Here is a 64,374-nt window from a genome sequence, read left to right as displayed (position 1 = left end):
TCAGAGATTGGTTTGTTTGGGTCTGGAGTAGTGAAGTTTAGTATCAACAGTCTCACACTCAACTGTCATCTTTAAGCTGAGGCTACTTTTATACATTGTTTACTCTTTTCCATCTCTAAATAGAAAAAAAAATTTGACCACTGCATTTGCTCTGTCAGTTATTATTGCACAACAAATTAATAAACTCAGATGTTTGCTCATATACACAAACATTACGCCCACTGACAGGTGAAGTCAAGGATTTGAGTTGTCAAGGGCCAAATTGTGATGGCTGGATGACTGGGTCTCTCCAGAACTGGAGATCTTGTTACGTGTTCCTGGTCTGCAGTGATCAGTATTTAGCAGAAGTGATCCAAGGAAAGAACACTGGCAAACCAGTGACAGGGTCATGGACAACCAAGATTCACTGACGCACATGGAGAGCGAAGCTGGCCTGTATGGTCCGATCGAACAGACGATGCAGCAGTTAGTATCAAGATAATGAACCCTGGCACGAAGCAAAAAATGATTTAGAAATGGTTTGAGGAGCACAACAACAAGTTCCAGGTGTTGACTTGGCCTCCAAGTTTCCCAAATCTCAATCCAATCAGGCATCTGTTGGTTGATCTTGTTACAGATACCACAGCACACCTTCGGGGGTCTAGTGGAGTCCGTGACTCAATGGGTCAGGAAAAATAGGAACCAGCACAATGCTAGGCAGGTGGCCATGATGTTATGTTATGTAAATGTTGTGCAGCATGTAAAGGCTTTGCAGTCATGAAATGAAATCCAAGGAAATGAATGCTTCAGAGTTCTTCACAGACAGATCATCATGAATCCGTGTAAATGCTCAAATACACTCTGCATGTAACATTAGTTTTAAACTTGTGTAAATGAAGAAAACACAAAAATCTTTAAAAATGATTACTTCAAATTCAAACTGGAGACATAACACACACAACAAAAAAATCACACCAGCTGTTATATTTCTTTTCCCACTTTGCTTACTTATAGATCGCTACCATTGAAGGTCTGCCTGGCTTTGTGTAGCCCCGCGATAGATACAACCGAAAAAATTAAAGAAAAGATTTCCACAGCCTCCTTCATATTCATCGTAATGTGTGTTTTATGCAATTTCTATAAATCGTTTTTCTTTTTCTTGTTTTGATCACTGTAGCGCGGTGTCCTTTTCACACCGCCCTGTACCACATGCTGTTTTGAGACTACAAAATGCATTTTACAGTTTTGGGATTTTTTTGCAAAGGATAAATCCTGAATAAATTTGTCTTGACATTTGCCTAAAATAATGATCAATCAGAGCTTTTGTTCTTAGACATGAGACTTGATTGACAGTTACTTTAAAGAAGAAGAAGAAGAAGAAGAAGAAGAAGAAGAACCTCTCTTGAAGTGAGATCGGTATCAGAAACTGTGCATCTGTGTGTGGAAGCTCCTCTCTCTGAAAATCATTTCATCTTCCTGGCGATAATAGCCCCCAAGGGAAATCTGCCTAGGTGGTCTTAACCTCTCAGTCTGCAGAGCCACGGCAGTGTATGGGTCTCTAGCAGTGGGAGGCATGAACCTTCGTGGCAGGCCTTTGTTCCTATCTGTGTGCTGCTGGCGTTGCTTCCCATGCATCTGCTCCTCCCCCTGTTTCCTTGAGCTTTCCACTGAACTCAGAGGAGTAATTAATAACCATGACCCCCTGATTTAAATGTAGCCTGCATTTGGTCGATGGGAACAGAATCACGGAGGAGTGAAGTTGTAAGACATGGGTGTTTGAGGATTGATGGTGTGTATCCATTGATTCATCCGTTTCAATGTGATCCGAGCTCCGTGCTCACATCTGTGAGGGGGGGAAAAAGGCAGTGATCATACAGAAACCCCGCTCATATTCATCCTCCTTTTCTTGCCTCGCGAGATTAGGAAAAAATGATGCAAACAAAACATATTTCACAAGAAAGGAAAAATATTAAGCTTTGGTGGACATGGAATGATCCACATAATGATAGGAAGCGAGTAACTGCGTCATACCCGAGCTTGTTAATTCAAACACGCTCTATACTTCTGTTTTGCTTTAGATGGCTCAAAACGCTTTCAGGGTGTAATGATGTTTGTGTGCAAGTGAGGAAAAACCACAGCAGAGCCACAACTGTTTCTCCGATGAAATAAAATGTCTGACCAGAAAGAGGGAGGAGCTTGACTGTAACTTCTGGAGGTGTTTCTGATGGGCTCCCACAGACTGTTAAGGTAAACAGCATTCCTTTGAGGCCTTCAAAGCATGAAGATGCAGACACAGATGGAAAGAGAGTGAAGAGAGACTAAGAGAAAAAGAGGGCTAGAGCAACTTGGGAAAATAAACAGTGGGAGATTATGGGTTTGGCAGTGATGCACCAGAGTGTAGCAGCAACCTTGGCAGCATTTATTCAGAAAGCAGCCTCACTTCCTCCTGCAGTCTTTAATATATGATGCCCTCACCTTTTGCACATTAGCCTTCTGCTGTGATTTAACTGTTTTACGCTGCTTCCTTGGGTTGCATTTGAGCGATTCCACCTCCCATTGCAATTACCTGCTAATTGAGAGCGCACCTCATTGTGCTGAAAAGAAACTCCCAGCACACGGTCTACTACAGGTGATGGCATCTACACACAATCACTCCCACACAAAACGCAGCTTAGACCTGAGGAAAGGAATATCTTCATGTAGCCTACATGAATGAAAATTTGGGGTCAACGCTGTAGATCTTTAGAGCTAGAGCTTAGAACTTTCTTAAAAATGGCAGGAACCACAGGAACACAACTTGCAGAATACTTTACCAATAGTTATGAGCGTAAAGTGCTACAACACGTAGTTCATCACATGCAGCTGCATATGAGACTGCATAGCTACAGACCAGTGCCAGTGTTAACCCACTCCAACCAGCCCGTTCTCATTCCCAGGGTATCAATTACTGCAGCTTTGTCAAAGCTTCTGGCATCTCCAAATTAAGCACAAGCTGTCCTTTGGCATCGGTGCCATGATGCACTGGGGGGGTTTTGGTGACAGTGAGATGGGTCTCTCATTCCCAAGTTGTCAAATATGGAAGTTCATAGAGGATCCCTTGGAACCACATTTTAAACCCAAGGGTAAGTGCCATTTTTCAAATTGCAGGCTTAATGCTGTGAATTAGCTTTTTTTTTTTTGTTTTTTTACCCAAAACATATTTTCCTAAAACTAACAAAAGTAGCTTTTAGTGTTTGAACCAGGCCAACAACTAGAATAAAGAGTAAAAAACAAATAAGCAAACAAATAAGCAAGTAAAAACCAAGTTCAAAACACAACTTCGAAATAGGGTGTGAAATACTGCTGCTATTTGTGACAGCGCCGCCTCACTTTATGCGGCAAGTAGCATCATGCTGTCCCAGATACCACAGGAAACTTTCATAGATTTTCAGAGGTGGAGATAGGAAAACAACTGGTTTTGAGGCAGTCTAATGTACTGCTTTGGCTCTTTGATGTTGCTTTGAGGAAACAGCGAAATAGTTTTGAAAAAAATATATATATATTTTCTCTTTTTTTTAACTTTGCTTAGCATTTGCTTATTTGGTCTTTCCTGGGGTGGCGCTGTCACTTGGTGTTCGCTCTCTCTGTGGTAGAATATCACTTCCTGTTCCAACACACTGGTGTTTTTGAGTAGCTTATCTTATCTGCGTAACAATTTAATTAAAAACTTAGACATAACTTCTTATTTCATTGTGTAATCTTCACGTGCTTCATCCAAAGCACACGCTCTGTGTATTCACTCGCTAATGTATAGTCAAAGTATTCACTTACTGTTTCTTTAGGGTTTTGCTATCTTAGCTTAGCTTGTAGCCGACTTGCTAGCAGCATGGCCTCTTCACCTTTCCCCCCTGCACTTTCATGGATCACCTAATTGGAGACTTGGCTTTGCACCCTCGAAAACCCGTAGCTAGCCAGGTCCCTGTAGCTGGTGCCCCGCTAGCTGTCTCCCAGCAGACTGTCCCTAGCAGCTGGGGAAACAGGATGGTTAGGTGACGGTGAGGACGAAGTGTAGTTCTGAACAGAAGCCTCTGGTACACCACCAACCTGTTCATGTGTCTAACCTGTTCATGGATCAAACTCTGGTAATTGGCGATTCTGTTCTGAGACGTGAAGTTAGAGAGATAGGATACAGTTTCACTGCTATACAAATGACGCCCAACTTTATCTATCCATGAAGTCAGATAACACACACCAATTAGTTAAACTACAAGAATGTCTTCAAGACATGAAGAACTGGATGACCTCTAATTTTCTGCTTCTAAATTCAGATAAAACTGAGGTTATTGTACTTGGCCCTGAAAATCTTAGAAATATGGTATGTAACACAATTTTTACTCTCAATGGCATTACCTTGGGCTTTACTGTGAGGAACCTTGGAGTCATTTTGGACCAGGATATGTCCTTCAACACACATATTAAACTAATATGGAGGACTGCTTTCTTCCTTTCTAAAATTAGAAATATCCTGTTTCAGAGTGATGCTGAAAAACTAGTTTATGCATTAATTACTTCTAGGCCCAGGCTCATAGAAAACAGGTCTTCCCCAGATCCAGTATCAAGCTGGCACTTCTGACTGACTGGTGTCAATGCAGAGACCATGTCAACCAAATGTGGGCCAGGTCTGGCAATGACGGCACTATGTATGTTCCTATTTTCCTATTTTAGTTAGAAGACCCAAATGCCATGTTGCAATACTATACTGCTATGGTAGCCAATGTTTCAAATGCAGGTTTGACAGGTTTGTGAGTGTACACTTTATCCAAAACCTAGTGAGGGTTTACTGGAGGTAAAGCAGAGTTAGAGCAGGTCACCTACTGATTGGAAGGTTAGTGGTTCGATCCCGGGCTCCTTCAGTCTGCATGTCAAGAATGTGAATGTAGTTAGGAAGCACTCAGTTTAGAGAAAGTGTGCGATTGGGTGAATGTAGAATGTTGTATAGAGCACTTTAAGTAATCCGGGAGAGTAGAAAAGCGCTATATAAGAATCAGTCCATTCACTGTCTGAACAGATTTTCGTCATTTTATTTTTGCACTACTATGTTCCGGCACATGTTGTTATTACATGGCTTGATTAAAGTACACATTAGGCTGACATCTGGGGCCAGAGCTGAAACTGTCCTGGGCCAGCACAGGGCCAGTGGTGTGTCTGCAACTGGCCCGTGGCTGCAGACAACTTACACATGGCCCACATACCACAAAGAATGATGGCCCTTTGGTGGCCCAGATCAGGTTTGCCAAAGGTAATCCACATATGGGCTAGCACAGGACCACCAGTGTGTCTGCAACTGGCCTTGTGCTGGCCCATGTGTGGGCCACCTCTGGCAAACCAGATCTGGGCCACCAAAGGGCCATCATTCTTTGCGGTATGTGGGCCATGTGTAAGCACATTGTGTGGGCCAGATCCAGGCCATACCAGTTTTGCTTTGTGGGGTATAGTACCATATCACCCCAATAGAGTACTTCGCTCTCACACTGCAGGCTTGCATGTTGTTCCTAGAGTATTTAAAAGTAGAATCGGAGGGAGAGCCTTCAGTTTTCATGCCCCTCTTCTATGGAACTAACTTCCAGTTTGGATTCAGGAGACAGACACTATCGCTACTTTTAAGATTAGGCTTAAAACTTTCCTGTTTGCTAAAGCATATAGTTAGGGCTGGATCAGGTGACCCTGTATACTCCCTTAGTTATGCTGCAATAGGTGTAAGCTGCTGGGGGATTCCCATGATGCATTGAGTATTTCTTCTTCAGTCACCTTTCTCAGTCAACATGTGTTAATAGACCTCTCTTCTGGTTCTGCCGGAGTTCTCTTCCTATTAAAAGGAACTGTTGCCTTGCTCGTGCTTGGTCATTTGATCGTTGGGTTTTTCTCTGTATGTGTTATTGTAGGGTCTACCTTACAATATAAAGTGAGGCGACTTATGTTGTGATTTGGCGCTGTATAAATAAAAGTGAATTGAACTGAACTGAATTGAATTATTGTCCAAAAGTCTTGAGTTATCAGAAGCCCATCAGAAATGGTGTCAATGGAAGGGTGGCTGTCAAGAAGCCATTCTTAAAAAAAAGAAACAGGAAGAAAAGACTGAGGCATGCCAAATTACACAAGAAATGATCTGAAAATTAAGATGATGACACTGAATTTTAAATCTTTGGTTGAAATGATCATCAGTATGTATCGAGGAGGTCAGGAGAGAGGCACAACAGTGTTTGTAAACACGGTGGAGGCTCTGTCACGGTTTGAGGTTGTCAGTGTTGTTGTTCTTGTTAAAACAGATGCAATTATGAATGCAGAAATGCAAGAAAGCCTGAAAGAGACAAGAAAGAGAGACTACACAGCATTTAACAGTAAAGATGGCTATACCAAATATTGCCCTTCAGGTCCTTAGAACTGTACAACGTATGTTTTTGCTTTATATGCCATATTTCCATGTAGGTTGGCATGTTTCAATAAACTGCTGAAGCAATTTCCAAATTTCCCTAGGAAAATTTAATGAAATGAAGGGCTAGTCAAGAGCTTTGCACATTACCGTGGACTCACTGACCCTCTCATACCCTGAACATGTATACATTTCTTGTCTACCTAACAAACCAACTTCATATCTGCCTATGCTTACATACATTTAACAAATACATTCACTGACAAGTGATTCAAATTCAGAGTTTCACCTTTCATAAAAAGGAATTGTCAGGATGCCTTTACTTTTGAGTTAATGTGTGTAAACATTGTTGCCTTGCTCATCTGTCAGCGTGGGTGAACAAACAACTTTAGCAAACAGAAATATCTTTTAGAAACACCTAGTTAAACCCATAGGTCACATTCTGGATGTGACTCAGTTTGTGTGCACTCACACTTGTCAGATTTTTTGCTTTTTTTAAGCGTCTACATCTGGTTGACACTGTCATATCACAGACGCCACTGCTGCAGTGATTTTACCATTAAATGACAATATTTCTAAAAATAATAATAATGCGTTGACATTGTATTTGTTCCTAAATAAGTATTAATAGATATGAAGGGATATGTGTGATATGTGTTGTTAGTAATATTGTTGGTTTATGTATGTTGTGAATTATATCCACGATTTGGAAGATTACAACTGGTACACCTGGCTAGTAACATTAGTGCACCTGAATTACCATACATCCAGATATGATATCTCCATACATATCATTTGTAAATACCCAATGTAACTAATTTGTTATTAGAACTTAAATTTGTTACAAAGAAAAGGCATAAGCATAGTTTGATATTTAAAAAAAAGATGTTGTCTTTGTAGTATAAACTTTTTAAAAATGATTTATTGCTTTTCAGCATCTCTAATGAAATGGAAACAACTTATTCGTCTTATTCGTCACAGGTAAGTGGAAACATCTGAATCCTTTTTTTGTTTTCATTTTCATTATTACAGCTTGCAGCTCATGAAAATCAGAGTATGAGTAAATTATTAGTCAAACTGTACAAACGCCATTTATCTCTTCATGTAGTTCAGTACACATAACCACAATCATGGAGAAGGCTGCTAATTGACAGGTGTTTAGATGATGATCACTGACATCCTCTGCAAGGAACGTAAGCTAGAGGACAAGGTCACTGGTGAAAAGGCTGCCTGATCACAGATTGCTGTATTAGAGCAAATAATGAAAAGTTGAATGAAAGGGAAAAAAGTTATAGGAGAAGGTACAGCAACAATAGGGATGACTGCAACCTTGGAAGGATTGTCAAGAAAAGTCTATTCAAGAACTCAAGAGAGTTTCACAAGGAACGGACTGAATCAGTGCCTCAAGCGTCATCACACATCTCGAGCTAAGTGGGTACAATTCCTGTCAAGAACTGGAAATTCAGGGTCCTATAGTCGAGAGGAAGAGTGCAGATGCCCAGAATTTAACATGTTTGAAGTCCAGTACAAGTTTCTGCAGTCTGTGATGATTTGGGGTGCCATGTCATTTGCTGGTGTTGGTTAGTTGGTCCACTGTGTTTATCAACCTCAGTGTCAACACAGCCATCTATCAACACAACTATCCGATGATAAGCTTTATGGTGATGCTGATTTTCTTTTCCAGCAGGACCTAGCACCTGGCCACAGAACCAAAACTAATACCAAATGGTTTTCTGGCCATATTATTACTGTACTTGATCAGCTTGGTCAGCCACCTTGCCTAACCTGAACCTTGAACGTCACAGATATATTGTGAAGAGGAAGATGAGAAACATCTGTCCCTAAAATACAAATGAGCTGAAGGTTTCTACCAAAGCAATCGGGACTTGGATAAGACCTCAGCAATGCCTCAAGCTGATCATCTCCATGCCAGTGATGCAGTAATTCGAGTCTCTAGCCAAGTACTGAGTGTGAATGAACATACTATTCAAAAGTTGACATTTATGTATAGTAAAAATGTTTTTATATATCTTACAAAATATTTTCTAATAATTTAAGACACTGGGTTACTGATTTCTGAGCTGAGCAGAGAAAAGAGATGTTTTAAATGTGAACTTGGGCAGACTGAAACTGAACTGCAATGCTGAGAAAAGCATTACACTGGTGATACTTTACAGTGGAACAAGCTGGCCAAAATGCTATGACAACATTTTAAACTAAAGTATGGCAGTAGATCTATAGAACAGAGTCTCCTAAATCCATCATTTTAAGCAATAAATTAATTAATTATTTGAAAAGCAAGTAAACACTGTAGTCATGGTTTTATGCATAAAGTCAGATGCAGCAAACTTGCTGAGAGGGAATATGAAAAAGAGAATATCAATGTTAATTTTGTTGACCAATGCTTTTGTCAACACCTTTTTTTTTTTGACAAAAACAAGACCATAAGTAAATAAAAACTAATTCACTAGGAGAAAAAGTGGGGGGAAAAAAGAGAAGAATATATTCTGGAAAGAGTGCAGTGATGTTAGATGCGCACATCTGATTTTTCCACAAGAAATGCTACAGCTTTACATTTCGCATTCGATGTCAAGGAAAATGGGACACTTTGGAAACTGTGTGGAGAAAATCTCACAGGTGAAAACCTGATAAACGTTGTACGCTTTAAATTTCAGTCAACTAAACCACCTTTAGTCTACTTTAATTTTCTTTTAATCTCATAATTAGAAAACTAAAAGAAAATGCTGTCAAAATTAACAAAATTACATAAATTTACTTTGTGTATGACAGTTTTGAGTTTCTAGATCTTTAATACTGGCTTGTTTTTCTAGATGTGTGAGTTCACATGGAGACATAAGAAGGGTGACACTGAGGTGTGCTCAGTCTTATAGATCACTAGTAAGATTTTCTACCATCTGCTAAGTTAATATTTAAATGTTCTCCAACATGCATCAACTATCTGGATGGATAATAAGATTTTCATACAGTTTCCCCCAGTGCTCAGTTCTGTAAGTACAACTGTTAATGTTTTTGCTTAAAATAAAAAATGAATAAACAAAAAAGAGACAGGAAAATTGCTCCGCTGGGAGACATGACACACTTACACATGCACACACATACACACAAACCCACTTATTACAGTGATCATTTCATCTATATGAGGTGAAATGAATACAACTTTCATTCTTTATACTTCATAGCACTGTCAACCAGAACTAGCCACTATTTATCTGCGTGTTGACTCAACCTCTGAGCCGCAGCCTTGGCTTTGACAAAGTCCACAATGGCAGATGCTGAATCTGTCTCCTGCACAATAGCAGTGAAAAAAATCAATGTAATACAGCAAAACAGTCTTGAACAACCGTGACAGTGAATAGGCTCCGTGTTGAAGGAACATGGAGCACAACTCACCAAACTATCCCTGACACAGTGTAGAGAAGTCGTCTTTGATTGTGCTACTTTAGAAGGGCGTGTGTACAAACAGTCGCCTATCCATTCTTAATATGAACTCTATTGTAACAGAAAGTCATTTTTAAATGGTTTCTACTAGTTAAAACGCCACCGAAGGTCTTGTTAGAAACAATGCACATGTAGAATAGCTCAGGATGGAGCTTATCAGTCTGAAGGACTGAGCACACCTGTTTTCTATCCTATATACTCCTCAGATTTGGGGAGATTCAGTGAGTTTTCATGCATAAATGTTTGGATTTTTTGTTTTGTGTTGTATATAGTATAAATCTAAACATTGAAACAGAGAGGAAACAGTTCTTTCATTGTTTTACATTGTGGCTTAGGGTTAGAGTTTTATAGCCTCCTTACTTATGAAGACGTTACCAATAACTTGCCATGCCACACCTCTTAAGATGGCTAAGCTAAGTAGTGCGCCAGTGCCTTTCTGTGATTGATGACAATATTTTCTAAAACTAAGACATGAAACAAATCTAAGATATTTTAAACTTTTCCTCGTCTGTTTTGTAAATGGATGGTTCATTAATTCTGAATTCTGAATTTACTCGTACTTCTGTAGATTAAAAAAGGGAAACATTTTGGCTGTGTTCTACATTGTCATTTTTCTTTTAAACTGGCAGAGACAAGTTGTCAGTGAAACCATTCATGCAGTTAAAGCAGTTAAAAGACATCCTTTTCATGAGATTAGTGCCATCAAAATGTGGCTTGCACATGAATAAAAACAAATCACGTACGTTATACATTGTGAACGTTTGGCACTTTTGCCAAAATGCAAGGTCTTGGGTTTGAATCCACAGACCAGTTTTTTTTTAGGAGTATGCCTGTGTGGCTGTAGATGTTTGTTCTGTCTGTGTTAGTCAGGGTGATAGTTTGATGACCTGTCCCTGGTGTACCTCACCTTTTGCCCCATGACAGTTGAGATAGGCTCTAACCACCCTGTGGCCCTGAACTGGATGAGTGGTTAAGAAACCACTCATCAACGAAGGTTGAATTTCTATACAGAATGAGGTGAAAACATCTTATTATGCCTTATGTGCTTGCCACACTTTCACAATTACCACCTGGAAAATATCCCGGTTAGCCAACCATGTGAAGCAGACTATAGTATGATGAAACTGTAAAACATCCTTGGTCATAGTCAAGAGTTGAAATTCCGGTCAGACTCTGTTCCACTCGGTTTAAAAGTTCAGTTTACAGACCATCGTGGCATCACCAATCGTTGTAAACGTCACCACTTGTTTCTGTGGGTCTTACAGTATGGCAGAGCATTAGGTATTACCATGACTGTGATGTAAAGAGGCTCTGGTGATAGATGGACCTGGAATAACCTGCTGAAAATATACCTTTGCACGTTCCTGCAGCACTGACGGATAAAAACACAGAGCAGGCACACTTTTACACTCTGTGTCAGTCATTCTGTGAGGCAGGAAAGCACAGAGGCAGGCATCCATAAAACAAACATGGTAGCAGCAGTGGAAGGGCAGAAGTGGCAGGATGGGAACTGCTGCCAGACACATTACAAGGAGCTCTAATGAGGGAGCCCACACTCTCACCCCCCACCGTCACAGAGGAACGCGAGGCGGGAATTAATTGTGAGGGCGATGATGGCGAGCGAGCTGAGGAGCAGGTCATTACTGCACGCCTCCTCCTGGAGCGCCGCGGGCAGAGCGTGGAACGCCACGCTACTTGCACAATTCCCATGATCCCACAGGAGGGGGAACAGATAGCAGGAGGGGGAATGGAGGGGACAGAGAGAGAGAGAGAGAGAGAGAGAGAGAGAGGAGAAAATATAGTGGGAGAGGAGGCAGGCAGCTTGCTTTTTACTGGAAACAAACAAAAAAATTTATGTTGAGCATAACACTATTATACATTTTTATATCAGTTATTACTCAATTAAAAAATATTGCTATTTTGTATTTTCTGTACTGTAGAATTCATTCTTTCTGTGGTAATTGCTAAAAACTGAGTGAAATCTAACAAGAAAGGGATTTAATTTTCTCTTATATTTTGATTATTTATAATATTTAACAGCAAGCTGCATCATTGCTGGATTTAATTTGGAAAACGACATTGCAGGGGTTAAACAGTAAGGATATAAAAAACAAAAAACACATAAATTGCACAAAAATGTGACGCAAAGAGAAATCGCAAAAGAATAATGTTTTTTTTTTTTCATAGCTCCAAGTCAAAGTACAGAGGTGAGGGGTGGAGGGAAAGATGGATTTATATCACGGTAATGATCAGATTTGCTGGTGCTTCACTCTTCCAATCAGCACGCGGTGTAATAACTGACTCTTTGTCATTTCTCTTTGTGTGGTTTGTCACCCTTATGAAACCTGTGACATCAGATTGAATGCATTGGACACATTGCCCTCTAGTGGATATTTAATGCATGACTGTATATAAAACTTAAGCCATAGGTAAAAGTGATGCAGTACAGAATTTATGCTGCTATTATCCCTCATGAATACTGAAATAATATTCATTAAATATTTATAGCTTGCCTTTGATTAGCATTTATTTATTGCGGCATTTATTTCAACAAAGAAATGCATTTATAGTAATAAATGAACACGTGTCTCATTAGTCCCATGTGGCTGTGACTAATGGTGACAAATACATGTATTCAATAATCAGAGTCATAAAGTGTTTCCAGGTAAATGCTTTTTTTCTTTTGGATTTCTCTCATTAAATCAATTTTTAAAAAGTGTAAATAAAGTGCAAAGATGCCCTAAAAAGCTTTTAAACTCTGAGATTAATGACTATTTTGTACAAACAGAACCAACGCAACTGGTGTTATTAGCTGCAAAAAATTAATTCCCTCCTTAGAAATGGAAAAGTCATTACGACTCGGTAATTAGATAGAAAAACAGAAATACACAAAAACACTAGCAGCGTTTTCCCTGCATATAACCCCTCCTTTCCACCACAATCGAGGATTTTTTTTATTATTTTTTTTGCATTATCTTAACTTATAACGAGAGCAGAGACACACCTCTTTGATGATGTATTTAACGACCCTATTCAGTGCTTTTCCTTTTTCACGACTTTCATGACAAGAAACGCTAATGAGCACAGCACTGTTGCCTTAGGGATGGCCAAGCCCATTGCATTAGCACAGGAAATCATTTAGGCCATGTCTCTGGAAATAAAAATATCATTATGGTGAAGCTTTCTGTGAAAAGTGAGCTGAAAGTCCACTATTTCCAAGTGTTCGAATTAAAGACGAAATGTCTCCAAGAGGCTGGAAAAGGTGATGGGAAACTAACTAAACTGATATCTTGCTTGGTCTGCTATGGGTATTAGAAAACTACACTTTATGGAGTATTGTGGAAGAAGAATATAACCAAAAGTTTGAAAAAAAAAAAACATCTCATGGTAGGTCATTAAAACACTGCACTCTCTCCTAGACATGTTTCTATCTCCACAGGTGCACTATATTGCCAAAAGTATTTGCTTGTCTTCCCTGACATGCATAAGAACTTCAGTAATATCCCCTTCTTAATCCATGGGGTTTAATATGATCTCAGCCCACCATTTGCGGCTATAACAGCTTCAACTCTTCAGGCTTTCCACAAGGTTTAGGAGTGTGTTTATGGTAATGTCAGACCATTCTTCCAAAAGTGCATTTGTGAGGTCAGACACTTACGTTGGATGAGAAGGCCTGGTCCTTGTCCTCTTTCCTCTGTCGGATGAGGATACACCTTCTTGGAAGTTTCCAGTCATCTGGTAAATCTTCACCACCACCCAGAGCCTGTTTCAACTTTCTGAACTCTAAGCAACATTCTTTCTTCTTCAACATTCACCCCTTAATCTTCATCCAAAGTCATCCTACAGACTCCCATCTGATGCTACTTAGCTACATTCTCCTCTGCCACAAACTTGCAATTTTATGCATTATCTGCATAAAAAAGTAGTCGACTTTTATGCACCTTCCTCCACTCCTATACGTCGTCCTATGTTCCTCCCTCTCCTTAAAGTGCATGTTCACCATAGGGTTTACCACCTTTTACAACATCCAGCATTATCTGTCCTCCAGGTTTCTTTCTTTAGCATCATACTTACCAACAACTCATCACCTCTGCTCCCTTCACCTACATGTCCAGCGAAGTATGCTTCAATCGTCAATCTCTCCCCCCAGGCACACTCTCTACAACTTCATCTAACTTTCTCCGAAATTCCTCTTTCTGTCCTCTTTCCAACCTGTGGGGTATACACATCGACAACTTTTAACATCACCTCTTTGATTCCCAGCTCCAAATTTGCGATCCTGTCAGACAGTCTTCATGTACACAACACTATTCACAAACTCTTCCTTGAAAATGACCCCTACTCCATTTTTTTTCCGTATCTACACCATAGTAGAAAAGATTGAATCGACCCTCGGTGCCAGAAGCCTTACTTTCCTTCCACCTGGTCTACTACACACGCAATACATCTACCTTCCCATCTCAGCCAGTTCTTGCTCATCACAGTCATAATCCCTACATTTAAAGTGCTCATTCTCACTTCCACACTTTTCCTTCTATCTCTCTGCCTCCAAACATGCCTCCTTTTCCTTAGTCTTTGGCTAGTAGCAGCAGAGTTTCCACAAGCACCCAGTTGACCAACAGCACCAGAGGCGGTTGTTGTTCCACATTAACCAATGTGGAAAATCTCATTCTTTATAATCTGCGAGTTCGATTTGGCCAAGATTTTACGCCAGCAGCCCTTCCTGATGCAACCATCCCCATTTATCTGGGCTTGGGACCAACACTAGGAGTACACTAGGCGTTTGGCTACCCCATTTGATTAAAAAATTCCTTTATAATGTGTGGAGGGCTACTGCACAATCAGGAAATGCTAAGAATTACGTGCAAAAACTCTATAACTTTGGAAACTATGCATTTGGTTTTGGCAGTTGAATATATAGTGTATGCTTGATTATATAGTTTTTGGTTGCTTCTCTTTTTTTTGTTTGTTTTGGGGTTTTTTTCATTTTGTTTTTATACAAGAAAGTTGGATTTTGGCCTCTAGCATTTACATTCAGAATAATTCTACATAATACATTTAAAATAATAATATAATTATATAATAATATTTAAAATAATATTTACTGATAAGAGAAAAATAATAAATAATAATCAATGGAACGATTACAAAAAATAGAAACTGTTTTATTGTAAACTACATGTATATTCCTTGAAGACACACTTGATTAAAAAATGTTAACCTATCTATTAATGCTAATGCTTTATTAACTGCAGCTTTCATGTGAACCAGAGCTGGATCCAACATTCTCCAGAAATATCTGCAGCAGCGCAGAACATGATAATTTATGTAAGTGCTTGTTTGTGAGTTGAAGGGGGGCAGATCAGGGAGAGCTTGTGTCTGTGTGTAAATCATGTCTTGCCATATGCTGCCTTCCTCTGCAGTGCACATGGCTAGAATTGATTGTCAACCATCTTCAGCTCACAACAGCGTGGGCAGGAAGAGAGACAGCAAGGTCACAACCAAGGACTTGCCACAATCAGTGATAAGCTGTGAAGGGGGGCTTATGTGTCACTGCACAGCTGCCGTTCTACATTCTGAGTCACAAGCACGTCTTTGCTGCTGCAAAACATCACCTTAATTACCTTAATGCCACACTGTATCCCCGTGTCTGGAAGAATTCTGCTGTGGATGCCTTAATCTCAGCTCAATCTTCAATCTCTTCTTATACTGTTAGACGGGTAAAATCAGAGGTTTGCCCTTCTTATCTGTTTTTTATTTCCTCTCAGGTTTAAGTGTTTTATGGTTGAACAGTTCAGAGGGAAGGAGGTTTGCCTTGTGATGGACAACATGGCTAGGGGCAATTGTTGCACAGGGTGCTCGTCATGCTGAACCAAGCCCGGAGCAGGTGAGGGGGATGATTTCATGTCTGCGCTATCTGGAAGGACCATCCCAGCTGCCAGTGCACAGATACGCAAGGAGAAAGCAGCTGCTTCTGGGCAGCTGTGGTGTGGTTCTGAACCACGAGCTGCAGGCAGCTCGACAGACTGGCTGTGAATCATTCCATCCTGACAAGTTGAGCAACAATCTTGAGCAAGTGCAGTGTTTACCATTATACATACAGAAGCCTTGTGGTCCCCAAGACATGTGCTAAATTTTAATGTTAGCTTGCTACAGAAACAAATGCATTTTTGTGTTTGAATAACAGTGAAACAGCAGCTTGTTTACTTATAGTTGAGGAAGGCATACAATATTAAAAAAACAGGGAAATCACACCAAATACACTGAAGTGAAGGGCTAAATTCAATTCAATTCAATTTTATTCATATAACACAAAATCACAACATCAGTTGACTCAAGGTGTTTTATACTGTATGGTAAAAACACTATAATAACATTGGAAAAAAAACATCGAATAAAATAAATAAAATTCCAAGAAGGAATTACTGGAAGTGCAGAAAGCACTCAAGGAGGAAAGAAGAAAAATGCAGGAGACAACAAAAAAAACAAACCTGAAAATGCAAGGACAGAAGCTAAAAATCTCAAGAAGGAATTACTGGATGTACAAAAAGCATGTAGAAAGGAGCAAAAGGAGAAATGGGCAGCAAGAAATGAGATGGTAAAAGAAGGAATTGTCAGAAGCTCAGAAAGTGTTGGAAGAAGTGAAAAGCAAAATGAAATGGAAAACACAATGGATTATGCTGAAAATATAAAGAACAAATTGCTGGAAGTCCAGGAAGCATTAGAAGAGGAAAACAATGGAAAATGGGAAGCAAAAAGGCAAAGTGAAAATATGAAGAAAGAAAGTCCAGAAAGAATGTGAAGAAGAGAAAATTGATGTGATGGGGTTTCAGACCGAGCTGGTAGACACTAACTGGCAAAGAAAGCGTGTAGAAATGCTGGAAGAGACGAAAAAGCAAGAAAAAGAAGTAAAGGAGATGTTTCAAAGACAAAGTAAACCTGGCACAAAAAAAAAAGCAACCCCACCCCTCCCAAAACTGACATCAGTTCTCAGGTCTACATGTTATCTGCTTTTTATCTGGTGCACCTGTGGATACAAAACAATAACACACTTTTCTCTATTTAACAGCATTTTAACACAACGGCTCCCAGCCAGGGTTGGAACCACACGTATTAAAGCTGCCCTGCTAAATTCTGTCATTTGAGAGCTGTTTTATTTTGGGTGCAACACAACAACAGTTAATGTATCACCTATAATCACCTATTGTTTTAGTGACATAGACAAAAATTATAGGTAATTACTAAATGGAGAAAGCTATATATACACAAAATGCAGTTTCCTAAAGTGATGATTTCATCTATTAACATAAAAAAGTTATCCAAAAAAGTTATTTGCAGAATTGTTTTATTTAGTCAGATTGGTGGATGGTTGGTTGGTTGGTTTTGGGGGGGGGGGGCATCTTAGACATCTTAAACTGTTCATGCTCAAAGCATCTTAACCTAAGTCCAGACTTTGACTGGTCCCCTCCAAAAGCTTCATTTTATTTATTCTTTTTTTCTTGGAATTCTGAAAGTACTTTCAGAAAGTAAAGTACTTTCCAGCTTTCCAGCTAAGAGATAGCAGAAACAAGAGTTGTCATCTTAATGTTACGTGTCCATGCATCTGTATTGGGATAGAACACACAGATACTCCAGGATCAAACTTTTTTTGATGTTCTGGTCCATTTAATGTGTCAGTGAAATTTTCTAAATGTGAGAAGGACTTAATGCACATCGTGCATAGATGTGTCTTTAATTTATTGCACCTGGCAACAAGCTTGAATCAGATTTACTGACTACAGTACTGGGATGGAAGTAAACCTTTTAGTCTAGCTTGGCATCCTGGTACCAGGACAAAGCTGATTAACAGACCTACTGGGCAATACAGTCACTAAGTAATTAGGTTTATCCACCAGGTTTTTCTACAGGGAGTGCAGAATTATTAGGCAAATGAGTATTTTGTCCACATCATCCTCTTCATGCATGTTGTCGTACTCCAAGCTGTATAGGCTCGAAAGCCTACTACCAATTAAGCATATTAGGTGATGTGCATCTCTGTAATGAGAAGGGGTGTGGTCTAATGACATCAACACCCTATATCAGGTGTGCATAATTATTAGGCAACGTCCTTTCCTTTGGCAAAATGGGTCAAAAGAAGGACTTGACAGGCTCAGAAAAGTCAAAAATAGTGAGATATCTTGCAGAGGGATGCAGCAGTCTCAAAATTGCAAAGCTTCTGAAGCGTGATCATCGAACAATCAAGCGTTTCATTCAAAATAGTCAACAGGGTCGCAAGAAGCGTGTGGAAAAACCAAGGCGCAAAATAACTGCCCATGAACTGAGAAAAGTCAAGCGTGCAGCTGCCAAGATGCCACTTGCCACCAGTTTGGCCATATTTCAGAGCTGCAACATCACTGGAGTGCCCAAAAGCACAAGGTGTGCAATACTCAGAGACATGGCCAAGGTAAGAAAGGCTGAAAGACGACCACCACTGAACAAGACACACAAGCTGAAACGTCAAGACTGGGCCAAGAAATATCTCAAGACTGGTTTTTCTAAGGTTTTATGGACTGATGAAATGAGAGTGAGTCTTGATGGGCCAGATGGATGGGCCCGTGGCTGGATTGGTAAAGGGCAGAGAGCTCCAGTCCGACTCAGACGCCAGCAAGGTGGAGGTGGAGTACTGGTTTGGGCTGGTATCATCAAAGATGAGCTTGTGGGGCCTTTTCGGGTTGAGGATGGAGTCAAGCTCAACTCCCAGTCCTACTGCCAGTTTCTGGAAGACACCTTCTTCAAGCAGTGGTACAGGAAGAAGTCTGCATCCTTCAAGAAAAACATGATTTTCATGCAGGACAATGCTCCATCACACGCGTCCAAGTACTCCACAGCGTGGCTGGCAAGAAAGGGTATAAAAGAAGAAAAACTAATGACATGGCCTCCTTGTTCACCTGATCTGAACCCCATTGAGAACCTGTGGTCCATCATCAAATGTGAGATTTACAAGGAGGGAAAACAGTACACCTCTCTGAACAGTGTCTGGGAGGCTGTGGTTGCTGCTGCACGCAATGTTGATGGTGAACAGATCAAAACACTGACAGAATCCATGGATGGCAGGCTTTTGAGTGTCCTTGCAAAGAAAGGTGGCTATATTGGTCGCTGATTTGTTTTTGTTTTGTTTTTGAATGTCAGAAATGTATATTTGTGAATGTGGAGATGTTATATTGGTTTCACTGGTAAAAATAAATAATTGAAATGGGTATATATTTGTTTTTTGTTAAGTTGCCTAATAATTATGCACAGTAATAGTCACCTGCACACACAGATATCCCCCTAAAATAGCTAAAACTAAAAACAAACTAAAAACTACTTCCAAAAACATTCAGCTTTGATATTAATGAGTTTTTTGGGTTCATTGAGAACATGGTTGTTGTTCAATAATAAAATTATTCCTCAAAAATACAACTTGCCTAATAATTCTGCACTCCCTGTATATCCCCAGTTTCTCTTTCCAGATACTCCGGTCAGTTAGTCAGTTAGAGAAGAGCAAAACTATGGCCTCAACCCTAAGTGAACACTTATAAAAAGAAGAAAACATAATATTAATAGAAATAATACTGTTTTCCTTTGACAACATGTCAGCTGAGTGGGATGTGCTCTGGCTTCTACAGTGTTGCTGCAGGGACAGTTGGCAGGCAGAACTAGGAGACACCTGTGGGTGGGTGGTGAATTGGTAGCCTGTTTAGAGAGTATGGGGACTATTCAAAACTGCTCCTGTGTGATGTGACATTAACAGCAACAACTGTTAAGTGCAAATTATTTGCACATGGAGTTCCTGCATTTAATGTATCTTCTTTTAAAGAAATAATATCTTTACTTGATTCTGTGCCTCTTTAAAAAAAACAAAAAACCCCAATTTTTTCTGATAGCAAATAAGCTCTTGTATTACGTTTTAGAACTAGACTGACACAAATGATTAAAAAAAGTAATATGTACTTTGGACAGGCAGACATTTGTCCTCTCTGAAACAATGTCTAATAATAACAGTAAGGTAGGTGTAGTAATTTAGTGAAATGTGTAAAAAATAAATGGACATACAGAATAGAATACAAACACATTTGTACATTTCTAATGAGCTTGAGAATCAATATTTGGCATGGTCACCTTTATTCTTCAACATTGCCTGAACTCTCTTTAGCTCTGTCCTCTGTCAAGATGATCTCACACTGCTTCAGTAATGTTGAGTTCTGGGCTCTGGTGAGGCCAGTCCATGACTGATAGTGCTGCATTGTGTGTTGTTCTATCCAGGTATGATTCTACTACATTGGCAGTGTGTTTGGGATCATTGTCATGCTAATAAACGAAGCACTTGCCAATCAGATGCTTTTTTAGATAGCATTCACATGGTGGATCACAATCTGATGGTACTGTTCTGTGTCCATCAAAGACCCCCAACACCACTGGATGAAATGCAGCCCCAAACCATGACAGAGCCTCCACTGTGTTTTATGTATAGCTGTAGCCATTCACTGTTGTACTTCTCTACTGACCTCCTCTGTCCATTACTGATGACAGTTTGAACCAATAAATCGAACATTTGGATTCATCACTGTGTTGTGCAGTGGTTAGCACTGTTTCCTCGCAGCAAGAAGGTCCTCAGTTCAACTCCACCAACTGGCCAACTTTCTGTGTGGAGTTCGCATGTTATGTGTTTGCATGGGTTCTCTCCAAGTACTCCAACTTCCTCCCACAGTTCAAAGACATGGAGTTAGTAGGGTTAGGTTAAGCCTTTGGAGTCCAGGGTATAATTGGCTGTTTTGTTTTGTACTTTTACTTTTACTTCTATATTTTACCTTTTAAAACTGTTTACCTTGCCTTGTTTGGTATCATTCCTTTAAGCACAAGCTCACATGTCTGAATTTACAGTTAAATGAAACTTTTCTTCTGTCATTTAATGGTCGGGCATTGTACAGCTACAAGCATTTCACCCCCATGTCATACTGTGTATGGTTGTGTGTGTGTGACAAATAAAATTTGAATTTGAATTTTGAATTTGAATTTGTTTTCCTATTGACATACTGTATTAACATAATTGATCTAAAATCTGACATAAAAACATAAAATCTAAGTAGAAAAAGTTATGTTTTACTGTAAAAATCAGTTTCATAACTTGAAATACAAATAGATAATGTAAGTTTTAAACCTATGCACAAGTTTTGCAAACTACAACGTTATCTGCAACTATTTACCTAAAAATGCAGCCAAATGTCTTAAGCACTTTTTATAACCATTTAAAACTATTTACAGAACAATCAGGTGTTCTGCATCACATAAGATGCCACTCAAATTATTTGTGCCACCTCAAAAATAGTTTGTCCACTATAAGACAGTTAATCACATCACAAGCCTCACGCCTCCGGGTGTACCACGTGTATCACATCTCCTGTTTTTCACCTGGAGGCAGCGTTTACATTGTAAACTGCCTTTGGTGGCTTTTTGGCAGCAACTGTGACACTCAGCAGTTGCCTCATTGTTTTGACAAACACAAAGAAACAATCGAATGCACTACACATGAGCTACACAAGACAACACAATAACTATACACTCCAAACTAAAAGTCATTTCTCACAACTCAAAACTTGCTCTCTCTTGCCGCTGACACTCTCTAAACTTCTCCCTCTTCCTAAACAACCAAATGTCACATACTGCCCTATAATTTTTTGATCGGTCAACATGGTACATTTTTCCACCAACAGGAAAGGGGTGTTTTCTCACAAGCAGACAGTGCTTGCTAAAGCTGTCCTTAAAAAAAACAACGCAGTTTTTACCATTTATTCCGGCAGTAAACATGACGATTTTATTCAGAAAAAAACACTGCGTATATTTTTTTTTATCATAACTCTGGTTTTATGTGGCCTATCAACACCCTGCTAACACATAAACTCTGTACTGGTGACCCATCCAGGGTGTACCCCGCCTCTCGCACTATGCCAGCTGGGATAGGCTCCAGCCCCTCCACGACCCTGATAAGGATAAGCGGAAGAGAATGTATGGATGGATTCATCACTCCATTAGACATGTTGCAACTGACTTTCAGTCCACTTCTTGTGTAATTTGGCATACCTCAGTCTTTTCTCCTTACTGTTTCCCTTCCTTAATAATGGCTTCCAGTTTTAACTTTCCAGTTTTATAAGAATTATGTGTTGCTCATGAAAACCTTTACAGTGAATGACAGGTGGAACTTTCTAAGGAATGACAAGAGTGTGGTGTCACCGTGCTAATATACAAAAACTCTCTGTAAGGCCTTCAAAAAGTGACACATGGCAACTTTTAGACATTGTTGACTTGGTTCAGCAACACTGGCAGCACGTGAATGTGTAGCTTTGTGTGTGTAGACATAAATAATGTAGGACTGACTTACTTTTATCATCTAATTTCTATTAAAGTAATACCAATTCTACTAGGAAAAACTTTGTTGTTGTTTTTTAGATGCAATATTTTACATTTTTCTTTGTTACCACTGTGATGATGACACCACCACCTTTTCAGGTCATAAAACTCACATGCAGAGACTGAACCAAAATGCCATTATTTTCAACACCATTCAAGCATCAAACATGACTGCAGTTTTTCTGGTGCAGTTACTAAGAAGAAAAAGTTCAGGCAGACATAGGCGTCCAAGGACCTACACAGGCTTTTTCCAACATGGACAATAATTCTGTGGAAACTACAGTCATGTCTGTGGGAATATCTGGATATGCATTTACAGGAAACTAAATGAATGAAGCTGAAACTTTGTTTGTTCTAACTCAATTACAAAATCTTAAGTGAAGGATCAGACGTACTGCAGGTCATCATGCTTCACCAGCAGGGGTCATCCTCTGCTCCATACCTAACAGTGCTGGATTTAAGCAGTCAGTGGTAATAAAAAGTATAAGTAAGAATGTTTCAGAAGCAACTATGTACTAGCAAGTCAACTTAACCTCTTCTGGGTGACCTGGAAACTCTAAGAGGGCTGCGAATCCCCTCTTTAATTAAGGGTTGAAAAGGTGTTTAAAATGCTTACATTTCAGGGCAGGTTTAAGAAAAAAAAAAAAGGTCTTAATAGCTGTCCATGCCTACTGAGGCTTCAGTTGGGGTGGTGTAAGGGGTGGATGGAAACACCTGCAGCATGAATGCAAGAACCACTTCTTGAACCTCTCAGAAGCAGTTGGTCTCCACGGGAACAGCAGTAGACCATGATTGGCCTGGTCCAACCCTGCTGTGCCCAGAGAGGTGCACTGTCAATCTTTGTATGGAGTGAATGTGCACGCACGCACACAAACACACACACACACACACACACGCACGCGCACACACACACACACACACACACACACGTCTAAAATGTGTGTTTGGAATGTGAAATAAGGTACAACAACACAAAGAATTCAAAATTTTATACTCCCCTCTTTTTCTATAAACCACTGTGCACCAGGCCCCTGCTGGGACTTAAACAATTAGGCTACGCGAGATCCACAGTAACAACTCCCCCTAGTCTTTTAAGATAACTACAGGAGGAGGGGCAGAAGGATGACATCTTGTTAGGGGGGGAATCCTGTGTCCTCATTTTGTGTATTGGCCTAATCTGTGTGTATCTTTTATCCTACATAAAGGCTTGTGTGTTTAGATTGCCTCAGGTAAGATGTGTAAAATTCCACTGGCGATTGTGGGAAGTGGTGCTTGTCCCAGCCTCACGATGATCCCCAGCAGTTCTCATTCATTCCTCAAACGGTCACCCTTTTCTCCTACTTTGAGACTAATGTAAGGAAAGCCATAAATCTGTGCTTACATCACAAGTCCTTTCAAATGACTCAAACTGATTAGCAACAAGTGACTAACACCAAAAAAAAAAGCTTTTGCAAATGAGGTCATGCCCTCATGTGGCTTCATTGATAAAAATGTGCGAGCCCATTAAGTCAGATGTCATAAAAACGCTGTTGCACAGTTTTACATCTCCAAAAGTGTAGAAGATGCTAACTAGTTAAATGTTTCACAGATGTGAAATGCTTTAAGAGTCACCCTTCAAATGATTTCGTTAGTTTTTAGTATCTGAAATCCTTTTTGATCAAGATCAATAGTACAAAATTAAAATTTTCTCTGAATTTTCACATTCAGCGCTGAAAATGTTTTTTGTTGTTATAAGATTTTATCATTGCGACTTGGATCAGGGCAAACATTTTACGTGGCATGTAAATGAGTAAAAGAAGATGACTCATTTAACTCTGCAAAGAGCTTCATGTTTGAATGTGCGCTCTTAAAGCCCCCTAAATGAACTTAGGTTTTCTAAGTTTACATGTAAATCATATAACTCAAGAAGACCTATATTCTTTATTTGCAGCACATAAATAAACAAGGCTACTGCGGCAGCAAGAAAAGCTATTTAAATCCCCCACTAATGGTCATCAGCACGTTTGCATGAGTGTGAAATCAGTCAAGTGACAAGTGTGCCTGAATTGTGATGACCCTGTGTCAGCATGGGGCCACAGCTCTGTGTTTACGGAAGAGGTGATGGCACACGCCACTATTCCTTTGAAATCCTGCAAGGTGAGAGGAATAATGAGATAATCTCTGCTTTACGAGTTACAGTAGCTGTAATGGGAAGCAGCCCAGCAAGGAGCTCCTCTGCTGGAATGCTGACAATACACACAGCAAAAAGCAATGACTGCACTGCTGGAGCGCTGCAAACAGCGTTTCATCATCGTTTGACTTCATATAGTGATGTTGTTAGGAAACACTTAGTTACTAACAAATCAGTGTTTAACATTATCATGCTTTTGCAGTCAGGTTTCTGGCCACTTGGCAAACACAAGCCCAATGTTCACTGTCCAATAGCTCGTGGGAGAACGATCTGGGCCTTTGGCTGTTAAATGATCCACTGTGTTCACCAGCTTGTTGCTAACTGTTCCGGTCTGTGCTCAGTTACTGGGAACATAGCAGACAGTGGTTTGTTTGTTATGGGAGCCAAAAATGGCAACCAATCCATTCAGAGTAAACAAAAATCATCCATTTTAGGACAGGACGATTAAACAATCATCCCCAACTTTATTATGTTGCTTCTATTTTTTTTAAAATAGTGATTGAAGCTGTACAAGCATTACAGAGTAAGTGTTACTCCATAATGCAGAAACTTGTAAAACATTGATATGAATCTTGAATATTATTTAACCACATATTGAGTGAGAGCATTTCCTTGTTTATAGGGCCAGCCTGAAGGAAAAGGGAGAAGTAAGGAAGCTGTCCAGTCCAAACAACCCCTGAAAGTCCCACAGCACTGACTGCTTGAAGATCTCATTCAGTGGTGGCAGTTTGAGTTTTACTACCAAGCTTGAAGGCATTTTGATGGCAGATCATGAAAAGGGAAGAGAAAGACAAGTAATCTACAGGTTTGTCCCAAATTGAAGGAAAAGGAAAAGCAACACATAATATCTTAATAAGATGAAGCCTGGCCACCATGTGCCAGCAGAACAAATTTAGAAAGCCTTAGAATTGTTTGGCAACTGAATAATGTGCTTTAAAGACAGCCTGGTGTCTATCTGAGTGACAGCTTTGTGCTTCAGTGCTAACGTTGAGAACAAGGTCCGTTTGGATCCGTGCTGCAGTCTACAGTGACTTCTCCTTCTCACGCTGCGTCTTCCCCTCCCCCCAGTGTGTGTAAAAACAAATCTCCTTTTCTCTGCTGAGCCTGAAAGTATTGAGTCAACAAATGTCATTGCAGCTAGGCAGGGACTGTGGGGAAAGAGGTGGGGTCTTAAGCCTGCAGTACAGATAATAGCAGATTATTTTAAGACAAGATCCACCTGGTAACTAGTTAGTTGGCCTTTCTTATGTGGCCAAATGGACAAATCAGCTTATGTTAAAAAAGTAAGGTTGAGGTGATAAGGCTTTCATTCATTTGGATTTGCTTTATTCCTCGAAGAAAAAGAGAAACACTAACACACTTTTCCCTGACAACCGATAATCCTTCCTAATGCTATCATCATTGGTGAGATTTATGAGATTACCTTTAGCAGTTTAACACCAAACAGACAAACATACACACATGCAAGTTGCGGCTACCTTTCAGAATCCTATGACAAAAACAGCAGTTGAAGTCGCCACGGGGCGATCGTGGCTCAAGAGTTGGGAGTTCGCCTTGTAATCGGAAGGTTGCCGGTTCGAGCCCCGGTCTCGGTCGTTGTGTCCTTGGGCAAGACACTTCACCCTTTGCCTACTGGTGGTGGTCAGAGGGCCCAGTGGCGCCAGTGTCCGGCAGTCTCGCCTCTGTCAGTGCGCCCCAGGGTGGCTGTGGCTACAATGTAGCTTGCCATCACCAGTGTGTGAATCTGTGTGTGAATGGGTGGATGACTGGATGTGTAAAGCGGTTTTGGGTCCTTAGGGACTAGTAAAGCGCTATATAAATACAGACCATTTATTAATATTTGCCACCTTTCTAACACTTCTAACTTGTGTTAACTCAGCAACATTCCAGGGCTGAATTTCTCTTTTAAATCACCCTGATCCCCTTTCCCTCTCACACTGCACTCTCTTTTTTCAGGCCCACGTGGTGTGTGTCAACAGGAGGTGGGTCTTGGCAGACACATGAAGCAAAGTATGCTGCCCGCAGACTTGTCTTACAAGTCACTCTAAAAATGAACCAGTCGGCAGACTAGAATGAATTTCCAACAGCAGTTGGAAATTCATTGCTCTACCGATTGGACTCCATAACTGGCCACATGTTGTTGTTTCTGCAGTGTTCTCAAAAAGGGAGTGCTCTTACACTTGAGGGAAATTTCTGCAAGCTATGACAGAAAAAGAAAGAGATAAACTGAAAAAGGGAGGGAAAAAACCCCTTAGTCACTTGGCTTCCTGTCTGAAAAAAAAAGGAAGTGGGTGGAGACATTTTCTACACTGCCACAGTCAGATAGCTGAAACCAGTGCAATATTCAACAGAAAAGTATACTCTGTCTCAAACCCAGAATCCAGATCCACTCCAGTTCTTCAGGGCAATCCTAGTGTTCACTATTGTGTACGGCTGAGGAAAGAAGAAAAAGGAGGGAGCATAGGGGGGAAGGAAATCTGCCTCTTTGTGTGGGAAGGTCTCAGCAAGAAGGCGATTTTGTAATTATTTGAGGTAGACACCAAAGCAAGGCTCTTCCTCCTGACCTCCAAACAGCATCGTTTCCAATTTCTGTACCTCTGCTGCCTTACGGGAGTCACATATGAGTGTGCTTCTGAGGCTGCCAAACAGCGACACCCGGGCTTCTCCTGATGATGAGAGCCGACGTCAGACTGGTTTCCATGAATATTGATGTGGAGGATAGTCTGTTTCATAGAAGAACAGAAGGAGGCAAGATGGCTGCCTTTAGGATTTGTTAAAGAGGAGATCCAGACGGTTTGTTGGAATTTCTACAAAGTGGAGGGACGTGAAAGGCAGGTGAGAACTGGCTCGGCACCTTAATAATCCGTTTAGCCCTTTCCCCCCTGTAATCTTGTGTGTGTTTTTGGTGGTATTTAGTCAGATGAAGTACAGCAGATGCCCCACATCGTAAAAAGCAAGAGCCAACATAATAAGGGGGGGATATGAGATAAAGCTACTCCAACATGGCTGACAAATTCTCTCTTTTTTTGTGCCAGCTAAAACTGAAAGACAGCAGTTGTGTTTTCCTGTGTGTGCTTCTTGCTGCATTTGAATACATTATAGAAAACAGTGGACTTGTTCAGGAGTTAGGTTTTTTTAAAAGCATAATTTAAATGCCTGTGTGACACTACCTTTACTATTCAACCCTGGCTTTTTCCTAAACACATTAAAAATGTATTCAATATGTAATATAACAAACATTTTTGTATAAGTGACTTCCTATTTGTCAAAAAACATTTGCAGCATTTATGTGTTATTGACAACTATTACAAAATCATAATTATGATTGTATTGTCTGTTTTTTTTTTAATTCAATCTGGATTCAGATTTAGGTAGTTATTCACTTTGGTTTCCCCAATCCTTTCTCACTGATGTATATGTGCATTTTTATTCTGTTCAGCCTTCAGTAGGAGAGTAAAAGTCCAACCTAAGCATGTCCAGTAGTAAGTGCACAGAGTCTGCACGGCAGCAGAGCTGAAATAGCTTCTGGCTTTGTGTATATGAATCAGCTTTCATTGCTTTCACCACTGAATGACGAGCAGACACAAAGGCAAATCCCAAGGAGAAGCAAAGGAGAATAGAATTGTGGTGGCAGAGCGTAGTGTAGGTGGACAAGGTCAGAAAGCTATGAAGGAAATGAAATTCAATCCAACTGCACCATTAAGTGGGTGAACAAGACTGGTAATTCTGGAGATTTCCCTTACTTCTTTTAGAAGTTGACACTAAACACAAGGTTGTTATCAGGGAGCAACAACAAACATCAATTCTAAAAAACTGACCAACTTGGTGACTTCACAAGACTATTTTGTCTATTTTAATGCATTACAAGGCGTAAGCTGTCACAGCTAACAGGGTGTTGTAGGTTTTGGATCTAGCTGCTGACATAAAGATTATTGACAACACAATGCAGATTGTGCCTGTGACTTTCAGGGTGTATGAAATGTCATTATTTTAAAGGAATTGAAATAAATAACAGCTATGTTGCCTTGTATGAATCGCAAATTAACAGAAGTACAATAACAGAATGACAGCAGTAACACGATCATGTATAAATCCTCATAGTTTTAAATACATATAAATTGAGCTTTATTATAGGACGCCAAGTCTCCTATTAATTATCAAATGCATAATTATTTGTTGTTTCTGCTTGTGTATGTGAATTCACCTAAGATTAACATCTGAATGGCTCATTAGTATAACAAAAATATTTCGGAGGCTTCCATGCTAGGTTGTGTATTGCGCTAACTGCAGTCGATAGCCATGTGGCCTCAGGGTACAAATTAAACAAAAGGAAGATGGAGACTAATGACTGACATTTAATTTGGCATCACACTTTAACAAGGCTATCTGAAGAACTTGTGCTTCGGTTTTTATCTTTAAATCAACACGAAAGTTTTCAGACACTGACTATTAGTGATCCATAAGGGCAAGATTAAAAGAGGTTAAATAGACAGTGAAGCTCCTTGTCAAATTACTAAAGACATTTACTAAGTTTTGGTTACAAAGTTGTATTTTTTTTCCTTTGATTGTCGATGCAGGCCATGCAGTTCCTGCACTGTGGTACAACTTTTAAAAACATATCTGGTGCTAGTAGAAGAAGATACTATTTAAGTCACAGAGTTTAAAACCAGCAGTAGTGGTATACACCTCTTGCGCAATACCATGCCTGTGTTTTGACACGATGAGCACGGTCACTGGCTGTGTAGCATCAACAAAAGTTCTTAAGCAAGAGTGCTCTCTGTAGCATTCATAAAGAATGTTGTGACTGCATGAGATCAGGTGAGCCAAGCCTTTGTGTGTGTAAGTGTGTACGGTGATCCCATTGCCCCACATAAACTAACAGACTGCAGATAATGCTTAGTGTGTCATTTGAAATACCAGACATTGTACTTTGATGAACAGAAATGAACCCACCTCATTTCTTGCTATGAGAGTGCACTATTAATCTCAGTTGTCTGATGTTATAACTTGTGGCTATATCTGCACTTAGTTCACTTTCCATTTTGTTTTTATTCTGTTTGCAATTCCGGTGCTCAGACCACCATACAAAAATATCATTTATGTCTGGTATGTATATCTTTTCTAGTCATCTGCTGTGTGTGACTGAATTTCAAGCTATTGCCATGTTCAATAACTTGCAATGGAGTGTTTATATACGCAAATGTAAAATGCATAAGCCGCTATTGAAATGTATAAAATAAAAATACCACCTTTGTGGATATACAGGGGTTGTGTCAGCTTTATGCAACTGACCCTTCAAGTTTTCAAACTAAAACTGGGTCAGCAAGCTTTCACAACATCCAAGAATGTGCACTAGTGTGGATGCTAAGTATAACAAAAACAATGTGGATCTATCCCATGTTTCTCTTTCTGTTCACCTTGACTGTGCAAAGGATTTATATGTGCTAATCCTGACCTGCACAACTAATGCTACATAATAACAGAAATAAAAAACAACCACCATCTAATAGTTTTGCAGTTTTATATTTCTCTGCATTGCTGCTGTTACATCAGCAGCTGAAAAGGCATGAAAGCATTAATAGGGCTACAGGGGGCTGAGTGGGGGAAGGGCCATATAGATCAATCACATGCACATAGCTTCTCTCATCTATCCACACCTACAGATAAAGCCTCACGGGTGGACTGCTAGTTCGTCATGGTCTTAAGTTCCCTTTATGTCACTCCTGGGGCAAACACAATATCACCTTTGGGAAGAATGTCCAGTTGCCATAGCGTTCCACAACAATGCTGTCTACTTAAAATACGCAAGCCTTTACCCAAGCCCTCACCTCTGACCCTGCCCTATCCAACCCATGTATTATTTTTCCAACCAGGAGCCATTTCAGAAATGACACAGAACAGGTCCAGTGGCAGGCTAGACATTTTAGATTGCACTACACCTGGCTGGCCATAGCTCAGCTGCTTTCCTAAGACAAAATGGCGAGATACTGAGTGTTGTATTGATTTCTGCAATATTGATTTCCCTTTTGTCTGCTGCTGGGGTTTTGTTTTCCTATAGAGAGCAAGGGAGTAGCAGCAAGCCACTATCAGATGCTTCAACAGTGGGATCACTCTGTGAGAACGCTGTCACTCATTTGAACATATCTTAATGTTCAAATGAGTGACAGTGCATTTACAGTTGGATGCAATTTATCATGAGGTGTGTTTTGACTTACTGCTGCAAAAATGTTCACATTGTTTTAGCATCAGTGAAACCTGTAGAGCTTTGCCATTTTTTTAGTATGGTGTTTGTTTTACTTTACTATTGATTGAACATAAACTGCATTATGTAAGACAATGTCTATTAACTGAAGCCAGATCAAAAAAATATGTCACTAATAAGACCACCAAACTAGATGGCCCTAACTTGTTAAAGTAATTATGATCCGGTCTGAGGTAAAAAAAAAAAAAGAAAGATATTCATAACCAACATATCCTATAAATATGACTCATAGCCTCCTACTACGAAGCGGTGCGCCGTTAGCCAAGTTGACGTTTAATTATCGATTGAGAGAGATAAGACTGCGTTTGAGTGGCACAGGGCCGGAGAGAGGGTTGCTGGCCCTGTGAGCGTATATCGATGTCAGGGTTTACCTCAGGGGTGAGACAGAGAGGGCAGGGACTCAAAAGCTTCCTCCACGTGAACACGCACATGGCCGTTCTGTTTACAAACACTATCCCGGCATTCCGCAGCGAGGAAGGCAAGTGAGATGTTATGTAACCACCCCTAAGCGAATAGCATCTCTTCCCGCTTCTCGCCAGGCCGCTCCTCCTACGCTTGGATGATCTTCTTAAATACTGTTGTCGCTGGTTGCGCTGACAGAAGTTAAGAATAGAGAAAGAAATTCAAAAGTCACTTCAGTCACTGTCGGTGTCTTTGCCTGAGACTGTGGCGAGACTGTGAGCAGGTCTTTTTCTTTGTGCCATTCTACATTGCTCTCGTGCAATTCTAATAGCATCAAGTCCGGAGACTAAAGAGGCCTTAAACGTGCCGTAAGCTTTTTTTGTGATTACAGCTTACAAAGCCATCACATGGGCGCAGATACCGTGGAGGACACAATGTAGTCCACAGTAATGTCTCCATTGCACAGTCCTGCATGCTTAATTGGATTATTCATTAAATATTTCCTGGATACATTCATTAATCAATTTAGAGCACCAAGTTGCAATGTAGTACTTAGCATTTTTGTTACTATTATTAGCAAGAGAAGCCTAGCAATTCCCTTAAAACATGCACATGGCATCTCTTAATGCTTAACATGAAAATCTTTGCAGATAAAAGCAAAACCAGGAAACAATAACTCTTGAAAATGATGGGGAAAACTTGATAAACCATATGCATACATACTTTAATCATCCACGCTAGTGGCCAATTTATAATCACCAATTAATGGAAAATCCAGGTCTTTGGCCTGTGTGAAATTGGGAAAACCAACACACCACTATACCACCACTCAGATTCCCCATCATTGCTCACTTCCAGTTAAATGAAATCAACCAAAAAGTGGAGGTTTAATTCAGAATTATTTATTGGAAAAGAATTTGCCTGTCAAATTGCATCTTTTGTTTTTTTTATAATTTTATTTTTTAAAGGTTAAAAGTGCTGAAACTATCAAAATCTGCAAAGCTTTGTCATTATAGCACAATCTAAAGGAGGTCCAAAATGGTTAAAACAGTTGCTTTTGATTACTACTTGCCCTCTTCTAAAATGGATGTTAGATATGAACCATTTTAGTGCTGCGAGCTGTCACTATAAAGGCCCCCTGTGGTCTACACAAGAAGCATAAAAGTAGACAGCTGGCCAAGACTGCTATTAAAAGTGTAACCCTACCAGAGGCTTTGAGTGACATCACTAACCAGTTCTGGGGAGTTAGAGTGGCTGTGGCTTAATATTAGGTTTCCTAAGTGGAATGTACAATTGCAGCAGTTGGAATCTTTCTGAGCCATAGTGCCCAGTGATAACTGAACTGGGCTTCATCCACTTGTTTATGATAGGAAAGGTTGCAAGTATGACTTCAACTCTTGTACTGAAAGAATACAAACTCTTGTCTGCAAAAAAGATTGCAGTATTTAAGTAATGGACTGCCATAATTTAAAGAAATATTTATGAAAACACTGAAACAATACACTGTTTACAGAGGCTATACTTAGCAATTCATTCTTGAGGTGTGGGATGACATATATGATTCATACAACCCATACTCCATACACAAAAATATTCCTCTCAGAAGGATTTGTGATTCCCATTCAATGAATCACGTGCCTCCTACTGAGTGAAGGTAAAGAAGGAGCTTAGAAAACAGCGGCTTAGGTCAGGCTGCTTAGAAACCAATGAGGGATCATCTCAAAAGCTTTCCAGAAAACTAGAGAGCACGTAGAAATGTTTCTCAGGCAAAATGACTGTTAACCCTCCTGTGATATATTTTTGGCTACACATTTATTAAAGTAAAATGAAAGAACTTGTTGCCAAACTTGCCTTAGTTTGTCATGACAAAGAAAAGAAAAGAAAACACAAACTTCAGTGAAACCGAAATTTGCACTGATATCCACCTACGATCCCTTTGCTCCAGTGTTTGTGTGGCATACTTTCCCTCCAATAATAATTTTGCATTTTGCTCTGTTTACTGTCCACCTCTGCTTCCTGTTCATCCACAAACTGGTCTGGATTTGAATACTGCAAACAGTCTAGAAGCCTTCTAGGCTTTATGGATCATGCTAAATTATAGTGGATATGAATTTTAAAAAATTAGGCGGGAAAGTCACTTAGAAGTTAACATTTGCAACTTTTTACAAAAAATTGCTATATTAATAAAATCAAAATTTAATGATTTTTATATCATTTAAATCTATGAAACTAGAAATAGTGATAAGATGCCATAATAGATAGCAAAACTGATGAATGGGTTTAAAGAAAATTTTCAGAAATGTTGGGATAGGGGAAGCAAATGACTTCATAGAGAAAAGAAACCATGAATGCTAAATGGTAGATAGGTTCCAGAGAAGCGCATTGCATGATCCAAAATCTGTCTTTTTTCAAAGAAGGCTTTTGTTGTTTTAACAAGAAAATGCTAAACTATGTTCTGCACATATTAAACCAGCATGGTTAAAAGAGTAAACGTGTCTAGGAGCTAAACTGACCAGTTTGCAAGTCCAGAGTAATCATTGGTCAAATGTGAACAGTTGCTCTCCCTAGTTTCTAAACACTTATAGTATTGCTACTTTTTTGTCAGTTCATCATTTAAAGTAAGCATTTATTTTTGAAAAACAATAAAATTTCTCAATTCTAAGATTAGATGATTCTAAACTTCAAACATCATGAATAATTTCACTTTAACATAATTTGGTATTTCCATTTTAAACAACATATCTAAACTTGACCTTTAAATGTGCTGATTGACACAGATACAAATGTAGGCCTCTGAATATGTGGCACAGTTGAATTACTGGCAGGATCAACCCATAAAGAACACGTGTGCACCACAGCAATGCAACCTCTTCTGCAGTCAGCCATGCTAGGGTAATGGTTAGCCCAGATGGGCTTTGAAGCGCTCATAGGACATTGCCATGGCTACCATGCACTCAGAAATTAACTTTTGCTCTTTGTGCAGTTCATCAAGTTAGTCAGATATATTGACTGTTGCATAGACAAAGGGCTGGAGAGAGAAAATAGAGACAAGCCCTCTGGAAGGAAGAGTGTAGCACTGTGAGGGGTTGGGCGCAGGTCAGTGGGTTTGTACGCTCAGAAGCCAATGTCTTCAGTGTCCATGTGATCATGCTTGATGGCAAAAAAGATTTAGACACTATGTGTCAGCCTCAGAGCCCAGCAAGGATTCTTTGTAGCACACGTGGTGACTAAACTGGAAAAATAAAGGCTAAAAAAGTTTTTGGAGTGACATCAAGTTCAACTGCAACTTTCAGGATTGACTGCTCTGGGGGAAATATTCAATGCTGAGGTCAAGGTAAACAACGTCAAAGACAATGTCTTAGTGAAACGTTGTTGAAGGGAAGGCTGTGGGTGAACAGATTTGGTCTGAATGAATACAGACTCTTGTATAAAAAAAAAGCATGCAGCTTTTAAGGAAAATATTGTGACACTTGCTATTGGTGGCCACAAATAACACAAGGCAGAGTACATGACTGTTGATTCCTGAATGGCTGCCATAAAACAATAGTGTTTGCAATGACTATACTTGTTAATTCATTCTTGAGGTGTGAGAGATAATTTACATGATCTGTGACCTTATTGTCTATTATCATGGGCAGCTGACCATTTGGTTAATACTGAATCAACCCAGTAGCTAAAAATTAATACAGTGCACTTTGAAAATATTCAGAGCAAGAATAGTGAAGGATGACCAAGAATCTCATTGTTACTCTGACTGAGCGCCACTGTGTGAAAATGGAAAAAACTTATAGCAATCCAACTGACTCTGTGGGCATGAATATTGAATATCTGCGCTTTATTGCCGAGTCACTGGTGACAAAATTCTCATTAAATCCAACTTGAAATTTCAGTTGATGTTGTTCTCAGACTTGGAGAAACAAGATTGTATGGCCTGATGAACAGATTCAAGTTTTTCCAGCTCAGTCAGACACCTCACTTGAATCAAATTAAGTATACCTGTAGAGAACTAGAATCTCTCTCTACTGACAGTACCCATTAAACCTTCATGACCTTCACAGATCTGAAAATAAAGAATTCCCCAAATGCTGCAAAGTTTGTTGCATCTTACTCAAAAACACTCAAGACTGTAACTGCTGCCAATCACACCTTAACAAAGTGTTTAGAAAAGGGTCTAAATAAAGTCTAACTCAAATACATACACATATTAAAAAATGTCTGGACTACAATTACATTTGAAGCAAAATTAACAACAGTAAAAATTGTTTACTCAGGCCCAATGTGAGTCAAATGGAAGACAAAAGTAAAACATGCCCACACAATGTTTTGCATGTGTTTGTCATATTCCCAGAATACCAGCTGAACTAGTTGTATCAGAAATGTTCAAAGATGGGGTTTAACACTTTCAACAAACAACTTGAGTTACTCATGACACTGTCAACCACAAGAAACAAATCATCAGCTACTCCTCAGACTTAACCCACAATTAGACCCAGTAAAAGAATTACAAATAATAATATCTATTAAATGCTTTGGGTCTAATATAAGGGGGAACACAGTTTCTCTGGAAAAAAGAGTCAAGACATAAAACCTCACCCATCAGCAAAAAAAAAAAAAAAAAAAAGTTAAAAAAAATGAGTGTTTGAATTGGTCTTGAATTAGCAGTGAGAGTGATTATAATTATGAATGGCCATGCAGATGATATCCATTAATCTTTTCCCTCTCTAAGTTTGTATTTTTCCCTTGGGGAGAAGTTAACTGAATAGGTATTGTACATCGTTCCGGTTTTACTTGTCTAACCATTTGCATATATTCCAGCTAGATGATTTCGGGCTCATCTAAAGTAAATGATGTGCCTAAGTAGTGTACATATTTAAATAAATAATACATAATGTTTGCCCTTTACCAAAAACAGTGAATTTAAAAACTGACTGACATTCCCTTCAAGTGTGTGTTCACGTTTTTAAATATTTAGATATTAAGATATAGCATTTATGGCTTTGCTGTTCAATTAGCATTCACTGGAAGTCTACTATCTTTCATCAATTACAGTCATCAGTTTCAGCATGATTAACCATCTCATGAATGCTGCATGCTACAGACTTACTTTTCATTTGTATTTGTTTGCTTGTTTTTGCATGTCTATGACATTTCTGCAGAACACATATAACCTGATTTGTTCTGTGTATATCTGTACTATATAGAATACATTAGATTAGAGGACTGGTTTGCTACATGAACTGAATGTAGGAAACAACATCTTACAGTTCAAAAGAATTACACTAAGTTTGATTAGTTTAAATTTTACTCTTTCAAATAAAACTATAGTTAGGTAGTTATGTTTAAATATAACCAAAAAAGGCAACGAGACAATAAGCTGTGACAGCACAAAGACTGCATTAGGAATCTCCACAAGTATGCCACATCTGCCTTACATTAGACATCAAGAACAATGTAGATCGTACAGATCCCTTCTTCATATGGATGGGGAGGAGGCTCTCTGGCCAAGAAATTACAAACAGAAGTTTATGCCATCTATGTGTCTGATTTGATCTAATAATCTTGGCTTAAGATTCCGTTAAAAAAAACAAAAGGATTATGCTTTTATTTACATGTCTTTGCATTTATGCATCGATGTAAATTCCCCATCAAAGTGAACTTTAGAAAAGTGTAACGTAGAGACAGTTTTGCGTCATATTTAAAGGTAAGCGTGTCATATGTGAGCATGAGTAATTTATTCATCATGAATGATCCCCTCGATAACCGGATTCTACCTCCACTGTTGCCCTGGTTGTGGTTAATTACTCAGGGGTGAGAAACCGAGAATTAAAAAAAAAAACAAAAAACAAAAAAAACAGATCTCTCACTCCAGGATGCCATGTGATACAGACATCCGTACATCACAATTTTGCCATTAGGCCATATACAGTATCAACAGGTAAATGCTGTGCTGAGGAAAAAAGAAAATAGACCTGAAGTTGTACCATTCAAAGTCAGTTGCTACCCCCATGCAGCAAAGCCTTGCAGCAACCTTTGTTGTCATTAATGGAACCAATATGTGTCCCATCAGCAACTCACAGCCTCAAGCCTCTGCATTCCTGGTAATAACCTTCACATGTATCTGCATCTGCTCTATAACCAGCTCAAAAGATCACCCTTAACAGAAACTTTCTATCTGCCAAACATTAGACAGATGCATTAGCAGAAAAGATTTTCTAAAGGTCCATTCTCTACACCAACCTATAACAGTGCTACATTCTAACAACTCAAATGTACTTAGTGTGTAGTGTGGTGTAAATGTGCTTATTTGTATGTGAACACAAACAACCTTATCGTAACAGGCCAGTACCTCGCAGTCTATAAAGAGACCAAAGTGTGTAACAAAAGGTGGTTTTAGGTATTGGTTTCAGCTGTGTCGAAATCAGGAAACTGAAATATGGCAACAAAGGTCTGACAAGTACACGAGGTTTACTTTTATCTAGGTTTTCGACCCTAATTTTACTTTCCTTTTTAAAATGTTTAGATAGGTTTGTGTCCCATCTGAGTGTAGATGCCAGTTTCGTTAAGCTCCCTTCATGTGTAGCAACAAGATAGAAGCACTGAAAACATTAAAATGCCTTCTGACTGCAGACGCAGGGGGGCCCTTTGTTTCTTATTAAAAAAAAAGTGTCATGTGTTGTTCAGACTGATAGAAAGAATGAGAGGGACAAAGCATAAATCACCGTGGGATGTGCATTGTACACGCTGTGTGAACAAGCCATGTGACATAAATCACAAGTGTGAGATGCCTGATAAAGAGACTCTGGGGTGCAATAGAAGAACATAACATAACATCTGTCCTATTGCGCCTGATGAACATTTGACCATCGTTAACAACACATGCTTGAGGGACAATACCTCACATTGTGCCTTATGAATTGATGTGTGTCTTCTGGTTTTCTACACTTTCCAGTCCATCACAGTTTATCTGTAAAAAGATTTTCTCTGAGGGAGTCAACTCCTTTTGTTGATAAGAGTTTCCTTGTGTTTGCCCATTTATTGATGGGGTATTAAAAAGTAGACCCAAAATAACCCATAACAAATAATAATAAAATTGAGAGTATGATATTTCTGCAAAAACTTTAGTAACCTTAGATGAATTTCAAGCTTGGAGTTAAAAAAAAAAAAAGATTGTTTGCATATTAGAGGAAAATAACTGCTTGTTTACATTGTCAGCTGGAATGCTGAGTTGCTAGAGGTCGTTGGGTTTGTAGAACAGCAAGTTCGGCTCTATATTTACATCAGGGATTTGATCGCTGTAGAATGCAAGTCATCTGACCTAATTACCCCAGTAAAGCGTTGCTAAGGATGAGATTTCACTCACGGTTGAGCTGCCTATAGTCTGACCAATCTAACTGGCTGCACTCTGATCAAATAACATTAAATGTAAGTAACATTTATCATCATGCTACCATGCAGTTTTTTTTGCAGGGAAATCTCATGTTTCTGCAGTTATGTGGAAATAATTTGAGTTAAACCATCCACCTAAAAAATATGCATAAGAGGAAACTAAATATTTTAATGGCTGGCTGTCCTGTGCAATGATATAGGCATAAATTGCTATAGCTATAACATATACAATATTTCAGAGTCATTATTATATACAGCTGTTAGAAGTTTCAAATACTTCAGACATTCTTCAAAATATGTTGTCACATATTCTCATGTGCAGCAAAACTGAAGTCAAGTCCAGGTAGCCAAAGTCATCTTATACACACAATGAAAAAATTGGATTTCAATTTGCATGCTATCATTGCTTTCAAATGTTTTAAAATCTACTCAGTATCAATACTTGTGACTAAAAGAAGAGGAAGCAACATTGCAATAGTGAAGCAATGGTTCAGTTAGAAGATATTACAATTTAAAAAAAAAAAACTCATATCTTTCCTTTTTACGAGACAGTTCACAGAGCATGTAGTGTTTCTCTTTATTACACAGTCAGAAAATGTATAGTCTTTAGCCTGGGTACATGCTCAAGGTTCTTATCTTTTAAAGCAGGAAATTACAAATGCACTCTTTTCAACAAAGAAAAGGAAATGTGCACTTGAGATTATGGCTTATTCTTGGGACTATTCTACAAAAGTGCGGTGTGGCTTGGCAAGCATGTATTTGATTTACAGGTCTGCTACACATCTTGCTTTCTTTAACAGCAAGGCTCCTTAGCATCGCTGCCTAGGTCTAAAGCTTAAAGCGCAGAGACCTGAGTCTTCCAGCAGCTGTCGTTGGAGGTGAATGTCACATATGGCTGCCAAGTCACGCCAAACAAACCCCATCTACTATGGCAGTTCTCATATTTCACTCGCTCACTCTGGGAATAACAAAAACACAGTGGAAGTCGAGTGTATTTAACACTGTTGCACTTGTGCTATGAAGACAAAGCAATGTGTTACAGACTGCATATTCCCTACACACATAATTTAATGCAAAAGAGAGAGATCATTTGTCATGTTGACTGACAGACTAAAATTACACTCTCCTTAGCAAACCAAAACCCTTTATTTTTAAAGAAAAATATTGATTGTTCAGGCTACTGATAAGGCCCTCTTGTGTAAACTGCGTCCATTGTTTTGCAACACTAGTCCCACTGTGTCCATAAGTCCACTCTTGTCTATAGGCTTCAAAGCACTTTACAACTTGTCATCTATTAATGGCAGCAAATGCATAGTTGCATAGGTAATAACTATGTACAACGGCTGTTCTCAACTGTACTAGTTCGATGGCAGGGAGCAGATGAATGGCAGACATAAGTAAAGATGAACCTGAAGCGTAATTACAAGGCAGAGGTAAGGCTGTGGCAGACAAAAAGAAACCAAACGACAGTAAATAGGAACAAAGAAAATGACAACAAAGGTCTGTTGGGTATTCAGTTCCAGCCATGTAAGCTGAGTCATATCATAAACTGAAACAGAGTGATCATTCCCTGCTGGACATCAGCTATAAGAAAGAAAACCAAAATAGATCAAAGCATTATAACTCCCAGCAGGCATCCACACTAAAGTCACCGCAAAGCTATGCCTCAGCTTAGTTTAGTGCTCTACGTCCGGACCAAAAATAGATCTTTCCATAAATCACATCTAACAAATAGTTAACAGGATGAAGCCAACACTTCAAATCTGCTAAAGCACTCAGGAGAAACAGGATCTACAACTTTGCATGGATGTTATGTGTGTTTTTTATGTTTGTACGAAAGATAGACGCACACACACAGCTGGGATCTCTGGCTTTGTTCTGGGTTTGCAAAGATTTTTTTTGTTACCAGTGTGGGTGTATCCTACTGTGACAAGCTGCTTGGCTCAACTTGGTCGGTTGTAAACCCTGGAGTGTCCCGCAGGAATAGAGCCGCACTGTAAGCGGCTTTGAGCCAGTGTTCAACTCTTGACTTTGTTACTGATTTACAGACTGTTGTGAGACCCAGAAAAACAAAGTAGTAGTCACAAGGGGTCAGGGGGTTCCCGTCATTTGTCTGCCTCACAGAGACATCTTTTAAAAATCAAGTTTTAAAATATGATTTTTATTTAAAAGAGTTAAAAATACGGGTGCAATAGTAATTCGAGTACAAATCCAGAGAGAAATACTTCTGTTTTTTTTAAAGGAAGTGTTACATTGTTACTCATTCAAATAGAGATTGTTAAGTAGGCAGTAACTTTAGGCAGTACTCTCCGTACTTTTCAGAGATTATTATCATCTCTCATCTTTTGAGTCTTGTTTTGTTTTTTGTAGCAAACTGCACAGTAAAAAACAGATTCAAACAAGAATTTGTAAGATTAGCAGATGAGCTGTTATGGATGAGAAAATTGAAATGCTGCATAAATGAAAATGCCTTCCAGATGCAGAGAACTACTGCCATTCATCATAAACAGCCAAGCTTATTGCTCTTACTGTCCTCATTTGTCAAAATAACAATACCTTGGCTTTAATACCTATGACATAATCCTAAATGGGTTCAGTGTCATTTCTGATCAGTTATTTTTATAGAAAGCATTCTGCCTTAGTCATAGACCAGTAGGAAAAAAAAACAAATGCCACAGTAGGAACTTAATATAAGAAGAGTCAGCACATCTTTCATGACTAATTTTTTTTCAGTACTTCTGTTTATTTATGATGATAAACTCTGTCAACCACAGTATTAAAACTGCCAGTTGGACAAAAATTTCTCAATAAATTCACTTGGCCAAACAGTTTTCTTCTAAATATTCTTCCGTGACATGTTAGCATGCTAGAATAGTCCACCGTTTTGCTAGCAGTGAGCCATCTTGTCAGTCAGTATTTTTATTTCATAGTGTCACTTAAAATGTCATCTTTTCAACACCCTTTTTTGTGTGTACAAAGTCTGCAGAGGTTTTCAAGGTACCTCAGAATTACACTGATAACCCCTGTGCTGAGCCTGGAGCACTTACCTGTCTATGGTCATGCCACTGCACCTCTGGCTGGTGTTACTTTAGTTTGTTCTATACCTCACAAGAACTGCGGTAATTGTGTTGCCAAAGATTTTTGCCTGTTCTCTTACTCTGCTCTGCAAATTTCCCTGTTAACATCAATGTGATGTTAACAGATCAATTCATAACCACATTCATCCAAGTGAGTTAACTAGAGATCACAAATTTAAGTGTGAAAGGTTTTGTAAGATTTATCTCACTGACCACAGATTCATTTCAATATATCACACAGAAGTTTCTACTTTGGAGTTGCGTATTTCAGTATAGCTATTATAAAGGTCATGATATTGATTGCTCGTAAAGGTCTGCAATTTAAATCACTTATTGTTTCCACTAATGGTACATAAGTGGCAAAAGCTTGTGATTTCAGTTGTTTCGTTTCCTTTTTTTTTTTTTTTAACTGTCGACTGGGTGTTGAAACCTTGCAAAATGGCAAACACAAATTTCAATGAAGTTCTAAAAAGTCTTCAAAAAATTATACATAAAATAATCAAAGTTGTCAAAAAGACACCTTTGAGGTTCATCTCCCTAGCTGTGCCAGGAGCTTTCTTTGTTTTTAGTGTGTTGCTTCCCCTTTCCACGTGCTAACCAGCCACTGGCAGCTCTGTTGTGACAACAGTGGAATCTTTTAGGAACCTTGTAATAGCCTTGCTTGTTAGTAGGAGGTTTAACGCTCTAAATTTGGCGGTCTGGAGGGCTGCTAATGTCTTGGAAGAGTGATTGATAGAAGATCATTATGATAACCAGCTTCTCCAGACTAAGCTTGGCCTGGCAGTTTCCTATCATCTTGGTCCAAATGAGTGGGCCACATGTAATTTTTTTTCTTCATTCTTGATCTATTTAGTTTTTAACTATTTATGAATTGAGGAACTTTTTAAAAAAGCTAGTCACATTTTTTTTTCTTGAAAGATGAAAAGGTTTTTCACCCAAAACTTTCTTAAGCTGTTACCACAGGAACTTGATTTTAAAGCCTTAAAAGAATATACACCAGACAGGGTGTCATTATGTATGATTGGATATATTAAATATTTGACTAAAATGACACAAATTTAAGTTATTTGCCTAAATTACTGAGCCTAGCATGTGTTTATGTGAACGACAGAGGTTTTCCTTCTAAATTGAATGAGCTTCAAAGTTTATAAAGCTGTGGACATAAGTTCTTTGAATGACAACAGCTGTTCTGTAGCTCTAACAGGTTCCAGATGTTATAATTGTGCCCAGTGATGGAGTATAATTATAGTACCTCTCCTATTTAGCATTTTTTTCCTTTCCTGCTTCCCCAGACATCAGTCAATACCTATAGTGAACCTCATAGTTGGTTTACAATAACAAGACTGCTTTTGTGTGAATCTAAAGCTGCATACAATTATGTTAGTATGGTATTATTATAACATTTTAAGATAGCCATAGCAACTGGCATCTGTTGTGACATTTACTTATTTTAAGTGTATTATGTGTTTATATGTTGTAAGTGAATAGTTTACATTTCTAAGTCTTAAAAATCGAAAACAATTTTAACTTCATTAGATTGGTGCTGTCCTGTTGAAGATATTGTCTCACACCCGGCATTGGCAACTAGCATTCTTCACCCTGATTGTAGATATTCAGAAAAAGACAACTGGGTAACAAGACAACTCAGTGTCAGTCATCGATCACTTCAGTTATTCTCCTTTATCCAGTTTGACTTTAATACTGAATTAGGGCCCCTCTTGGTGCTCAAAAAAATTCCTTTGGCATCTGCAAAAGAGTTTCTAATAATTATGATGGATTAGACTGCAGTTCATTGTACCTGTGCACTGCAATGGTTTTGCAGATGCTGTAGATGTGACATGCATTAATAATTAAGAGCAGCAGATAAAAATCAATGTTCAGCTCGAATCGCTTTTTCTTGCTGCTAAACCCTCTACTTCATATTCTTGATATATTAATATTAACATAGTTTTATACATAGGTATAATTCTCTAGAATTTAAATTAAACTTAGAAAAGTACAAAACTCTGACTGCCTGTCTCTTGGAACTGAACTGTGATTGTATTTAACATAAACATTTTACAAACATAGTGTCTAAAGGGATACATAGACTGGATGGCATCATCCTGGTTTTCACCAACACTGACAGGAATCTTGGCCAGGATTTATCCTTTACTGCTTACACTAAACAAATATCTCTCATCTTCATAACTAGAAACCAAAATGGGAGACATACTGAAAGTGATACTGAAAAATTAGTTAATGCAATTGTTACTTGTAGACTGGACTATTGTAATTTAACAGGCTGTTAAAGCACCATGAAAAGCCTGCATTTGATCCAAGACATGGCAACAAAAGTACAAACAATGACTAGAAAGAGAGCTTATAGGCTGATAGGTGTGCATTAATAGGCAAGCCTGCACTAAAAATGTCACAGAACAACTGATCAAGTACTTTCAAGACACTTTTTGTTGACATGATCAGTTCAAAAATGTAACTCACAGTCTAACAGAGGGAGGTGAAGTCTATGAAAGGTCCTGCTGTCATCTGATAAACATTCAGTACCCAGCTTAAATACATTACACTATGTGCTATATTCAAAAATAGGCCTCTAATTTAAGAGTACTTAGTAACACTAAGAGTTTGTTAGCAGTGTAAATGTGAGTCATAAAAACATTTAAATAAATATGGTTGGTGTTAAAGGACTGAAATGAAAAGACTTTACACAAAGGTTTACACAAAAACATAATAATGAGGCTACACTTAAAAATCAATCTGGTGCTCTTGGGTAAATCAATTTTCCCTCATTTGTTTAGGATGCAGAAATGAAAGGTATCTAACTATATATAGGACAAATGCATATTACACTATCTCTACACCAGCAGTCCCCAACTCCTGGGCCATGGACTGGTACCGGTCCGTGAGTCGTTTGGTACCAGGCCGCGAAAGTTGAGGCTCGGGTGTGAAATATATGGTTTTCAGGGTTTTCATCGTTAACTCTTTTCCCATGTTGTAGTTGTGTTATTTTGCAAGAAATATTTATGCGTTACCATAGAGACCAGAGAGCATTAAGGGGCAGAGAGGAGGACGTTACTCTCAAAGTTGTTAGCACATTTCAAGAGGATGCTGCTAATAAATTTACACAATGACACAATGAATTTGCGTTTATTATTATATTTACAAAATACCAAAGTTTTTGTCTTGGTCGTATCATTTTATTTTGTTGTATTTATCCACAACATCCTAAAGGCCGGTCCGTGAAAATATTGTCTGACATTAAACCGGTCCTTGGCGTAAAAAAGATTGGGGAACGCTGCTCTACACCACTCAGCCATTTTTGTCCTTTTAGTATTAGCATGGACGCATTTGCTTTCACAATGCATTACAACTGTTGACACATCCCTGACCTAACCTTGACCTGTATTTCTAATGGATAGGTGCACAATCAAATTTTGCTGAGGACTAATCGTTTTGACACAATAGTTTTATGACTGTTTGCAAAAGACAAAAAAAATCTTATTTAAAAAAATATGTTTATATTTAAATCAATTCAATAGCAATTTCCTTCCTGTCTTTCAGGACGGACAGAGGGCAGCCTTGTGTATGGACTCTGAGCAGGCCAGATGGAAACAGAAGAGAAGAGACATGAGAAGGAAGAAAGTTTGATATTAGAGCAATTTGGCACATCTCACAACATCCCTCATAAACTCCAGAATGGAGGCCAGTTTTCAGAGGGAAATTCTCTGCAGATCACTGGGGATAAAAACTGGAACCATTATAAACCCAGCACTGATGCCAACACTTTAAAACGGCACAGGGAGAACTGCAACAACCCTGCTTCAGAACAAGGGTTGCTGGATCAAGGATCCTACATCATGAATGGAGAACTGATGAATGGAGAGTTAAAGCATGCACTTACTGAACAGTCCTTATTGGTCCATCAGTCCAAGAAAACAAAAATAGATTCTGAGATTAAAGGAAAGGATGACATAAATTCAGATTTATTGGAAAAGTTTCCTGAACTGACAACAACAAATGAATTTGGATGCAATTCCCAAACGTCAGATATTAAGTTCGATAGCAGGAACTGCAATTTTCGTAACAGAGATATTTTCTGTGTGCCACGAAATAAACAAGTTCCAAATGGTGCTGTATCATCTCCCTCAACCATAGAAAGCACCCCAGGTGATTTGTTAGAGAAAACTTTGTCTCAGTATTATCCTGAGCAAGTCTCAATTGCACCACAAACATCTGGGTCACAATTAGATGCTGTCAATAATTCACTGCCTGATAAACTGTCCAGTGAAGGTGCTCAACTTCCCCCTATGACCTCAGGATTGCCCAATTCAGCACAGATGCCTGGCTCACAGCAACAGCAGGCTCAGGCATCTGGAAATACTGAAGGAGGCAACAATTATAACTCTGTCAACTATGTACTAAATGGATACTCCAATAATTTTGGAGCAGACGACCAGCAGACACAACAACATCAGCAGTCAACATCATCTTATTCTGGTGAGGAACTGGCTCTGGGACAGCTGTCAGGCATGATCCTGTCTACAAATAATGCCAAAATCCCACAACAGCATCCGAATGGTGCGCAGTGTTATCAGGATGACACACGTCATCAAGGTGTATATGTAAAAGCCCACCAGGAGTTTAACGGCAGTTCCTTTCCAAACTGCAATAGTTCCCTACAGCCAGCAGAGGCGGAATACGAGTCCTTTCCCAGTTCTGGGACACAGAAACTGGGGCATGGTGAGGAAAACACGTCTAGTCAGCATCTGCAGCATGGCACTGATAGGGATCGCCACTATGGGATTCAAACCCAGAACTTTCAAGAAAATGCTGTAAACCCACTTAGAGCTGAGAGTCAGGGACCCATGGGATCCAGACTCCAACAGTTACACCACACTGGTATAGAAAACGGGATGGAAAACACGTCTCAGCAGAGAGCCAATTTATCTTGTTCTACTCCTAACCAGAGAGGCTGGAGAGAACTGAATTCTTCACATTCCCAACAGCCACCAACAAGTGGCCCATCATCTCAGGCACAAGAGCAGGATCTGTGGAGGAACTTCTCTACTAAGTCTATGTCAGAACAGCAGACAGCTAACCCCCCGGATCATGGCCAGATGTTTGAGCCAAACCCAATGCAAAGATTTCAGACACAGAGAGTTTTCTCTGATGGCAGCCAGGGGTCTAACTTCCAGAAGAAACAGCAGGATTATCTGCCAATGCAAACTCATTGTGCTTCAGCTCAGCACAACACCGCCTCTGAGTGGCAGCAATCAAATTCTGAAGGAGCTCAAATGCAGCAGTCTTTAGCCCAGAAAATGCCAGAGCAGCAAAACTTCACTCAAAATCAACAAGTTGACAGTCACTGCCAATCCCAGATGCAGTCAGAGCGCTTATGTGAGGACAATGACCTCCAGGAAATATTGTCACCTGGGTTTTTGGCAACACAGCAACAACAGCACTGTCAGCTCCAACGGCCAATGTCCCAGCCACCACAATTCGAAGCGCAGCAACTAAAGTCTCCCAGTTACAGACCTCACAGTCAGCCTCAGCCAGGTCAGCAGCTGCTTCAATCCAATCAGCCTTTTGGAAATGGTTCTGCTCAATCCAGCAACCAACACGTCCAGCAAAATGACCATGCAACATTTAGTAATATTAACACAGTAGAGATGTCACAACATCAAAGGCAGTATCCACCAAACTCAGGCAGCACTAACCTCAAGCAATTTCAACCACAGCAGCCTAAAAGCCACTGCCACCAGCCCAACCACGTGGACTTTCCCCCAAACTCCACACAGTCACAACCTCATTTACCACAAGGTGCTTTAAGCCAACAGGTCACAAAACAAATGTATCCCAAAGCTGAACAGCAGCTGAAGACATCTTGCACTCAGTTCCAAAGGGGACCTCAACTACCTCTGGGACCGGCAGGTCCCCACGTAGACTTTCAGAGGCATGCAGCCCTACGTATGCACCTGTTACAAAAGCAAGAACGCCAGGGCTCTCCTCAAACCCCTCTGAACTCTAGTGACCCTAAACATATCCAGAGAGCTGTGAAAATGGAAAATGGACCCAGACTTGAAATATCTGGGTTACAGAACCAGGAGCATCAGATACACATGCGAGAGGCAGGTAGAATACAAATTAAGCAGGAAAACCAACAATCTCTGTGTGAGCAAAGTAAGAAGCAGGCAAGTATCATAGCCTCTATGGAACAAAGCCTGAGACAATACCAGCTTTCACCTGTGTTTGAGAAAAAATCCATTGTCATCAATGCATTGAATAAAGTCAAAGTAGAATCTTCTGGGCCTGTCACAATCCTGTCAACCAAAACTGATGTGAATGGAGTAGAATCATCAGCACTTGCCTCATCCACTGAAGTTCTTAAAAAAACACCTGATTCCACCCCTAAGAAGGAACAACTTCTACAAAGTTTTATGGATTCTCCTGTGAAGCTGTTGAATACCCCTATAAAGAATCTTTTAGACACCCCAATGAAAACACAGTATGATATTGCATCCTGTCACTGTGTTGGTAAGTCTCTTAAGTTCAGCCTAAAACAGGATGGGCCAGTTGTATTGTATATATTAATATGTTTTGCTTTATGACTAGAACAAATAAGTGAGAAGGATGAAGGCCCATACTACACTCACTTGGGGGCAGCACCAAGCATTGCTGGCATACGGGAAATGATGGAAAAAAGGTTAACAAAAAATCTGAAGTGGAATAATATGACTGTTACATAGCTACAATGTACAGTTTTACCTGTGTTAATTTAATTGCTTTTATTCTGCTTTAAAGGTCTGGCCTAACAGGGCGCGCCATCAGAATTGAGAAAGTAATATACACCGGGAAGGAAGGAAAAAGTACACAAGGATGCCCCATAGCCAAATGGGTATAAATATTTTTTCTATGCTCCCCCTGAGACTTCCCTTAAATATCTTTGTGTGCACATATTCCCATACTTTTCATCATTTCAGGTGATTCGTCGATCCGGTGAAGAAGAAAAGCTATTGGTTTTGGTGCGGGAACGCCCTGGCCACAGATGTGCAACAACCTGCATCATTGTTGTAATTCTAGTTTGGGAAGGGATTCTGCCAAGTCTAGCTGACCGCCTCTACCTCGAGCTAAGTGAAACTCTAACAAAACATGGAACCCTCACCCAGAGACGCTGTGCTCTCAATGAGGAGTAAGTGACACCACTGTGTAAATCACATTTAGCCACTCAGACTTTATCTAATATTTGCTATCACATATTTATATAATATAAAAACTCTATCTTAAGGATCTCCTTGCCAGTGCCAAAATATTCCACCATTCTCTAAACCAAACAGTTTTCAGTTTGTTTGTTTTTTTGCGTCCATGGAAAATATAGTTAATGCCTTTGCTTTTATGTATTTCTGTTCATTACTTTTTGGTTTTTTGCTTCAAGTCCAGTTCCCCCTTTGATCATGAGATTATCATTCTGACTATCACAGTCCTAATTTTTGCTCTGCCCTTGCAGGAGGACATGTGCATGCCAGGGATTAGATCCTGAAGCCTGTGGAGCATCATTCTCCTTTGGCTGTTCCTGGAGCATGTACTACAATGGCTGCAAGTTTGCCCGGAGCAAAGTCCCAAGAAAATTCAAGTTACTTGGAGATGATGTGAAGGAGGTACTTTTTGAAGTTTAAAATATTATTCACATTGTGTTTACCTTGATTAAGCTGACATGCTATTTATCTTAATGCTTACATTTTTCCATTTAGGAAGAGAGAGTGGAGAGCAACTTTCAAAATCTGGCAACTTTACTGGCTCCCTTGTATAAAACTATGGCACCTGAAGCTTATGGAAACCAGGTGAATATCTGGACATATTTTTCTTTCTTTCTTTCTTTCTTAAACTAAAATAAAAAAAATTAAAATACAGTTTCTTATTACCTGGTAAAACCTAAACCAATTAATATTTACATACTGCACATATATTTATATGTGGCTAATGCAAATTGCAAAGAGGGAAGTATTTGGAGAATTTTATCCACCAGAGGGGATTTTAAATCAAACAATCAAGATGTGAAGGCTTTTCACTTTAATTTTGGGAGTTTCTTAAAAATGACACTGCAACTTTTTCAAAATTACAGCCATTTTGGTACAGTGCTTTATTCTCTAAAGCTCAAAAGTACGAAAAAAAGCCCAACTAAATATTTTTTTTAAATAAAATCTATTGCTTTCAGTGACAGCCTAAAGTCAACTCTTTTATCACACCTACATTGTTTGATTTAAGATCAGTGTTTGTGGTGTACAGAGGCAAAGAAAACCTGTGTCCTTGTCCAAATTTTTATAGACCTTTCTTACAAGAAAGCTGTATATTACTGTTAAGCAGCCAAGATTCAATCTTGTTCTCTGGCATGTATGAAAATGCTAGATCAATGGAACAAAGGAAAAAAAAAAATCTAAGTCAGTGCATTCTCTGTTGATGCACAGATGAAAGAAGCCTAAACCATAAAAGAAATCACTAATCGCTAAAATCATCAAATACTAAATTACTAAAAAAACATGACTGGCTGCTTAATTAAAACAATACTGACTGTGATGCAACTTCTTTTGTAAAAGAGATGAAAAAAGAAAAGCAACTCTTCCTCAGTGAATGGAGAATGGCAAAGTAGGAAGTAGACTCTTTAAATATAAACAGTCAGTTACGCAGAGAGAAATATAGTAGCATAAAACCATTGATTGCAAACACTGATATATATTTATGGTATGTGAAAAAAAGTGATCAACTTAGAGAAGTTATCCATCTGCATATTAGTGCATATTAGTGCACTGAATACTTGAGCTACAGACGTAGGGTATCCAGTGGCTCTGCTATGCTGCAAGTGCATAACTTAGGCCTGTTTATCACTGTAAACAGTCATTGTAAAGTGAGTGGGTTACTAAAACCCAAGAGGCAATATGAGTGAAGATCTTTATCCTATGATGGAACATTTCTATCTCGATGGTGTCATTTCTTCTATAATGAAAATGTCCTCATTTATAGGGTAAGAGAAATCCCTAAATGTAAAATGATGTGCACCATAAATTATACTTTTATAGTCAGCTGATCTCACCCTAGTTGAACACCCATGGAAAAGCCGAGGGGAATCATGTGGTCTATATTAAAAAACATAAAGGAACTGTAAAAATTGTCTTCGTGTAAACAGTTTTGAAGAATTGTCATAAGTGATTTATGCTACCCTGGTAGAACACCTTACGTTGGCTTATCATTTTGTTGTTTTTTGTAGTGACCTTCACAAACTTTTAGGCAGCTTATTTAAATTAACTTCTTTTTGTTCCTGAACACAGGTGGAACATGAACATAGGGCTTTGGATTGCCGTCTTGGGCTCAAGGATGGCCGTCCTTTCTCTGGGGTTACTGCTTGTATGGATTTCTGCGCCCATGCTCATAGAGACCTCCACAACATGCAGGGTGGCAGCACTGTGGTAAGGATAAAAAAGGGAAACACATTTTTCTAAGTACTTTAGAAAAATGCCGGTTGAATATATTTGCATAAATTCAACCTGCAAAGCCATTTAATTCAGATAGTAATTCTTTTATTTTTTTTCAGGTGTGTACATTAACGAGAGAGGATAACAGAGGGATTGGAAAGATTCCAGAGGATGAGCAGCTTCATGTCTTACCTCTTTATAAAGCTTCCAACACTGATGAATTTGGAAGTGAGGAAGGTCAACAAGAAAAAATAAAGTCAGGGGCTATCCAAGTTCTCAGTGTTTTCCGCCGCCAGGTGCGCATGCTTGCAGAGCCTGCTAAATCTTGCCGACAAAAAAAGCTGGATGCTAAGAAAGCAGCTGCCAACAAGAATGCCATGCTGGAAAGCACCAACGATAAAGGAGAGAAGGCCAAATCAAAAGCTGGCACTTTTGAGAATTCTACTCAGAGCAATCCAATGGCAGGTAGGGTAACAAATTATTTTCTCTTCATAGGTATCCCTTGATTTCTCTGAACTGAGCGGTTTCTGTCATATTTCAGGCTTGCTTCCAGAACAAAATGAGGTGTGCATCAGAAGTTAGTGAGGGTGCTCTATGCCTATACAGCTTACCAGGGCTGTATAGGTTGGACAGGTTTTACCGTTGGAAAAACATGAAATGTATTCTAAAAAAATAAATAAAACATTACATCTTTATTGATTTATGTAGATATATAACCTTTCATTAATGGTACAGTGTAGGCTGTCAAATGTGTCTTTGTGGGGGAAAGCGTTAAACATGTTTTTTCTTTGTAGCAACATATTGTTGGAACACTAAATTGAACACCAAAAGACCCACAAATAATGATTTTACAAAAGGTGACACAATGGATTTTGTTTTCCAGGACTTATTCCAGGTGCTGTAGGAGCAACCCGTCAATCATGTCAGCCACAACACCCCCTAGGGGTCCATCAGCAGCAGCAACACCACCAGAGCATTCTCCCTCCTTATCCTGGCTCAACAAATGCTGCTTTCTCCAGGTTTCCCAACCATAATGGGTCTTTTCCAAGCACTTCAAAGCCAGGAAGTATATATTCCCATCAGCCATCATCTTCCAGCCCTTATCCTTCCCCACTCCATGCATCAAACTCATACATGAATGCATCCAATCGTCCATACCTCGGTTATCAATGTAATGGAGGAATTCCCTTTGACAACTACAATCCATATTATCCCCCAAACCCAAAGCACTTAGAAATGTATCGACAACAACGGCCGACACTTTACTCAGAGCAGCAGTATGGCATACGGCGTTATGAGGTCAATTACCCACCAAGATATGGTGAGCCAGGCTTACAGGTCAATGGTTATAATGCCAGCAGCATTAGACCAGTTCCTCCCATGCGACCTTATGGACCTTATACTCCTAACAGCGTCTCAGATCCCCGGTTTATGGACCCCCTCTCAAGAGCATCCTCAGCCCATGCAGGCGTAGATTACAAAACTGCTATGAGCAAAGGCAATCGGTTTGGAGAATGCCCAAATCCATATCTGCCCCAGAACCCTCAAATGCTGTCCCCAGGCCAAGATCCTTTCCATTTGCAAATCAAAGCAGAGATGGGTATGCCTGGTCCACAAATGCTTTCTGCTCAGTCTGGCAGTATGTGTTTAAACCCTGAAACACAGTCAGGGTTAAGGTTGCCAAATGGAAGCCTCATGGGTTCCAGTATCAAGCTGGAGCCTGGAACACCACAGACACCCACCACGCCGCAAAAGCCAGAGCTGTGGTCAGACAACGAGCACAATTTCTTAGACCCTGATATTGGTGGAGTGGCTGTGGCACCTAGCCATGGCTCTGTCCTTATTGAGTGTGCAAAACGGGAGCTCCATGCGACAACGCCCCTTAAAAATCCAGATCGCACCCACCCAACCCGTATTTCCTTAGTGTTCTACCAGCACAAAAATTTGAATGAAGCCAAGCATGGTTTGGCACTGTGGGAAGCAAAGATGGCGGAAAAGGCTAGAGAGAAAGAAGAAGAAGCAGAGAGGAATGGCGGTGAGGGGACTCCTAGCAAGACCAGCAAAAAGGGGCCTAAACGTGAGCATTTAGAGTCATCAGAGACCACAGGGGAGCCTCCTTACAAACGTTATATCAAGGCACTAATGGAGGGATCTTTGTCATGCACAACAAACACGTATGTCAGTACATCTCCGTACGCCTTCACCAAGGTTACAGGGCCTTACAGCCAGCTTGCGTAGAAAACACTCATTAAGAAGACCCTTGAAGGTGCTATGACAAACAAGACCACAGGCACCAATGCCCTCCCATCACCCTTTTGTTGTAAAAGGAACCTGTGATTAGATGAGCTACAAATCACCTTTCACCTCTTTAACAATCAAGCTTTACCCGTTTACCCTACAAAGGTTGTATTTATTCTTCTTTGGTAACTTTTGCAAGATACAAACTCTCTGGTGCTTTTATTCTGATACACACGGATCTATTTTAGCTGTAAAGAGTGAGTTTTGGTGGTTTTTATTTTTCTTTCAAAGTTTTTTGGAGATTTAATCTTGGCATAAAACACTGACTTTTTGTAAATGACAACATTCACGGTGCTAAAAAATTATGCTTATTACCTTTTATTTTAATTCAAATGCCTTTACACTAACTGCACAGATAAATGTCAGCGGGACACCGGAAATATCATGCCAACATACAAAATGCTTTTCGAAAAGCCAGTGTTTTTTAAAACACATTTGGTAATGATAGTTGAAGCTGAAAAAAGTTTTGGTAGTACCTTTAAATTATAAGATCTGGTAAAAGCATATGTCTGCATTGAAAGCATGTCATTTCTAAGCAACACATTGTGACATTCATGAATTTGTAAGGACTTGGGGGTTGTATGAACAATCCATAAAGGTGTCCATGCAAAAGTTTTAACAGTTTTATCAATTGCTGGTGCTTCTTTCACTTTCCTATGTCATTTTTACTGTAAATTGAGCCATTCTTTTATGGTGCATTTTTGAAAGAAAAAAAAACAGAGAGAAAGATCTCGGTTTTTCTGGTTCCTTTTCCAGGGTTCCTTTGTTTATCAATTTTTTTTTTTTTAAACGTTCCTTACAACAGGTTAATTGAACACACCTGGTGATTGTGAATATTACATGTAGATTTTTCTGTGGTGCTTAGTAAATGTGCTTTTTAAACACTGAGAAACATGATACTGGGTGAGCTCAGTGTCAGTTTCAGAGGGCAGCTGGCTTGCTGTGTGGTCTTTACTTATTGTAATCTAACTGTAAGATAAACAGGTGAGATTTGTACAGTAAATTAATATTCCTTTTGGAATTCCTGTTAGAGATTTTTTGTTGCAAAGAATGCTAACAGCCTGTTTCACTGTATTTCTTTGGGTTTCAAATGAATCTATTCATAAGGTGCTACTCAACCTACTAGAAACATAAAATGTGAGACTCTTTGGGAGGTGAGAAGGCTTTTAAATAGTGTACAGTACAAACCTGTCATATACCTCAAACATTTGGCAATAGGATTATAACATCTTTTTCTTTCTTTATTCGTTTATTATTTTCAAAATGTTGATCACACTTAAAATTCAGGCCACCAAAAGGCATAAAAGTTCATTTCTTACTTTCTTATGAATCTGCAAGAAAGTATTACTTGAACTTGAATCTTTAATATTACTGCAAAAATCAGGGACATTTTCAACTAATTTTGTGTACATCTGCATTGCCTGTATTAATGTGGTTGTTTTGTTTTTTTCATATTCAGGGACTTGCCATTGCATCCTGAATCCCAATATGGTTCTTGTTTGTTATATTTCACACAAAATTATTTTGTGTGGAAAAATATACTTTCCTGCAGTTTTGTACGTATATTTTAGCAAGGAGAATGGAGGTAATAGTAATCTGAACATATATGCACTGAGCTGACTAAAGGGAACGATATTGACTTTTAAAAAAAAAAACAAAAAAAAAACAAGAAGCAATTTTTTGCTTATTTTACGAAGCAAGACCAGAGCAGTGATTAAAATAGTTGCACATCTTTGTGCCTGTGTATACATTTATTTATAACCACTAAGCAACTGTACAATGACTTCTTCCCAATCTATTTGATTGAATTAATGTAATTAAATTAATGACAGTCATGCTAAAGCAACAACTCACCCCACTTTTCAATATTCATTTTCTTAAAGCACTTCATTTCTTTTTCAGGAAAAAAAATGTAATGTAGAATTTCAAAATGTTTTATTTAAACAGATTGTTTATGTGTTAAAAAAATAAATTATGTCACAATGTACATACCAAGAATTTGTATTTCAGGAGTATAACTCATTCTTCAATGTTCATGTTGGTTCTTTTTGTTTGTCAATTCTACCATAGTTTGTCCTTTGAGACCCTTTCCCAAGTTAAAATGATTTTGGTTAGATAATCCAGAAAGTTTTTTGTAAATATTACACTCACTGTCGCTGCAATGGTTACAGTTATAGTATCCCCATAGTTCAGTTAGTAGTTCTAGTTTTTTTTTTTAAATCTGTTCTGTAAAAATAATCATATAGAAATGTTAAATTTCATTGTACAGTACCCAGCTACAGTAGCAGGTCGTTGTTGAGAGAGCCAAGGTGTAGTAAGAAATAGCGGGTTAAAAAGCATAGCCATACTTGAAGATGCTTCAGAGTGATTCTGAGTGAGTCAACATTACTTGAATGATTTTCTGGGCTTAGCTAGTATGCTCATCTCAAAGGTTAAGCCAGCAGTTCATACACACTTGGTCTTTTTGCAGTTAGACACTAAAAGGTATAAAAAAAGTGCAACTTTTTGCCTGTAATTTTACTTTTTTAAAGCTTCCCTAGTTCTCTTGAAGTTTGGTATGCTACAAAAGAAAAAAGAAAATCAAATTGAGGATGGGTATTAATACTGTAAGTATTGTAATGTACTGAATGCAGTTTATTTGAAAGCTGTTTATTATATCATTCCTGATGTTGCTGATATGTGGGTGTTTTTTTAAATAAAATTTATATTTATTTAAAGCACTTTTATTTGTTACTTCCAAGTTAATCACAATATCTAAATTCTGTGTTTTATCCACAAGTTGAAATTTGTGATGTGAACTTATAAAACACACATAATGAAAGATTTTCCTTTTAATTTACCCAAACGTTTACTTGTTACATATAAAGTGTGTGGTTCTGTATCTGCAAGAACAATTACATTTGTACAGGAAATTAGAGGACTATATAAATATAAACTAGACATGGCCACAACAGTCCTGGAATACAAATACAGCATGATTCACAATCATAAAAAAGGAGTCCTTTTTCCCCCATGACAAATAATAATCGACATACTAGCAAAAAATTCAAACACGTGTCACTTGTGGCACCATAAATCAGACCCGACTTCAAGTCTGGTACTTTAGCACAATTCTTCACTTGGTGTGTTTCTTTTATTCAACAAATAACAGAGTGTCGATGGCTCTCTTTTAAATGGCTCCATACAAAATAAGAATGCAGAAGAATCCCTCATTAGGTGTTCAGACGTTTTGACTGTATCCATGCTGTTTTGGGAGTGTCAGACAAAATGCCACTTTTCCACTGTGCAAGAAGAGGTTTAGAATGGCAAAGAATTATTTAAAATGTATCTCTTTTATTTTTGTAATTGAACAACTGTTGCAAAGCAATTTCCCTGTGTGGAAATCCAAGTATGATTCTTGGAATACGTTCTTCTCTCTCACTTTTATTTATTCATCGATTAATTTATGTAGCTAGAAATATATTAATAAGTCTTTTCTTTTTTTTTTTTAACTTACCCTCTGGAGACACAGGATGTGCGCTGCCAAATGCAGGAGCCTGGAGAATGAAAATATAAAAATAAACCTACCACACTTACTCATCGTGTAGCTTTATATCTTACTGCTGCAATGGCTACCAATAGTGTGAAACAAGAACTAGTAAAGTTCTTACCGACTGAACTACTTCTCTGGCCTCATCAGTGGTACATCTCCAAGGGCTATCACAACATAACGTGTTTTTGCTGAAGAAAAAAGCAAAGAGTAGTGCTCATTATACTTTCATAGCCAGTTACATCATATGCAAACACATAAAGCAGGAGTTTTGTCTTCAACTAACTTACCAGTCAATTCCTCCAGTATTTTTTTGCTTCTGTACTAGTGCCCTCCAGTGCTCGTGGGTGGACTTAATGATCTCAACTGCAAAGTCCTATCAACAGAGATAGAGACTATTTTGTTTTTTGCTGTCTCTTTCGCTAACTGCATGGACTGCAACTAGTAGCAGACTGCCATGTCATATGATTGTTACAAAGGTAGTAAGTACCTTGTCTTTGAACTCCCCATTGAATCCAAATTTGTTTTCAGGCTTTCCATCCGGCACCTTATATTTCCTAAACCACTCAACAGTGGCCTCTAAATGACCGGGTCGGTTCTTGCGGACATCCTCTATATCTGCAGAAAACACATTCAATAACATGAATTCGGGAACTAAATTGTGCAGCAAATATTCAGTGAGAAAATTTACAGTTAGCAGTTTCTAAGATTATAATTTATGACACAATGTAGCTATACAACACTAATACAACAAAAGGATTCAAGTTAAAATGAATGCAGGGTTAACAATATTTAGAACATGCTGTATGAGGTTAAGAAATGCATTAAACATGTTGGCTAGGGTACAGTGTGTTTTGGAAAGACACGTTGAATATAAACACAGCAATGTTTACAGCAAAATCTCCACAGGGTACAGACTTTGCCAAGTGTTTTAACTACAGAGTGCAAGTCTGCATTTCTCCCATGATGTCTGTGTTGGATAAACAATCAACTGAATCTGAAATGGGCAGGTACATTAGTATCTCGCTCCTGGTACGTGGGCAAATGCAAATCTGACAAGTAGTGCACACTGGCTGCATAGCTAACCTTAAACAGCTCTACATGTGCTTAATCTTCTTGTATAGAATAAGCAGATTAAAATGAAATGGTATTTTTGAATCAGGGTAGAGAGCAGATCACTTTATCATTTTGAATCTGCCTTAATCTTTCTGCTGCCATGAAACAGTAAAATAATTACTAATAATCACTAATGTACGTTAAATTAATTACATGTTACCAGTTCTTGACTTTCATTAGTTTAAAACACTCACTATTTAGATTTTTGGCATCAGGGTCTTCAGCATTGATAGCTATGACCTTCCAGTCCATTTCTCCTTCATCAATCATGGCCAAGATGCCAAGCACTTTTACTTGGATAACCTGACCAGTAGAGCACACCTGAAGAACCAAACAACACATAATAAATCATCAATTAATAAAAAGCAATACTACATAAATTGCACATGTATATACACTCACTGACCACATCATTAGGCGCACCTGTTCACCTAACTGTTAACACACATATCTAAGACTCATGATTCATTAGATATGACTTGCTAGCAATCCTAGAAAGGGGTACCTAATAGAATGTCTCTAATAAAATCAATGTACAGTTTTAAGCTGTATTACCTGGGTGCCTATGTCACAAACATCAATGGGGTCATTGTCACCACAGCAATTAGTTTCTTTGTCTTTCTGGCCCGGGTCTTCCCACGTCTTCAGTTCAAGCATGTAAGAAAACAATCATTCAGGTATTTGTAAAATATAATTATTGGAATATATTTAAATACAACAAAATGAACTGCAGTACTGTTATTTTGAAACAGATATGATGAAAATGAAGAAGGAGGAGGCTTATCTCATACTGTGCTTTTCCTCACCTGTGGAAGTGCCCCATAATTCCAAATGTAACCTTTATGGGGAAATATGTTGGCAACATAGCGGAGCTTTCCTTTCTTTTCATCCTGCTTGATCGGATTCAGCGGTTCCTTTATCGCAATCTGGGAATTGAAGCAATTATGAAGGTGTGTGTTTTTATGTGCGTGTTTGTTGTTTTTCCACTGTTGAAGCGCAGCTGAAGAAATTAGGTAAATAACTTTCACTTCTTAAATGTCAGGAACTCCCCACTTTCATGCTTAGCTAGCTAGCTAAATGAAAACAGCTTCAGGGCACTGCTATTCTAACTTCAGAAGTGGGAGGCAACTCATTCCATTACATTTTAAATGCGGTATAAATTTCCTTGTGGTGAGTTACATTTAGTTTTGTAAGTCAGTTACAACTCAAAAAGCCACATCAAATGCTTATCTAAAGATAAATAAAGCGTCTTCCAGTTGTCGTTATGCTATCTGATTTAAAAACAAAACCACGACTACAATTTCTTAAAAACAGATGACTGTGCATAATAACCTTTCTTCCAGTGCAACAGCAGTTGTCATAGGGTATAGTAGAATGTAATGTGTGATACCTTACCTGTAGCATGTACGTACATGACTACTTTATCTATTCTTACCTCCATTTTAGCATTTGACCATCTCGGTACCTCCACCACCATGTTGTAGAGCACCTGAGAGAAACCAAGAAAGCCAAATACCTTATCCTGATTGTTTTAGATCAGGGGTGTCAAATTCAAATACACAGTGGGCCAAAACTCAAAACTGGAACAAAGTCGCGGGCTAACGTTAATATTTATTGAAATATATTTAATCCTCCAGATATAAGAATGAATCTTTTCTTATGGACTCAAACACGTTTTGCTGAAAAACTGAATATGGAACAAGCAAAGCTTAATACTAAACAATATATATATTAGCTGTATAATACCAGTAGGCCAGCTCTAATAGTAATTTGGTTTGGCTTCGCGGGCCAAATGTAATTAGGCTGCGGGCCAAATTTGGCCCGCGGGCCAGAGTTTGACACCTACGTTTTAGATGGTAGAAGTGACCTGAAACACTTAATCGAACTTTACCTCACTCTCACTCTTCTTGGACTTTTTAGCAGGTACATCATTTTCCTTAAGAAAATAAAATAAATAAAAATGGTTAGAATATTAGATTCATGTGAAAACAGACCTTTGCTATCTAACCCTTACCTGTTCTGTCTCTGCTATTAGTGGAATATCGTGGAATGGCGAAATGTATTTCCCATCTGAGGTTTCTAAAAAACAAAAAAACAAAACATAAATTAAAACTTTAGCAAAGTACTTCTGTGCATAAACATATTACTCTTAACAAATATTTTACAATTGAATTCCAGATGTCTGTTTAGTGTAGGGAACAAAAACTTAAATCTTGTTATTTTTGAGGTGATTGGATATCTATATCTTGACACTTTCCACACAAACATCATAAGAGATGTCACAACAGTTTTTTTAAACAGACTAATCGGCATAAAATACAAAGAAAAAAATCATAATAATGACGATGATGTCATAGTTCATATTTCAAAGAACTGGGGTGCCACTTGTTCCTGGTGTTTAAAATATAAGTATTACTCATTTTATTTATTTATTTATTTAGGACAGTGCATGTTAATGAACATAAATGTAAAAAAAAATTACATGAATGTAAACATACCAGATTATAGCCAAGGGCTAATTTCCATCTGTTGTCCTTAAGCATAAAAATAGACATAATAATTCATAAAAATTCATCATTCATTCATAATAAAAACTCCATCACCAAACTTACACATACACACCATTCTGTTCCCAAATAAAACATTAAAACTATACAACTCATACATGATCACACACTTGATTTGTCCATAACCAGTTTTTAACCTTTGCCTTAAACAAATTGAGTGTAGAGCATTCTCTAATGGGTTGAGGAAGACTGTTCCACAGATGGCCTCCCTTGACAGAGAGGACATTTTGCCCAAATGCTGTCCGTCTGTGGGGTATAAACAAGTCTCCTCAGATTGAAGCTCGAGTGGTGCTGTCTGAGCTTTCTTTATGCCTAATGAACTGCTTTAGTGGTGGTGGAGCATATCATTCAGGCAGGGACTGTTTACTTGGGCTTTTGAAGTGGGGGTTGTATGAGGTTCTGATGAGTCAGTGTTACCTGCAGTTGACGGCAATAAGCACAACCTCAAGCAAAAAGGAGAACTGACTAGCACGGAAATTGCCACTGCTTTAGCTCCCATTAGGAAGCTCTTCACCACAAGGAAGTGAAACTTTAACGTCCCACCAGATTCCACTGACCAAAAACAGTTATGTTACCTCCCAAAAACATAAGGTCTTAATTAACTGCCGCCTCAGTCAGTTAGTGAAAATGACATTCACACCAACTAGACTAGCAACCCCTGTTTTGTCCTTGTGTCCACAAATCAACAGACTTTGGTGTATGTTGTCACATGCAACAGAACACAGACAAATATATATACACGGTCAAGCCTTTAAGCTATTACCGGTGCAGCAAAACAAAGCTTCAAGGGACAAGGTTACACTCAGACAGTGCACCGAGGACAGACACAAACCTTGCAAACACTGCTTTACAGAAGAACAGCTTTACAAAACACAGCATCAAACTATAACAGTATTAATGACGCTGTCGGCTAATATCTTTTGAAAACATATTTTAATTGATATACTGCCCAGTCATAGGTACACTATTACTCTACTTTCTCAATGCCAATGGAGGAAACTAGAAAGTGAGGTAAAATTAAAAGCTTTTCAGTTTCAGACAGTTTTGCAGGGTTCAATAAATGTGCAAATACTTTTGATGTTAATCTATTCATTGATCATTATTATTATTGTTATTATTATTATTATGCAGGTGGGAAAATTATTAAAATTATTAAAATTATTAACTTAAACTGCTCAATCTTCTGACAAAGTTTCATTATGAGTCTTATTATTTGACTAAACAATAATAAATTATCTACATAAATCACAGGCATCAGTACAGCCCTTCTATTGTGGCCAAAGCTTTAAGAAGTTCCTGTATTACTGACAGTAACAGGAAAAGAACAATTGCCTTTCTAATGCACAATACCAAAGCGATGTTCAATCCCAAACACACTCTCAGGCGTACGTTTTGCAGTGCATTTCCATGCATGCAGCCCACACGTTAGTGCACTGCAGTGTGCATGTTGTTGCTGCATGTCTGCAGCCTTCTGCTTGAAACAAGATTAATCAAATATTACAGCATTTTCTTTAAAACTGTGATTCAAGTTCCCTTTTTTTTTAAAGCAATTATTATTGTGAAAAGCAAAAATGCATTCATTTCCAGTCCAGTTTCCTCATTACTACCATGTGCACACTATAACTTGAATATCCATGTTTATTGATACTTGCATTTTCATTTAAAAAGTGGCACTTTTACATTTTCTGGTAATTTACTGATGCAGCAGTAAAGCGCTAACAGTGAGGTCATACAACACATTTTAATACTCCAAGAAAACAGTGCCTTGTAGTGTGAACAAACTGGACTGTCCCAACTCCTTACACTCTCCTGGCTTGGGCTAGTGCCATTCACAATCTGAACCAGAATAGTTTATTTTAGTTTCTCAGCTTCTCTCCTCCTTATCACAATAATGTTCACGATTTTACAGATACTGTGGTGTAATTAAGGAAGCTAAATGTATTTGTTTAATTAAGTTAGGCTTTTGTCACTGAGGAAGCACTGGAGTTCCCTGCTCAGGTGTAGATTGCGATCACACAGCACCACATCAGAGTTCAACCCCAGTGCGGTTTTGGGGTCAAGCATGGACCTTTGCTGTGCCTGAATAAAGCTTTATATCTGGTTTCATCCCTGTTGTTACGTTTTGATAAAGAAAATTCATGATCTACAACACGGTTTGACTTGATATGATGTGTCTTGATGATAGAAATGCATCCATTTTTGGTTTTGCTTGAGGTTTTGCATGACTGGCATCCACGTGGCCAACAAACAGGAAGTACAACCCACGAGGAACACGCACCTCTTCCTCGTTTCTCCGTATGCGTACTTTCAAAACACGTGACAACGACGGCTAGCGTTAGCGGGATTTTGGCACTAAAAGCAAAGCCGTAAAAGAGCCGCTTGGGCAGGAAACATAACTCAAAGGTCAAGCGTTTACCTTGACCTGCATGTCGATTTATGGTTACCACAACACGGTCGGACACCAACCTTTGAGACTGTGCTAACCAGCTGCAGCATTCAATGCAAAAACAGGCATGGTTCCTTTCACAATGGCGGAAATTAACTTACTAAAATAAAGCCTGTAGTCGGGAGAGTTCTGGTGTCCTCTCTGCTCCGTTTGATAGTGCATCGTTTTTCTGAAATAATACTGGTGCGAAACAGCTGCTGCTTGTGCAATAACTTTGCGGCTAGAGGCGGAAAATGTGCCGAAAACTGTCACCAAACACCGGACCGATAAGCGTAACATCAGTGCTCTCATTATACAGTTCTTACTTCCCCCGTCTTAGTTCCTGCTTCCCGTCCTCCAGCTTCTGTTTCAACAGCCTCGGCGTGAAACCGCGGGCTTCCGGTCAGCGCGTTTCAAAATAAAACACCCCAAAGCTGCGGACGTAGTTTTGTGTGACGCAGTTTCTACATGAAGGTGCGAATGTACTGTATATTTTATTTATTTTTCCCATATTCAGGCCAGCACTCTTCGACATATTTAGTCAGTGCAGTGGCCCATATTTGACCTGCGTTTAGTCTGTTTTATTCAAACAGTCTCCAAAGTGTAGAAGCGTTTTTTTCTTTAACACGATCTTCTTGTTTGTTTTGTTTTTTATTTGGTATAATAGTGTAGTGTCACGTATAAGTAGCCTGGTCTCATGCCTCAAGTCTGTTCAGTTGTTCGTCTGTTACCAATACATTGTTTTTATTTTATTAATAATAAATCATATTTTAACCGGAAGTAATTATTTCTAACTTAATTTTACAATTAGTGTAGCAGCCACAGAAAGGATTGTAATGGGTAGTAGCTTTATTTTTACTGCCCCCTAGCTGTCGTTCAGGTCTTTCTACTTTTTTCTTTGTGTCCCTTTTCTCCACCTTCCTGCCTGTCAGCTTGAAATTGTTATATTACACACGTACTGAGTATTAATAGAAATCATGGAAATAAGCAAATTAAACAGATCAAATTAAAAGGAAAATACCAACTAGATGTGCCTATAGAGGATTTATAGAGCTCATCTTGGATAAGCATTCTTAAGGAAGGGAAACTGGGAGAAAAGGCTGAGATATTTGAAATTACACAAAACTGGATGGAAAGTCAGTGGCAATGGGTCTTATGGAGGGATGAATCCAAATGTGAAATATTTGGTTCAAATCATCACCAATATGAGGATGTCAAGAGATGTACAACTCAACCAAGAACAGAAGAAAAGTCAGCTAACATCCAGAGAAGCGCTTTGAATTACCTTGAAGAATCCTGAAGAACAATTCCCAAAAACAACTTAAAGAAATGACAAGGAAGCTGCCTAAGAGACTTCAGGCTCTGTTGAAGAGTTAAGGTGGCCATACCAAATATTGACTTACAAGGT

General features: G+C 38.9%; 2 protein-coding genes across 2 annotated transcripts; one reads left to right on the top strand and one right to left on the bottom strand.

Annotated features, from left to right (window-relative positions):
• Positions 1-26,807: 26,807 nt before the first annotated feature.
• On the top strand, positions 26,808-54,972 carry tet2 (tet methylcytosine dioxygenase 2). Its single transcript, XM_005940021.3, has 10 exons — positions 26,808-27,278; positions 45,129-48,101; positions 48,180-48,270; positions 48,369-48,462; positions 48,548-48,756; positions 49,072-49,222; positions 49,316-49,405; positions 50,888-51,025; positions 51,151-51,496; positions 51,915-54,972. The coding sequence occupies exons 2-10, from the start codon at positions 45,173-45,175 to the stop codon at positions 53,267-53,269; spliced, it is 5,403 nt and encodes a 1,800-aa protein (XP_005940083.1). The 5' UTR covers positions 26,808-27,278; positions 45,129-45,172; the 3' UTR covers positions 53,270-54,972.
• A 575-nt stretch (positions 54,973-55,547) lies between these two features.
• On the bottom strand, positions 55,548-63,367 carry ppa2 (inorganic pyrophosphatase 2). Its single transcript, XM_042227720.1, has 12 exons — positions 63,089-63,367; positions 59,989-60,053; positions 59,866-59,910; positions 59,410-59,463; positions 58,781-58,900; positions 58,530-58,616; positions 58,169-58,295; positions 57,349-57,476; positions 57,149-57,234; positions 56,980-57,049; positions 56,826-56,865; positions 55,548-56,610 (listed from the first exon to the last, which is right to left on the bottom strand). Exons 1-12 carry the CDS (start codon positions 63,276-63,278, stop codon positions 56,588-56,590), a joined length of 1,035 nt encoding a protein of 344 aa, XP_042083654.1. The 5' UTR covers positions 63,279-63,367; the 3' UTR covers positions 55,548-56,587.
• Between the last annotated feature and the right edge of the window lie 1,007 nt (positions 63,368-64,374).

This window comes from Haplochromis burtoni, unplaced genomic scaffold (genome assembly GCF_018398535.1).
Source record: "Haplochromis burtoni strain Fernald_Lab_line unplaced genomic scaffold, NCSU_Asbu1 Contig_277, whole genome shotgun sequence".
NCBI lineage: Eukaryota > Metazoa > Chordata > Actinopteri > Cichliformes > Cichlidae > Haplochromis > Haplochromis burtoni.
Note: the sequence above shows the minus strand (reverse complement) of the source record. Positions and strands in the feature narration are given on the sequence as shown.

What these genes read in the sequence shown, in the direction of transcription:
- ppa2 (XM_042227720.1), bottom strand. Translation starts at nt 63,278, where the DNA reads ATGAGAGCACTGATGTTACGCTTATCGGTCCGGTGTTTGGTGACAGTT. An exon ending in CGACTACAGGCTTTATTTTA is followed by an intron (nt 60,054 to 63,088) that starts GTAAGTTAATTT and finishes TTTGTTTTTTAG; the next exon opens with AAACCTCAGATGGGAAATAC. An exon ending in TGATGCCAAAAATCTAAATA is followed by an intron (nt 57,477 to 58,168) that starts GTGAGTGTTTTA and finishes TGTTTTCTGCAG; the next exon opens with ATATAGAGGATGTCCGCAAG.
- tet2 (XM_005940021.3), top strand. Translation starts at nt 45,173, where the DNA reads ATGGAAACAGAAGAGAAGAGACATGAGAAGGAAGAAAGTTTGATATTA. An exon ending in TGCATCCTGTCACTGTGTTG is followed by an intron (nt 48,102 to 48,179) that starts GTAAGTCTCTTA and finishes CTTTATGACTAG; the next exon opens with AACAAATAAGTGAGAAGGAT. An exon ending in CGGGAAATGATGGAAAAAAG is followed by an intron (nt 48,271 to 48,368) that starts GTTAACAAAAAA and finishes TCTGCTTTAAAG; the next exon opens with GTCTGGCCTAACAGGGCGCG.